The sequence below is a fragment of the Protopterus annectens genome, chromosome 5.part0 (assembly GCF_019279795.1).
Source record: "Protopterus annectens isolate FY-2018-M chromosome 5.part0, PAN1.0, whole genome shotgun sequence".
In the NCBI taxonomy this organism is placed as follows: domain Eukaryota; kingdom Metazoa; phylum Chordata; order Ceratodontiformes; family Protopteridae; genus Protopterus; species Protopterus annectens.
In genome coordinates this window covers 703,057,068-703,129,156 of record NC_056735.1, presented here as the reverse complement: position 1 = coordinate 703,129,156, position 72,089 = coordinate 703,057,068, and positions in this window count along the sequence as shown.

Here is a 72,089-nt window from a genome sequence, read left to right as displayed (position 1 = left end):
TTATGCTCCTTTTTCCATTAGTATCAGAAACTTAGTTGTGTATACAAAATGATCGGACATAGGGCCACACTATGATTCACAGGGGCAAAGTCAAAACAGGGGATGTGGAACAAAGGCAGAGTGCTACTGGTGATGGGCCATTTAATCTACCATCACTTATCAAGACAGGTAGCTCTTCAGAGATTCACAAAGCAGTGGTGTATGTTGGGACAGACATGGACAGGACCAGAGGATTCCCACTAGTGATACCCCAGCTATGCCATTCAAATTTTTTTATATCCACCTTTGCAATTGATAGTCACATGGATGTTTGTAATATCTCTCTCACCTATTGAATCTAGGTATATCTGACATTGAGGTACAACAACCACCTGCACATGGCATTGCCATGCTTAATGTATTAGTTATGTTTAGTAGTAAATGAAATTATAGCACTTACATCTGTGGATGGGGTATTTGGGCATAAGCAGTATGGGTATTTTTATTACCATTTTTTGGTGTATTCACAGGTGAAGCAATGAATGACATCAGCACTCCAGACCTCCTACCACTGTCTGATGTTTGGAGATCCTTATCCTCTATGATGATGATGATGATGATGATGATGATGATGATGATGATGGTGGTGGTGGGGATGATCTGGTACAGTCTGGGGCTGCAGGGGGTATGTCAAACACAGAGAGTGTGATCCCCTATATCCCCTTCCCACACTAGGGAGTCAGTGTGCCTATGCTTACCAATGACAATGAACCATCTGAGAGTAGACAGGCTGATGTGGACAATGTTGATCAAGGTAATGAGGTAGCCCTAGACATAGACTTGTCCGAGTCTCCCAGCCATCATGGATGGGAGGTACTATACAGGGAGGTCAGAAGAGATGCTCAGAGAAGGTATGTTTACTGCCCTGCTCCTGAGGTTAGTGTGTTAGTAGCTTCTACCCAACGTATGTGCAGGGCCATTGTGGAGACACAGGTAAGTTCCACCAGGAGCTCTGAAGATGTTGTGAAACTACTATATGTTGTGCATGATGACATACAGGACTGTGTAAACCATGTGTGTGTTAATCCTAGGACAGGATGAATGACACATTGGACAGTGCTGTGCCTGTCTGTTCTGGGTTGTATGTTGGGAGAGGGGCAAAACCCACAAGGCCAGTCTGAAGATACATTATCAGACATGGCCATGGATATACCAGATCCCCCTCCCAGGGTGTTAGCACTTCCTTTGCTACATCGGTTGAGGATGTGTCTATACCTAGGCAAGGTCATCCAAGTTGTTATGGCCTTGCATGTGATCATGATAATAGCTCATCCACAAAGACACCTTTCATGCTCAGGTAGCACACCAACTTCTAGTGAGTGTCATCGAACTAGCAGTGCACCTCCTAGCAGAGGGAGTTCTCATTGATGAGGCACCCACAGCAAACTAGATCCTCTTCAATGCATGGCTCAGACCTGTCCAGAATTCCAGGGTCCAGTGTTGGCAAACATGCTGCAGCTCAGTCCCTGTAGACACACACAAACAACCAACTCTAACCATGACACCTCAAACATGCACACACACTTCACCATAATCTTCCTCATGGTAGATACACATCCTGTATCCAGACACACTAGCCTTAAGTGCATATACTTGCTATTATCTCAGCTGTCACACTCGAATATTTCCCCTATGAAAGACATGCAGTCCTGTAACCTCCCATGCAGATGTTGATAACCGTGCCATGTTCTTTGCACAATCTGTGACCTGAATTGACTGTGTCTGATGCTCACAAAGCCTAGGCAATGCATGGGAAGGCAACGTCTGTTTTTTTCTGAGTATACATAATAATTTTTAATGTGTCTTTACTCTGCTTTGGTGTTGTAGTAATAGTAGTAGTAGTGGTAGTAGTAGTAGTAGTAGTAGTAGTAGTAGTAGTAGTAGTAGTAGTAGTAGTAGTAGTAGTAGTAGTAGTAGTGGTAGTAGTAGTAGTAGTAGTGGTAGTAGTAGTAGTAGTAGTAGTAGTAGTAGTGGTAGTAGTGGCAGTAGTAGTAGTACTGGTAGTAGTAGTAGTAGTAGTAGTGGTAGTAGTGTTAGTAGTAGTAGTAGTAGTACTAGTAGTAGTAGTACCAGTAATAGTTGTGTAGGATAGCTTGCCCACTCACCTGTATAAATGATACTGAGAGTGCCTTGGTCTCTGGAAGGGTGTCAGTCTAAGGCTGCTTATGTCTGATGCACAGAGTGGACAGGCAATGCATGTGTAAGCACAGTCTATTTTATTCGTATGCATCATTGCTGCTGTCTGTATTTGCTGAACTTGTATTTAACATTATGTGGTATAATATTCCTGAATGCACATCATCAGTTTTACTGTCTGATTAATTTGTTTAGGTATGGTAATATTTGTTCAAAAAAAGCTTGATTATGTACCAGTGTTGCTGCTGTTGAGAATGGGCTGGCCCTAGACTGCCTATGTCTGATGAGTTCTCCATAATTGCTATAGGGCTGAAGATGGGTTGCACACATCCACTATCCATCCTGTAGCAGTCCTTTATGTCTATTTCATGGAGAGTATGAAAGGTTAAATATGGTATGAAAACCAGACACCTTCCAGGGCGATATCTGGCAACTTCATTAGCACCAGCTTCTATAAGACCCTCTTGCAGATGCAGGTGCATAACGGCTGCAGCATCCCCTAACATATTTTAATGTTTTCTTATGACTGAACATGAACATATGGCTGAATTCACTGCTAAGTCAGGAATGACTTGTTTGTACTTGTTTTACATGTTTCTGAATTTTTCTGCATGTTTTTTACATCATTGTTACACATGGGCTTCAAACCAGCTATTCTACATTAAGAAGTTGTTTTTCTGCACCCTTATGGCAGAAGGGTGCTGATCTAACCAGTCTGAGTTGGGGATTGCTGGTAGAAGGCTAATTGTGTGCTTTCCTTATTAGTAGTTATCTTAAAACTTGTTTTGCAAGGTGCTGCTCTTCGCGCAACAGTGAATAGCAATGCCCTGCATGGACACAAAAGCCTAGAAGCTCAGTTTTTCCCTAAACAGTTGTCAGTGAAATGCATCCACATTTTACTGCTGCTCTAGGAACAATTCAGTTGCACACCGAGCAGAGTTGCCTTATTGACCAACCTTAACCTACACAATGTATAGGTCCCTCTTGTACTCTCAGTGTTGCCAGCACAGTCCTGTCAAATTAACCCATGCCTTTCCCTAATAAAAAATCCATTAAGAGCCTACTATCATGGACAGGCAGTTTCCCCATCATCTCTCTGGCCAGCCTGATAGATATGGGCATCTTGAGGCAATGTAGCAATTGTCTCATGTATACTGACAACCATGTATTCCTGAAACACATAAATACTTATTGTGAGAGATGTAGTTACACTATGAAATTGGAGGCAAAACTCTCACATAAGGACAAATAGAACACCAAACAGGTTGTCTGCACACACACACACACACACACACACACACACACACACACACACACACACACACACACACACACACACACTCACCACACTAAATAAGGACATGACACTTACACCCACATATACAGAGGTACTCATTAGTAACTTACCAAAAGATCAGAGTCCTCCTAAACAAAAATCACTCACACACATAACAATGCAAAAAACAACCACAACACATACACACACACACACACACACACACACACACACACACACACACACACACACACACACACACACACACACACACACACACACACACACACACACACACACACACACACACACCAGTGTCTCAACAAATAAGCCCATAACCCATAACACTATAAATCCTAATGCATTGGTCATAGGTGACTCCATTGTGAGACACACGGATGTTCCCCTTACCAGGCTGGATAAGGAGCGGGTTATGGTTAGATGCCTATCAGGTGCCGGCATCTTTCAAGTCACTCAAGTATTCAGGTCACTCAATCATAAGTACCATTATGACTCTGTCATAGTTCACATGGCATTGAATGACTTGAGACATACCTCACCAGACTATATAAAGAGAGACATGACTGAGCTCTCAGATTATGTGTCACAGACAGGTATAAGTCTAGCCTTACAAACAAAAAAAGATTGACTTTAACAACTGACTTAGCTTCTGGTGTCAGTCCAAGGGGATCCAGTATCTGTCAGCCTGGGAAGACATGGTTGACAGGTCATGTTGTTTTTCTGGAGATGGTCTACACTTGTCTCTTCTAGGCTTTCAGATACTGGAGAAGGCATTAGCCACCACTTTGTGCCTTTACTAGTCAGTGTCAAAATAACCAATCTCCCAAAATAACAAAATCCTCTCTAGATAAACTCAAGGTACTGCTGTTTAATGTTAGGAGTCTAAACAAGAAACTGCACTCCCTGGAAGCACTCCTTACTTTGTGTTAAAGTTATACTGCACTATTCAGGTAGTCTGCATCTTTACTCAATGAAGACACTGAGACAGTTCTGCTGTTATGACATTCATTTACTGCATACAAGGTTTACATCTAGCTTAACAATGAAAGGTATATACATCAAAAATGTACTTACAGTTTTAGGCCTGCACGAATAGAATAATCAAATTCTCTGATACAAAAGAAAAAGTCCCAATCTTTATAGTGTCTTTTCTGCCTGCATCAGCAGTTTAGAGAATTTGCCAGAATAATAAGTCTTTCCTTTGAAGCTCTTCTGCTGACAGTTTGTTTTCTATATTTTAAACATTCTGTTCCTGAAGACTAACTCTTTTTGTCCTTTGCCTATCTTTGCGTATCATGTTGACGAGACACAGCTGCATACAAGAGTTCATCTTGACCTGCTTGGAGATAATAATTTTACAAAACTGCATAGTTTATAAGAGATAAACTATTTTAATTCTGATTTTTATTAACAATGAATGCCAAGCTATATAGTTTTGCCAAGTTAGGTAACTGAGTTCTAGCTAAGTGTACTCTACACACTGAAATGCAGAACATTTATTTAACATTTTCAAAACAATCCACAGAAATCCATTTTAACCTGTTCTTTACTCTCACAATTCCCACTTTTATTTAAAAAGCGGAAAATGACTGTTCATTTTCATTTTTTTCTTTAATGGTACACATTGAAACTTTCTCCAGTTTATTCAGGTTAACCATCATGATTTGATAAACACCATAAGTTTTTTAAATGACAACCTAGGTAGCAATTCCAGATAGTTAGTATGACTATAATGCCTAACACTACTAATACAGGATGTATCAACCAATTTAAAAGATTTTTTCCTGATTTTGACCAGCCAGTAAAGATATCCCACCAGTTGTGAGCAGTGTCTTATCTGGTCTTTTTAGCCAAACTTAGTAGTTTATCTTTTGCAATGATGCCTAATGCCTCATAATACAGATTGCTTTTATTTCTTTTATCCAAATACTCTCTGAGAATTTTAGTATTGTTCATTATGTTTTCTAAATTATCCAGAGATACAGATATATTGGGAAGCTGTATTAAGTCATAATTTCAGTTCTTGGAAGTATTCACTTATATGGGTTCAGTAAACACATAGCTCTTATTATTCCATTTAAGGAAATCAACATGTGATAAACATCCTACAAAAGATCATTTTAAATTATGACCTACATCTTGATTTGTAACCAGACAAATAAACTGAGGAGCCACTTCTATAAACATTTGAAAAGAAGAAGGCATAATAGTCCATTTACACAAATTTAACAGAATGCTGCAGTAAGCATGGTTCATAGATAGGTGAGTGCTGTCCACAAATTAGTCCATGTTGAGTCTGTGTACAATACATAATTGTATGTGTTTTTCCTCTCATATCTATATAATTACCTTCAAATTGTGGCAACCAATACTCATACCCTTCTGGTACAAGAAATATCATAGGTAACACAGTAAACTGACACATAATAGTTGTATCAGTAACATTATAATGCATAAACTTTACTGTACAATATTGTGAAGTACAGTATGTTAGTAAATAACCTAATCCAATCGGTATCAGGTATCCATTTGTTAAACAATTGTCGCCAAAAATTTTCATTTTGTAACATAAGTTCAGTTTGTACTCTATTTTTCTGAATTTCCACATACAAAGATTGCATAGTGAATTTTGTCCAGTTTGCAAAAACTGTCATGTTACCATCAAATTTCAACTGATGTAGCTGCATAGCATCATTAATTGTCTAAAAATTGCTGCTGATAATTTATATTGTGCAGGTGTGTCTTCCATATTTCTGGATTCCAAGATGCTTGCAAATGCACAATCTGAGAGATATCTTCCCCCACTACTTTTAAACGATTAGTCAGAATTTCAACGTCAGCTGCATTAATAGCTCCCATGCCTGTACCTAGGCTTCCTAGCAGAGTATCATACCATGCCCTTTTATATCTGCACTTGCCTGTGTCTGGGAATGTGATGTTAAAATGTATTACAACCTTTTGATACTGTCTGCCTATCTTTTTACAGGTAGAAGGGATTTTAACTAAATGGTCTGTATGAACAGATGTAGGTTTACCTGTTAATATTGATAGAACATATGCCCAATGTAAGCGGCCTATAATGACTGTGACATTAGTACATATTACAGAAATTCCAGTAGTAAAATTTAGTTGTACTTTCATATTATTGGGAAGAATATTAATTCCCTGTATAGTATGATTACCACACTTCTTCACATAGGTGAAGATTAGCCTTTGTATTGATAGTAGATATTTCTTTGAGTTTTTCCTTTTCCTAAATAAAATATAGGAAACTGACATTTAATAGAAACTTTGGAATTAAATTTAAGGGTTACTTTAGGACTATTTGGTTGAATGTAATAATGACCCTCAACCATGGACCAAAAGGTAACATTGCTGGAAATCCTTATGTACCCAAAGATACAACTAGCATTATATGGACAAGTGAAGTTTTCCTGCCGTCTTTGCCCACAAGAATGATTTACCTGTGATAAACATCCATCCCAACTTAGGTCTACAGTATTATTGTTATTGTTTATTTTCCAAACTTGCATTTCTCTTGTTTGACACCCTACCCCAAGGGCTCTAATGAGTACAGTCAGTACAATAACAAACAGAATCTTCATTATGTACAATAATATAACCTTTCCACATAAGTGGTATTAATCTGTAAAGTTGTTTTGATAGATGCTTTTCAGCTGTTTTAGACTTGGCATTTGCCGTGAGTCTACAAAAAAACACCCCACAAAACATGAAGTCACTTAATGACTTTCAACTGATCTCTATGAACAAAAATTATTTTGCTCTTTTTCTTTCCTTTAACTTTGTATATTAGAGGTCCTAGCTGAGCAATTACTTCAAAAGGTCCTTGCCAATTACTATCCCATGGACCGTCCGTCTAGTTGGCTGTACCTGACTGGATTAAAAAAAGGTCTTGCTAAAAAAAACAAGCCACCCTGGTGGACCCCTAGTATAAACAGGCTATATAACATGACAAAGAAACTAATGTCCAAGAACAAGAGGAAACTGACTCAGCAGAAGAAGAAATCCCTCTCTAATTTAAACAAACAAATCAGAGATCTTGTCAAGTCCTTCAAAGCTAATTATGAAGAAAAAATAGCCTCCTCAGCTAAGGATAATCACAAGACATTCTTTAACTATGTCCGATATCTAAAAGGGAATGCCCAGCTATGCACTGAACTAGTTGTGGATGGCACCACCAAACTCAACTGGACATAGCCAACCTGCTAGCTAATAGATTTGGAGCAAACCCCCCCTTCCCCACCATTCACCCCCCAAAGTATACCTACCACCATTGCTCAGCCTATTATCTCAAGATATCAGGTCATATCTGCACTCACCAAGGCCAAAAACATGGCATCAATGGAACCAGACAGCATCCCATTTTAAACAACTTAAAACATAACCTATAAGAACCACTTGGCTCCCTAATTAAGCACAGCCTGCAAACTGGCTATGTTCTAGTAGAATGGAGGACATCAACAGTAATCCCTCTGCACAAAGAGGGACCATCAACCTACCCTGGGAATTGTAGGCCAATAAACTTGACTAGTCTCATTTGCAAGGCCATGGAAAAAATCATTATAGACCTTATAAACAAGGAAATAGGTAATCTCTAAACTCTGGATCCAACCCAATTCATATTTGTTAGGGGTAAATCATGCCTTCTAAACATGGTTGACTTCTTCAAGAAAGTCACCAAGGCCCAGGATGAGGGAAAGACAGCACATACTGCCTACCTTGACCTAGCCAAGGCATTTGACACAATCCCTCACTCAGGTATTATAGAGAAACTTTCCCAATTGAGAATTAGCCAGGTGGGTAGCCAGCTGGCTCACCAACAGGGCACATACTGTCAAAGTTGGTAACCTCACCGCTAGCAAAAGACCACTCATTAGTGGCATACCACAGGGTTCTGTGCTGGGTCCCTTACTGTTTGGATTTATTTCTCAGACGTCCAAGCAAACATAGCCTGTGGGTAATCAAGTTAATTGATTATTGCAAACTGGGAGCAATCACGGAGTTCCCCAGTGATGTTAATATACTGTAGACAGGATTAATGCAGACAAATGACTGGTGTCAAAGCCACATATTAAAGTTAAAGGCAAAAAAATGCATTATTATTGTCTTTGGGAAAGCTGATATGCCTGCTAATTACATTATAGGCAGCACACCCCTAGTTGTAGACCCAGTCATACATGATCTGGGTACTTAGGTTGATAACAATCTGAACTTTGACCACAATGTATCCACAGCAGTAAGGAAATCCTTCTGTGTGGCACATTTTATAAGTAAAGGTATTGCATCTAGACCTATGTTATAATTCCATTATACTTGGCCTTCATCAGACCAATACTTGAGTACAATTCTCTCTTTTGCATGTACGTTACCAGAAACCTGCAACAACTGGAAAGACTACAGAGGTTTCTCACAAAGAAATTACAGGGTACACAAAACAAGTCTTATGTGAAAAGACTGAAAACCCTGTCACTGTATTCTGTCTCCTACAGGTTGTTAAGGGGTGACCTGTGCCTGGCTTGCAGAGCAGTCTCTGGCCAGGCCCTGGTGGAAATGCTGCACATTCATAAATCAAACTGCACAAGGGTCACTCTCTCTCTGTGGAATTTAAACTTGCCTCTGACATGAACAGGTCATGCTAGAAAGATAGATCCATCTTCCAGAGACTGCCACTTCTCTGAAACAAGCTTTCAATTCACATGAAACAGAGCCCCTCACTGACCCTCTTCAAACACAACCTAGTTCAATGGATGGGTGACCACAAATTCTCTCTTGGGGTTGTGCCCATATCCCTCTTGGACATAGTAAGTTGGTATGAACTATCATAGTCCCTTACTTCTGTGAACTTTACTCACCTAACCATCAACAAGTGGGGCAACTCAGGATAAATATGGCTGTTAGCCTAGTAACCTTCTATGAACCTGTTAGAATAAAATATGAATCACTGTGCAGTTATAAGCATATTGTTCTGCTAATGTTGTTTTCAAGCTGACCACGTTGTGTTATACAGCTCCTGAAACATACACACCCTGGTCATTGCTGCTCGTCATGCAGAAGAGTTTATTGCAGGCGTTCAGGAATCCTTGCCATTATCTTAACATCAATAATGCAGTTGGTAAAGACATCTTGGAAAATCATAAAGCTACGGTTTGCTTCTAGGATTGTGTTTATTTTAAAAACGTAATGTCATTAGACAGGGAAAAGAAAAGGGATTACTTAAAGAAATTGGAATCTAGCTTTATTTTAAAAAGAATGTATTATTACCAACAGGAATGAGTATGGTAATGTCTTTTTAAGTTGATATTTAATCACGACTCCTTTTAGGCATTTAATTAGATGTCATTTTCATTAATGCTGCCATTTAAATCAAGTGCCTTTGTAATGGCTTTTGCTTCTTTAAAGAAGTGAATCAGAAAGATCAGAAGAATGTATTAGTAAACATTGTAGTGGTGAACCAGTGTGAGGTTGTTCTTTTTAATATCTGAGACTTGCTGTGTAGCTTTGATCACAGTCTCTTGGATTACTTTTATGCTCATATCTAATAAAGTCCTCATGTTCTCTTAATGTTGCATCTCTTTAGCAAATGTTAATTATAAAAGTTCCATGTTAATGTTAGCAAACAGACTCAATTCCTTCCTCTCACATACAATTCAAGATAAGGCTGAGTACATAATAGGCAAACAAACACAATATAGTATTACAAACACCTAAACTCTACTAGAGCAAACATAAAAATCTAATAATATAATAAGCTATGGCATTGATAAAGCTTTTGATACATTTACTTGGATCTTTCTTCATGTGGTTGTCCTAAGAATGCATTTCTCTGAATAAGTATTATCTCTGACATATAATATTGATAAAATCATTATACAATGGTTAATATGTCTGCTTCTATCTGTAAACATCTTAATATTCAGAGGAACAACTCAAGACTGTCATCTCTCTCCTTTCCTACTTGGATTTGCCATTTGGCTCAGGTTGCAGTGATAATCATTTAGCCCTGTATGTTTTCCAGTGCTCAGTATATCAATATTTTTGATGATATACTAATATGATTAAATCATTTGTATTCCTTTAAAACCTTTAATAGTGATCAGACCTGCAATTTAATAAGTTTAGATGGCATGCCCTTATTTTCAATTTTGTACTTTTAAGAAGTTTAAAATTCAGAGTTAACCTAGCACTCAACTTATCTTCAGTACAATACATAGGTGTCCATTTTATCAGTTATACTTCAAAAATTAATTTTCATACAGATATGGACAATATTTTAATTATGATTTGAATATGGGCAGGTATTTTAGAAGATGCATAATGTAACACTGCAGTTGTAAATGCCATGAACAAGCTAGCACAGTACAGTCTGATGAGAATTAGCTATGCATAAGTACTGCCTTAACAGGGACATCCCTCCCACCTTGATGGCAGGCTACAAATCCCTGATTTCTGAATAGAAAATAGTCTAGAAATCATCAATCCTTTTCCACAGGATTATCAGAGATTCAGTTTTTTTTTTCTTTTCAGCTGTAGGCCCACTCTATACTAGGATTATTTTTGTTGAATTACCTGGGAAAACATCATTCCTTTCAGTGCTTCTTGATTTCTCTCTGTATCTCCCCTCCTGTAAAAGGAGGAACTACTAATGTATACAATGGTGAATATGATAATGCAGAACAAAATATGACTGTTCAGTACAGGTTGGCTACAGTGATGCAATAATGCAGCAATACAGTACCCTTACCCTGCCACCTAGAAAGCCTGGCCAGGCTCATCTGGCTGGTGATCTGCTTTTCTGCTATTTCTTGTGCTGCTGCAAAACAGAAAAAAACATTATGATCACAGTAAAGCCATGACAGCAGAAGGTGTTGCTACATATAGTTGTCAGGCCTATGTACAGTAACTCAGCAAAAACAGATTGCTTACTGTAATATTGAGTTTCTCTGTCCCTAACCTTTTCTTTCCACTGGCAGAGAAGCTCTATGTTTCTCCTCTGCAGATCACTATATCTGTTTAGGCACTGTTTACCAGATGAGTAATGCCAGTGACATCTCTCATCACCCTGGCAAGTGCATGCCAGGCATCCACTTTATGTAGTGGACATTAATAAAGTCAGGGAAAGGACACAGTATGCTGCATGTGCAGCAAGTATAAAAAATATTTTGCACTCCTGGACCTCAGTCCCTCTGTTTGCATTTGGGGGCTCATGAGCTTCCAATTTACAAACACCCCTCCCTGTCCAAGGTATTTACCCATCACATGTGTCATATACCACCCCTGTACGATGTCTTGTCTGTCTTGCGACCCAACCTACCTCCCCAAATATACCTACTATCCTTCCCCAACATCCCACTCTCACCTTAACAAAAAAGGGTAATCTGTCCCCCCAAAATGTTGCCCCATACATAGCTGTCCATTTTGCACACATGTCCACATCTCCAATGTGTGAATGTAATATATATATATATATATATATATATATATATATATCCTCTAAATGCACCACACTCAAGTTGGTGTAGCAGATCTCCAAACTCCCTTCAGAACTCGCTACGCACCAATCCCCAGACCTGACTTCAGGTGACAGGATCCTGTCTGTGCCCGCTCCCGAGGATGGGGACGAGCCCCATCCCCTGAGGTGGTTCAACCCAAAGGTGGTGCAGGACCAGCAGATGAGGAGGTCCCAGGGTAGGTCCCAGGCTTGCTGGGGCCCGGTGCCATGACCAGATGTGGTGGGAGAGGTGGATCCACAGGGACTGGCCTTTCCATACGTGCTATGGTGTTGGAGTTTTAAAACATATGTGGGTTAGTAATAGTCAATGCAATCCAGGATTAGATATAACAGCATGCATAGATATTCCGATTAGCCCAAAACACCAGATTTGGAACAGTTGCATAGCAAACAGAACACATGCATATATGGAACCACAGTGGCCATTACAATCACATGCAGGTTACATTGATATCAACAGGCTACCTATGATAGTATTTCAACATGGAACATTAATATAAACACATTTCAAGATTTATTGAACAATAGGACATATGTCCCAACAGTAGATTTGGTGTAAACATACACACTGATTTGTGTATTTAGATTATTGTTACAGATATGGTGGAGGGGAGATGTCAATTAACAACTTATATATTCTTGTGGTACTCACAACTTTAATGATCATTGCTCTAATCATTAAGGTACAAGTATTATTACAATACCCCATGGCTTTGGTTTGGGCAATGGTATGTTTGTACACAGTGTATACGTCAACTGTCTTATAGCCAAATTCTACATCTCTTACCTGGTAGACCTGTGGAGGGAATGATTGTTAACACTACCTGACTGTTTCTACACATATTCCCAGATTCAAAACATACCTCTCAATCTCTTAATGCACACACTCTGGACAAAGCTTGACAACAAGGGGTACAAATAGGGACATGTTTTGAATATTGCTGTCATAAACCTGGAGAGTTGCATGAGTGGCAGGATTTGTTTTAATATACATTTACTGAAGGTTTTGAGGTCTGAAAATCAAATGTATGTCATTATTTCATGACTACAATTCTGAGATCATCCCACTGATTTGCCAAGGGAACAGAGGAACAGGTAGAAAATATGAGCCAATTATCTGGACATTCTGAAAAATCTGTACAGCTAAGAGGTATGATTATGCATACAGCTTACTACCATTCCCAGGATTTGAACCATGGCTGTGTCTGCTAAAACACAACAATCTAAGTCACAGTAGAGTATGCTATTTAGATATTGCTGTTTCTCTCTTCAGTGTTTTCTATCTAAGTCTCTCTTGGTTATACAATCTGATCTTGTACTTACAACAGTCTTATACAGACATCCCTAGACATTTTTTTTTGTAGCACAGTGTGGGTAACAGTGGTTAACACAACATTATTATTCAGAGGATGCAACAATAAATGCCATGCAATACCAGAGTAAACACAACCAGTCTAGGGTTTACAACTTTATTGCCAGGCAGTTACAGTTTTATTTAAATATGACCTATATAGGGCAATTACTATCATATAGTCTGGTTTATTCAGTACAACCCATACAACAGTTTTTCTACTGCCATGTGATTTTCTACTACTTTATATTTATTTGTTATGACTACTACAAGTGGGATTGTTACTCACCAGGCTCGCAACAAAGCCTTTGCAGCCTACTAGCATGGGCTTCCTGATTCACAGCCCACTCAGCTGCAGCTGTAAGGGAAATAGAGAAATATTTAGGCATACCTATCCATCATATACACAGGCTGGACATTAGTAAATAGTTATTAGTATGCGTACTTACACACTGCTGGGATATCATCCCTCTGCCTTGCTTCTTGGACCCACTCATCCAAAAGCTCCCTCTTTCTCCGCTTCAAGTCAGCATAGTGGTGCCAGACCTACTCACCAGTTTGAGGGATACCAGTGGCACTGGTGAGATCACGAGTGACATGGTCTCAGGCTTCTGCTTTAATTTGTGAGCCTTGGTACTGGCTCTGCAGAAGTCTCTCATCATGGTTTTGTACCAGGAGTCCTACCATGACCTTAGACTCCTGTATGCCTCAGCCCTGTGCCCGGAAGTGGGTGCCCTCATAGACTCCTGCCATACTGTCTACAGTGGGAAGCTGCAACCAGTTATGAGCTATATTCTTGCTTCTGGGGGGGTTAAATACAGCCAATTTCCTGCCCTTTGCCGTGATTGGACGGTTTTGAATATGCTGGGCAACCCTGCTTAGCTAAGGTTGGCAGTGCTTAAAGGGACAGGTTCAGCACTGCTTCCTGATGGGGAAATCCACTTAGCAGGGCTACTCATTGCTTAGCAGTCATATTTACATAATGCTTACACCTGGTAAGCAGAGCTGTGCAATGTTTAGCATTGCTTATTTTTCATTTTATAGACTGCTGTAGCATTGATTCATCATAATTACATATTATAAATTTGTTTACTGTCCCTGACATCCCCTAATTTGCTTTCATTACATTTATTCATGTGTGACTATACTGTATGGGGCATTTGTGTTTATATGGGGATTTCACAACTTTATGACACCTCACATCTGGACCTAAAGCAGTACTCTAGTTAACAAATATATGTTATTTAGTAGGCAATAATAAAAAAAATGTTCATGTACTGCTTTTACATGTAAAATGCAAATTAGTTACAGTGGGGCTCGAACCGGGCATAGCAGTTCACAAACCGTACACTCTAACCAATACACTATTGCAATACTGCTTATGTTGGATGTCTCTTGCTATTTAACGTCTTGTGCTGTTTAGGCTGGACTAAACATAGCTAAGCAACTGACACATCCATGCAGCTATGCTTAAACTTTATTGCATTTATAAAAAAAAAAACAGTTTTGTTGTGTTATTTTATCTATACCCTTCAGAATATCCCTGCTAATGTTGAACGTGTTATTTTATCAACTTTCTGCTTTGTGGGACAATTGTCCCTTTTGGCTTTGTCCACATTCCTTACTCTTACGGGTTGGGAGGTGTGCGCTATGTGCTTATGCTACCTGTGTTATCCTAACAACTTTTGGCTTGGTAGCATACCTTTCAACCTCTTAGAGCAAGATATCTGGACAAAGCCTAAAATGATGGGGGGACAAATAGGGGCAGATTTTAAATACTGCTCTTACAAACTTAAAATGTTGATAGAATAATAGGTTTTACATTAGCATGAATTTTCTGAAGGATATGGAGTCTTAAACTCAAATATTTTGTCATTATTTAATGACTTCAATCCTCAGCTATTTGCCAGAAAGGTACAGATTTTAGGAGGAAAATAACAAAAATATGAGGCAAAAATCTGGGCATTCTGTGAACATCTGTACAGTTGGGAGGTATGCTTGGAAGGGGCGATTGTCCCTTATGCCTTTGACCACAAATTTGTTATCCTGATGGGTTGGGGGTCTTACGAGGGTTCTCGCTCATTTTTAATTGCTGAAAGGCAATTCTGGAGTGCAGGGTCATGTGTACTGTGAGAGCTATGCTCTCAGACACATCCCGTGCACTCATACACAGAACCATGTCCGTTTTAGAGCATGGCAGTGCACCTTCATAAATATGCATGGCGCGCTGCAGTGCTGAACAGGAACGGTCCCTGCCATGCAGGAATAACTTATTCCTGCACGGCTGCTTGCTGAATCCCAGGGAATGTTTTATACATCCTATAACTAAAGTCACCTTTACCTTTAGATGTTATGCTACATGCAATACTTGTAACATAGTTTATTTAGCTACCTGTACAAAATGTACAAGTTTTTATGTTGGCAAGTCAGTATGTCGCCTAAAAGACAGGATCACTGAAGATAACTCTGATATTAGATGGGGTGTTATGAGCAATTCACTTGCTAAGTATATATCAGAGAATGTCACGCATAGTTTTAGATTTAGGGTTATTGATTTATTAAATAAATCTATAAGAAGGGGTGACATAAACATCAAGTTAGAAAACAAGGAGTATAGTTGGATTTTACACCTGAGAGCAGACTTTCCACCAGGAATTAATCAGTCTCCATTAAGCCTATATTAAAAGCAAAACAAGCAGTTTTATGAGATGTTTTCCAAAATAAAACAATTAATAATAAAAAAATAAAAAGACTCTAGGAAAGATTTGCATTAAAGTTTACATTTTATATATTTATTTTATATATGTGTGTTTTTAAAGATTTATGTGCAATTTCTGTATTCTTATATTGTTGCTTTAAAATATAAATTGTAAATGTTGAATGCTGATTTCTCTGTTTCTGTTGCTTGTGTAATTAATGTTTGTGGTTTAAAAGGATGATGAATTAGTTTAGCACTGAGGAAGGGTATTTACTACCTGAAAGCTTTGCAGAATTTCTCTTGGATTTTTTTCTGGATTTTACTTGGTGTCATATTAAAACATCTTACGTTTGCGTTAGTGTTCTTGTTTTATTTCGATTTGCATTCAGTGGTGCTACTACACTTTCCCTCTGGCTGCTGTTTTGTTGTTGGATTGAATTTTTGTGTCAACAGAGTCGGAAACTTCGGACTGGTGATTTGCTCCTTCAGTAACCATTATTTACATAGCCATTTTATTCATATATACATATATTTTTTGAACATCAAAATGAGCTCAGTTTTGAACCAATTGCTGTCAACATGGTAAAATCTTTTATTGAACTGCTTGCAAGATGTTGCCAAGACGTGCATTGGAATTAAGGACTCTCAAAATATGGACTTTCAATAGCTATTGTTACAACTTGAATGGAAGGTTCAATACTTTAAAACTGTACAGTGGCAAAGGTATAGTTTTTTAGCCTACTTGGGTTTTTACCAAGGGGCCTTCATGTACTTAAAATGCCATTGTATGGTAACATGTATCCTGCCTTATTAAAAAAACATGGCAGGAACTAAACATACAACTGAGTTTGAATTACATGTCGCTGATGAATGAGCATTTTTCCAAAGTAGAGGTTGATTTGCAAGAAGAAATCATTAGAATTGAGAATAATATCTCCTGTGCACCTTGCATTAATAGATATATTTTGGATTATAATAAGATGTTGAACAAGCTGTCAGCATATGATAAAAGACTTGAGGCTATAAAGTTGAAAAAGTTACATCGGGACATTAATAATTTTAACAACAGGCATATTTTCTCCTGGCCCAAGGAGAATACATTTCAGTAAGTAACTATGACTACACCCTCACAAACAGTTGTGAACACTGATTCCGTAAGGGTGCTTGATGAGTGCCCCATTGGACAGTGCAGATTTCCATCAATCAACGTCTCATATAGGTGGGGCTAATAACCAATGTGCAACTGAGAGTAGTTTGAATGAGTTAAGTGCTTCGGCACTTTCTGGTTATGGAGGCTACAAACAGGTCAATTGAGTTAAATACAGATAATAGAACTGAAACATCTTCATCTGTGGGTTTTCAATAATCCAAACAGGTAGTTCTGTTGAAACTACCCAAGGAAATCAATGTGAAAAAATTAACGGCTTCCAGAGGGCAGTTGCAGAGGAGAAACAGGGACAGGAGTCAGAGCGGTCCCAGAATACGCAACAAAGCAAGGACTTAGGTATTGGAAAATGTTGCATTGTGAATTTATCTGATATGAAGATTGATTTCAAACATAAATCTCTACTTGAAAAGGGTTTGAAGTTCCTACTTTCCAATATTAATGGGTTAGTAAATGCTTTGACAGACCTAAAGTTATTTTTATGCAATTTAGATCTAAAATTTATATATGTCAATGTAAAATATAATAACAAAGCTGTAGGTAAATGTAGTAGCAGATCTGTTCCAAATAGTCATCCTATAACCCAGACGTTCCATGATATTTCTGAGATACAACTAAGACGCTACTATCAGAATGAAAAGTTTAAATGTTTATTTAACTTAACTAAAAAGGAACGAGAGGCTTTACATGAGTTGGAAAATTATAATGATATTGTATTAAAAGAAGCGGATATAGGGGGTGCCATTGTTATCATGAATAGGGAGGATTATTTTGCTAGCATATCTGAGATTGTTAATGATAAGCTAGCATTTAAAGAGATAACTAATTTACAGGTTGATAAAAGCATCAATAATGTTAATTCACTAATATATGACTTAAAAATGATGAATGATATCTCCCTTGACATGTTTATGTTTTTTACTGTTTCATATCCAGTTATACCAGTACTATATGGTATACCAAAAATACACAAATCATTAGAGAAGCCCCCAATGAGACCAATAGTCTCTGGACAAGGCTGGGTCACCAAGCCAGTATCCATATATTTGCAAAATTAATTGAATAAATATCATAAATTTGTCAAAAGCTATATCAGAGACACAGCTGATTTTTTGCAATAGCTTTATGGATGGTTTAGAACAAAAACTATTACTGAGTTTCTAATGGTAACATTAGATATAAAATCACTGTTTACAGTGATACCAAATACATATGGTGTTTCTGCTATTAGACAAATTTTATGTAGACATCAATATGGATTAGGAAGGCAGGTTGAAACTATTTGTGAATTGCTGGATGCAGTGTTGAACAAAAATTTATTTATTTTTGATAAAAAGTATTTTCACCAGCTAACGGATGTAGCTATGGGAATGCCGTAGCTAAGACTTATGCAACTCTTGTCTTGAGTGATTGGGAAAATGACAATATCTATCTTGGCCCAGAGTGTTATGCCAAAAAAATGTATTCTTTAAAAGATTTGTGGATGATGTTTTTTTTTTATTTGGGTTGGTAATGAAATTGCTCTACATGCATTTATAGATCATTTGAATAATACCACTGAATTTTAAAAAATTTCCATGCATTATTCTTCTAATAAAATTTAATTTTTGGATGTTAACATCATATATGAAGTACTTGAGCTACATACATCTATGTATAAAAAAGAAGTGCAAAGAAATAAATAGTTGCATGGGAAACGTATGCACCCCCCCCCCATAAAGGAATTGTAAAGGCTCAAGTTACACATATGAGCAGGCTTAACACTAAAGACACAGAGTGCATAAAACAAATAGATGAAACATTACAAGCATTTGTGGAAAGGGGCTATGAGAATGATATGTTAACTGACATCAAAAATAGCACACTTGAGACAAGAAATATGACTGGTAGACTTTATTATAGCGATGCATCTGGCCAACCCGCTAGGGGGATGAACACAAACCAACAAAATATGTTCCGATATATAACAACATATAGTAGATGTAGTTATGGGATCAGAAAAATAATATCTGAGAATTGGGGTATAGTAAAGACTCTTCCAGAACTGAATAATGTTATTAGTGAGAGACCTTTATTTACATATCGAAATTGTTCCAATCTCAAAAATAGGCTATGTTACAAAGATATGCACAACAACACAAAGGATAAGATCAGGAGACAGGGTACCTTTACATGTTTTAATTGTTGTTGCATGTTCATTGAGAAAAATACTGTTTTTATATATCCTATAACTAAAGTCACCTTTCCGTTTAGATGTTATGCTACTTGCAATATTTGTAACAGTTTATTTAGCTACTTGTACAAAATGTACAAGTTTTTATGTTGGCAAGTCAGTACGATGCCTGAAAAACAGGATCATTGAACATATCACTGATATTAGACGGGTGTTATGAGCAATTCACTTGCTAAGCATATATCAGAGAATGTCACACATAGTTTTAGATTTAGGGTTACTGATTTATTAAATAAATCTATAAGAAGGGGTGACATAAACACCAAGTTAGAAAACAAAAGTGTAGTTGGATTTTACACCTGCGAGTGGACTTTCCGCCAGGCATTAATCAGTCTCCAATAAGCCTATATTAAAAGTAAAACAAGCAGTTTTATGTGATGTTTTCCAAAATAAAATAATTAATAATAAAAAAATAAAAAGACTCTAGGAAATGTTTGCATTAAAGTTTACATTTTATATATGCATTTTATATATGTATGTTTATAAAGATTTGTGTGCAATTTCTGTATTCCTATATTGTTGCTTTAAAATAAGAATTGTAAATGAATGTTGAATGTTTTCCGTTTCTATTGGCTTTGTCACTAACATTTATGGTTTAAAAGGATGATGAATTAGTTTGTTATTATTAGCACTGAAGAAGGGTATTTACTACCTGAAAGCTTTGCAGAATTTGTCTTGGATTTTTATCTGGATTTTACTTGATGTCATATTAAAACATCTTACGTTTGTGTTAGTGGTCTTATTTTATTTTGAGGTTATTTGCTGCACATACAGGTTTATTGATTGAAGGAGGAGATGATTTAAAATCATGAGAAGGCAGATTATTAGCAGATAATGAATAACATGCTTGAGATTAAGCAAGTGAGGTCTAGTTGGAGAACTCTAAAATTTCTTCATGCTAGCAGATGAGAAGGTGGATTTAAGTATGACAGTAAAATAGTGAAATCTGTTTTTTGTTGTAGCTTGAAAAGCAGTTAGAGATAGTGATTAGTTCCAAATGTCTATCAGGACATAGTAGTTGGTTAGTTCCTAATCAGGGCTGATCAGAATTGCTGACTAAGTTTTAGTTGTTTTAGGAAGTACTGTTTCTTACTTTTGGTTAGCAGTTTTTTTGTATAGTTGCTTGCATCTGTGAATAAATTAATGATGCCGTTGTCCTCTTTTTATGATATTCTGTTTACAGTTTCCTCCTTAGTAATAGTGTTTTATTATCAATGATGATCGAGAGAAGTGTTTTCAATTTCACCTTGCATCTTTATAAAAGTGCATCTTTATTGAGAGTTGGATATATTCTATTAAAGCATGTTACTACAATATACATATTAATACATTGCAAATAGTGCTACTTAACATTATTTTGAAGAGTTCACCATCAGTGTTTCACTTGAGGTAAGAAGAATAGTGCCATGCTTTCTAGATTTTGCACTAGTACCAAGCAACAAAAGTAGGCATATAGCTTCTGAAAGTATCAGGTGGAATGACAATTATCATAATATTGCCAACAGTAGCTGTTAGTATCAAATTCAGAGTGCTTTTTCTCTCAGCAGTGACTTTGACATAAGTGATATGTATAGCAACCCATGCCAATTGCACAGATTATAAACAGGGATGTCACTGTACCCCTTTACTCAGCCCTCATTAGGCCAATCATTGAGTATAATGCCCCTTTGGTATGTATCTCTCCAGAAACATGCAACAACTGGAATGCCCACAAAGAAACCTCACTAAAATGATATAAGGCATAAGCAATATGTCCTACATAAAGTAACGCAAAGCCCAGACACTGTATTTGGTATAATACTGACTGTTAAGAGGTGACCTATACCTGGCATGGAAGGGAGACTCAATCCTGACCACTGACGCTGGTGAGGGACATTCACTTGGAACAAAAGATAGATACACACAATATTTTCAGATGCAGGGAGCACACTCAGTCCTGGGTTTCTCTCTCTCTCTCTCTCTCTCTCTCTCTTCTCTCTCTCAAATAAGACTCTCCACTGTTCCAACCCAAGTCCTCTGCTACCCTCCCTGTGAAACTAGTACTCTGTGTCTTGCTCCAAGTAGATCACACACACACACCTGGGCAAGTCTGGTGTATATTTACCAGCTATGCCCCCTTGGCCCACACTATAAGGTAAATACTGCCACCACAATACTCCAAAGCCACCTACTCTAAGGCTCTTAACAGGGTATCCAATTATACTTAGTAAAATTAACACTTATGCAAATGGTAGTATTTTGACCAAATGCAAGGCTTTCAGGAGTGGCACAGTGTTACTAAACAATTATAAGTACTCTTAAATGTTAAAATATTCTCTAAAAAGACCTGCCACAATGAAAAGTAAATATATTTAATAATAAATAATAAAAGAACATGAAAATACTGAATATCTATTTAAAATAAACACCAGAGTTTCAATCACAAGAAACATTAAAAATAACACAGACAGAAACATTCACACAGATAAATAAAAATAATACTTAATTAATTTCACTATATTTTCTTGAATGATCTAAAGAATTACTGAACCCTATTTCACTTACTAGAGCAAGGCAAGATGAAGTGGGTGTGTGATCCTTATTTGTCAGGTTTCACAAACAGACTGCCCTGAGACTTCTGTCAAATCTAGTATTAAAACATCATTTCAGTGCTGGATTACAGGATGATATCACATATATCTTGTCACCTAACTTCTGTTTCCTACACTACCCCCTTTACTAGAAACTGAACTAGATAATACATACACATATAGAGCTTTGCTAAGATTGGTTACAGCAACTGGAAACTATAAAATCATTTCAAAAATGCCCACCCTTCCAGGGTAGAAATTACATCACCCCTAAGGACAATACAGTAGAATTCTTAGTCCTGGTTTTCACAGACATTTTGTTTCTGGCTGCAATCAGAACTGTAAGATGCAATCTTTCTAGGCATAAGCCAGGTTATTTAATTTTCAGACTATTTTTCAAAACCTCTTCTCTTTCAGTATCCTCTGTTACACTATATTTTTTCAACAGTTACAATACAGTCAGACATTCAGGTATATTTATTTTCTGTCCAACAGGACCTGCTGTTGGTACATTTTTAATACAAGCAGCTATACAAATGCATTTTCAACACAAGTGCCTGTACAAATCAGTTTGATATAAAAATGACATATAATTCTTTCCAAAACTACAGCTAGCTATGCTGGCATATGTTAGACAGCCACTGCCCAACTTCTCCTGGTATAGCTGGCAATACCTTACATCATCACAGAGGACATTCTTTGACCCAATACTGATGGATTTACTGCACATCAGCAAGTCAAATGGTATCAGAAATACTCAGTCTAAGGATATCAACCTCTTCTGCAGTTTCAACAGAACGGTTTGGGAGGGACAGGTATATCGCATGAAGGATACTGCTGCTCTGGAAAAGACTCTCCATCCACATAAAATAATGCTCATCCCATGTCCATACTGAAACACAACTTGGATCTATGGATGAGAAACAGAAAATTTAAGCCAGGACTGCTCTCTATAACTCCCAATACTATGTAGCCCCCAAATGCTTTATACCATGTATGAGTCCCCAAAAATTGTCTGTGGTATGATCCTAGTTATTTTCACCAATCTTTCACCAGGCATAATATATAATTGCTGACTATGGGATGGATAAGGCCAAAGTAACACCAAATGGGATAGGTTTACTCAAGCACCAAAATGGAAATTGGCTGGGCTTCAAATGGTACACAAGGGCAGTTACATATGAACCTATTCAAGGGTTTAATTGAAAGAAAAAAATGCTACAATGTTGTGCAGGATCAACTGGGTTTGCAGAACAGAAAGGGAAGCCTCATATCCAAACAGGGCTTGACCAATCTGAAATACATATCAAATCAATAATTACAACTAGGAGAGTATAGCAATTAAAAACAACTCACAGATATCACCAAAAAGAGCTGATACAAACTAGTTATGAGACGTTTACCAGCAGGCAGAACAGACGGCACAGACAAAACCAAACCAACAGAAAAGTAAAGAGGGGGTCAAGCAAAGCAAATATAAAGTCTATACTAAAGTTTAAAGTTAATAAAAATGGCAGCACTTTAAGTAGTGTGGAATGAACAGAGAGAGAAATTAAAGACAGTAAAATAAAGAAATTTACTATTTCAAAATTAAAACATCATACAGATGTTCAAAAATTGTGCCACAGCAGATAGGATAAAGGCTTTTCCAAAACACAATCAAAGGTTTATAAAAGCAGCTATAATAGTTACATTAACAAGACATCAGATGCTTAATCAATGCGCATATATTACTAAAGCAGTTAAGACAAAATACTCATCTATACTGTAATGTAAAATATAATAAATGCACAGAATAAATATTTGTAATAAAGCAACTTACACGGAGTGCCAATCTTGCCAAGGAAAATTGCAATTGAGCTTCAACTGATTAGATAGTGAAACTGGGATTTTTATTTATACACAGATAATATAGCAATAACCCACACCTGGGTGTGGGTAATGCTGGATTTACCCATGGTTGGCGTGGTTTGGTCACGAGGGCGAAGCCCGAGAGACCAAACAAAGCCAACTGTGGGTAAATCCAGCATTACCCACACCCAGAAGTGGGTTATTGCTATTATACAATGACATTATTTAAGAAAAAAAATAATTACTTTTCTAAAATAATGACATTGTATAATGCCTCCTTGCTGCCCTTCCGCAGCTGTCTGTTATTCTGCGGCAGTTCTGATGTACTGCGCATGCGTAGGCCTATGCAGTACATCAGAGCTGTGTGCAAAAGCAATGGAGAAAGCAAGATCTCCATTGCTTTTTAATGTTTTGCTATGTTAAATGGATTTAACATAGCGAGACAGCTTTAAAATAAGCAACAAAGAATCTCTGTTGCTTATTTTAAAGCTGTCTTGCTATGTTAAACCCATTTAACATAGCGAGACAGTTTTGAAAAAAGCAACAGAGAAAGCAATATCTCCATTGCTTTTTACAAACTGTTTCGCTATGTTAAATGGGTTTAACATAGCGAGGCAGCTTTAAAATAAGCAATGGAGATCTCCGTTGCTTATTTTAAAGCTGTCTCGCTATGTTAAACCCATTTAACATAGCGAGACGGGTTTTAAAAAAAAGCAACGGAGAAAGCAAGATCTCCGTTGCTTTTTACACACTGTGTCATTATGTTAAAGGAGTTTAACATAGTGAGACGGCTTTAAAAAAGGCAACGGAGATCTCCGTTGCTTTTTTTAAACCTGTCTCACTATGTTACACTCTTTTAACATAGCAAGACAATGTTTTAAAAAAGACTTATACTAATGGAAAAAGTCTGGGCGACCGGACCTTTTTCCATTAGTATAAGTGGATTTACAGCATGTTTTGGAATATCAATGGGGGGTCATGGTATAATGTAAAATAAACCACCAAAAAAGTAGATAAGGGTGGGGATATCAGATTCAAATATGTAGAGGGGGAATATAATATAAGTGCTTATGCACTGTCTTGCTAACTATGGGCACAGAAAATAGATGGAAAAATCCCAAGATATAGAAATTTGAAAAGTGAAGAAAAAAGCAGTACAGTAATCAGACTCCATGTGAGTCAATCAGCCTGCATCCTACATTGAGTAAGACCATTCACTGGTAAGGTGATATACAAAGCAAACATTATGTTCCAGAGAAAATAGTAGAGAGAAATATTTTAAGAGTTAAAAAATTAATACTACTAATCAGAGTTATTTGATTATACCAGAATGTGTCTGTATGTGTGTGTGGTGGGGTGGGGAGTGCACAGCTGAGCTTATTTAGTGGTTATAAATATTTTGATTCACAGCCGTAAGTTCTCAATGCTCTTGTCAAATGGAAGGGAACCTAGATAGAGTGTCAAATGTCACTTGCAGTTTTTTCAACATGAACACATTTGTGAAACACGCGCTAGATGCATTACCCTCACATTAATTACTCCATTACAGCTGAGTGATGCCTACAGGAATTTTTGCACTCTAGGCATCAAATATTGCTTGCTCATATTTGCATTAATAATTCTAAAACCATGTTACATGCAAAATATTAGAATATTTCCATCTTAAAGTTTATATGATGTCAAACACAGCTTGTATTGATATTTGACCTCTATCAAATACAGCTAAAGAAATATTGAATGTTATTTGTACACTATTTATTTGTGCTGTAATAGTTTTCATGTTTCTCTAAATATCTCAACAATCAAGTGACACAGACAGAACTGCTTAGCCTCATATGAAAGCTTAGAACAGTATAAAGAAAACACATCTGGCAGTATGTGTATTGCTAGAATGGTTACTGAGATATTGTTAGCTGTTTATACATCAATACAAAATTTTATATTTACTGTATTTATCATGGCTGGTCAATCCATTTTAAGATGTACAATATTATAAATGCAAGCACTATAATTATTATGCAGTGCTGAATAGTTTATCATTTACGGTTTGCAGTCATACTTATGGCTCCAGAGATATGAACATTTGTTTGAACTGTGAGGTGACAACTTCATTCTTTTAAAAGGTTCAGGCTGAAAACATTGGAAGTTAAGAGTACGAAGTGAAAAGAGTTCTATTGGACTGAATGAGTTCATGGATGCACAACTGACCAATGACTGAAAGCAATGCACTTCCCAAGTCATTTAGAGAGAGTCTTTCAGGAAGCCACTGCACCCTCCTTTACAGGAGCAAAAGAAACAACCTACTAGTCAAGCTTTTGTACTGATGTTATCTATACAAGTAAAATGGACTGATGTTATCTATACAAGTAAAATTGCAACCAACAGTGAGTATACAAGGTATTAAGGATGCACTCTTCACTAGATTATAACCCTCAGAAGAAAACATAGACACTCATAACATTTAGAGTTGGAAGGTTAGTTTGGAAATACATCTAATCCTTGACAACTGCCATATTATGTTCACAAATCACAACAGTTCAATGTCTATAGTTTGGAGATCCACATAAATGTAATAGTTACCACAACAACTTCTCAACTAAGCCAGAAAGTTAAACAACTAGACAGAAGGTCATGGCTAACATGAAAGTTAAGTCCCAAGAAGGACAAATGTCATTCACTAGAATACTAAAATAATGAACCCCCTTCAAAAACTGCTCACCCAGTCAAGCCTGGGCCAAAATCATATATTCCATTAAATCATCATAATCTGATAGGAGAGAAGTATTCCTTAACTGAGGAGTAATGGAAATGGACAAACAGGAAGCCTGAGATGACTCATGCACAGTTGCAAGTTCGCCAGCATAGTAAGGAGAGATACCATTCTCCTGCACACATAACCAATTTTATTTTGCACCATACAAGCATCTGACTGAATGTCTGTTGCCAATCCTACCATCTTCAAGAGTTCTGCTACAAGACTGGTGGTATAACAAGAACCACTGGAAGAACCAAATCCTGAAAATTAAGCAGTCATCCTGCCACAAGGTATGAGCTTCTGATGCCCACATAAAATCATCTTGGGACAAGTTAGAAGAGGAAGAGCCTGAAACTAGTCTCCCTGGGTTACTATGTTTCCATTTGAATGAAACTGAGCTTTTCTGCAGAAAAGTCGGTGGACAAGAGAATCAGGACATCTGTACAGAATCATTCCCCTTCAGTCCACAGAGAATGTGTCCATTATCAATTCACCTTGACCCTGTTGAAGGCAGCAAAACCAGGGAAGCACTGAGACATCCATGACTGTGAATAAACCAATCTCCTGGGTGCTCCAGCAATAAAAGTCCACCTTGATGCTGATATGATACATTTGCAGCACAGAAGATATGCACAGACTCAAGGCATCCTTGGAAATCTTTGATCCACCAGAGATGTAGGCCTTACAAGACACATGCTTTGTCAGTGACCTATTGCAAGACCTGACTTTGTTTCATAACAGAAGGGAAAGTATATTGTGCCTTTCAGCTTGCTGAGGACCAAGTTGCCACTTTTAGATTGTCTGACATCACTAGTATGTTTTTTTTTTGCACTTCTGTCTTTATTAGGCTGTCTAGAGATAGAAACACACCTCTCAACTTCAGCAAACAGATGTACAATTGTTTCTTTGAGACATTCTTCACACCCTTGACCAGGGTCATGGCTGCCCCAAGACAAGATCTTGTATATGGTGTGATGCATCTGTAATGAATGATATGACCAAAGCTGAGAGAATAATGAAGAGACCCACTGCATGGTGTTGATAAAATATGGACACAATTTGGAAATTTTCAGCACAGGCACAACTGCAGAAGCAGATCCCAGAGGGAATGAAGGTTGGGGAACCACTGTCACTTCATTGCCCTCTGAACCATCTTTACAGTGGTAAATAAAGGGGACGCTTAAAGCCACAACTGCCACAAAGCCCATCAGAAGAAGATGGGTACAAATATTATGCCCTGCTGTATGGGAGCCAGATCCCTAACCTTCTAGGTCTTCTCCAGGAGACGGCCCAAGCAGCTCAGAATCTATGCTGGATAGCTACAGTGATGGACTCCTCTACAGAAAGAAAACAAGGAGAATTTCTTTCATAGGAAACCTCATGCCAGCATCTGCAGACATGGCAAAACCAAGTCAGGTTACTACGTGGGGATCTTTAATGAGATGCCATCAATAACTGATATATATATATATATATATATATATATATAGAGAGAGAGAGAGAGAGAGAGAGTTGTACAAGGATGCTATCCATTAAAGAATGACCTACAACTTGTTGAATATTCTAGTAGCAGAAAAAGGGCATCCTGCACTGATGAGGAAAGTTCCTAAGGAAAAATACAGAAATATCCCATGGATCTTTCAGTTATACTAACAAGCCAAAGAGTATTCACCACATCCAAGATCACCATCCAGAATTTCTGAGACACGAGTGGCAAAAGAGAATGGGAAGTGACTGTGAAGAGCTTCATATACTGAATTTTGCTAATTGTAGTAACAAAGTTTGAAAACTGGCTGTCCTCCTGACTTCTTCAGGACAAGTAATGGATAAGAACAAAAGCCACCTCCTAAGTCCTCAGTGGGCACTATATTGACAGTCTCTTTCTGGAAGAAGGGCTGTAATTGTTCTAACCACTCTCAAGAGAAAGAATTATCTGCCACAAGGGACTATTTCAGGGTGAAACTAAATGCTATAAAACATAACCATTACAGTGAAATCAAGAACCCATCCATACTGAGCGATGGCAAACCAAAATAACCCTGCTCCACCTAGAAGAACTCATTAATATCCTGAACATGTACAATGCAGCCTGTACAGTGCTGTGTATGGCCAGGGTATGTCAGCACCATCTTGTGCTTGACAAGTTACCTTTCTCTCCATGGAGTTCTCTTATACCTGATGGTTCACTACTAGAAAACAATAATTCAGGGAGATAACCACACACCTCTTTCATGGCTGACAAAGCTCATTTCCTAGTTTGAACATCCGTGGTGATATCCTTTGATGGCTCTCCGAACAGGCCATCATATGGAAGACTTGATAAAGAAACATGTGAAAGGAGAGGAGCCAAAACCAAGACATAATTCTCAAGTAAATATATGCAGCTGCAACTTTTTCCAGAGTGTTAGTGACATTAAATGTAAAGTGGACCACAGAAAAGTCCACAGAAGATGTTGTATACCATTGCAAGCCCACTGAAAATTTTGTAAAGAGAGATTTGTTGTATAATTTCTTGAGATCCTAGTCAGGAACCTAGAAAAAAATATCCAAGGCATGACATACCAGGAATAATATTAAACAGGACAGAAATCCCTACTCATAGCTTGTACTGCTCTGATGAATGAAAACTACTTGGAAAACCTTCACCAATTCTATTCTTCCCCCTACTTTCAGTGATCACTAACTAGTCATCATTTAGGTCAGCAGTCTGTCTCTAAAATCTCTGCTGAAGCTGATCTCCTTCAGAACCCAGTACACATCAATGCCAGCAAGTTGAAAACCATCTGACAACCTTTGGTCTACCACACTGAACATCCAAGAATCTAATGTAGCAGCTTTAACCATAACCCAAATATTTCTCCAACTCCAGGACAAATTCTTCCTCAAAGTAAAACACCTTTTAAAAATAGAACCATGGCTCATCAAAGAGCTTAAATCTTTTCTCAAGCTAAAGGACAAAGTCTGGCAGTCATGGATAAACAATCCAAACTCTAACAAGCATGCTACCTTTACCAAACTCTGGAACTTTGCTAAACAATGCATACTGAGGCACAAAGCAAACCATCTCAAAACCAAGCAACTTTCTCTCCTAAATAAACCCAAAACTTCTGGCATGAGGTCAGTCTGCTCACTGGGCATAAATTCTCTGACAACAAATCCTCTCTAAACCAAAGCCAGACTAATCAAGAACCATTCACCTCCTCTGACTTTGCCACAGAATTTAGCCACCCCCTAACTATCAGCAGTATCTCCAGTCCTCTCACCACTCTTCCAGAGCCCCCCTCCCTTCACCCCCTTCAATTTAAAAAAAATCTCATGAAAACAAATCAGTAACCTACTTGAAGCCATGCCCACAGACTTTCTCCCAGGTTCAGAGCACATCTTTCCCTGGTTTATCTACTGCAGCAGGGAATTTCTAACCAAGCATCTTTATCATATCTTTGACATTTGCCTGACACCAATTAGATGTCAAACATCAGGAAAATGACAATCATTACCCCTGCCCAAACAACCTCAAAACACCTCACACTTTCATCCTAATTGCATCCTACCCACTACTGGCAAGATGCTAGAAAAAATCATTTATATCCAAGACTTAGGCTGCATTCAACAATACCCTTAAAACAGCATGGATTCTTAACAATTCGTAGTACAATGATGGCACTTTGGTGTTTATTTGATGACATTCTCCTCAACAAAGGCAAATGTAACTTGACAGGAGTAAAGCCAACTCTTCCTCCTGTCTCTTCAGAACATGGGCATTAGAAACACATCCTTAACCAAAGTCCACGACTTCATGTCAAACAAATTCTTCACAGTTAAATTAGGCTGTTCCTTCTTTCAGCTTGCACCTCTTTCAGTGGGAGTATCCAGGCTCCTCTTCTCTGTATTTTCTTTAAGAAGCTACCTCATCACATACCTACTCTACATGTCGTCCTCTACTCTGGTGACATGGTGCTTTTTAGGTCCCACCACAACTACTCTACAATCAAAACACAACTACACAAGGAGTTTACAGTAAAAACAAAACTACAAAAACTATCTTAATCCCCCCACTTCCTGGATTATTAACCACAAACTAAGACTTAATCCTACAAAAAATGTTATTTGGCATGACTTAGGAAATCAGCAAAGTCACTCAAAATCACCACCTTTTTTGGCATGCCAGTAGAAGCAACCAACTCCTTCAAATACCTTGGCGTGTGACTAGACCAATCACTAACATTAAATATCCATACAGAAAAACTGAGGGCAAATGTTAACTCACTTCTCTCCAGGGCCAGGAAAATCTCACCCTACATATCCAAACCAGCCAGGGCAGCTATAGGCAAAGGATTCCTTCTAGCCCAAATTGAATATAGACTCCTCATAATGGCCATAACCTCTAAAATAACTCATCCACACCACAGACTATTGAAAAATAAATCTGTCACTTCATCACTGCCTCTAATGATTACCACTCCCCCGCCTTCAAAAAAGGCAAATGTCACCCAATGCAGCATAGAGTACACCCGCTACTAGGCTCTCTCATCTTCTAACTTCTCTAACCTCACTCATTCCTCTCACTTGCTGACAAGCTTTATACTAAACACACACACCACAACCTCAGATGCTTCATCCAACCATCCAACTCCACAAATCAGGTTACGCTGCACCAATCACTCCTTTTCCATCCTTGTTTATAAAATATTGGAATCTCTACCCATCAACATAAAGAAACTACAATCCCCTTCCCCACCTTCAGAAATTAACTTAAAAAAAATCTCCACACTAAATCAACTGTATTTGTCACACAGCAGGTCACATCACATAAGGGCCTCTCAACCTCTAGCCTTACTATCTCTCAACTACTAACACCTTATAAGTCTCCCTCCATCTCCTGCCATGATTCTCATTAACTTACAGCATTTCCATCATGATGTAAACCTGAAATATAATCAATCAACACTCTTTATGAACACACTTAAAACAAAAGTAATAAAGAAGTAAAAACTTGTAGGATTAGCATTTTCATGTTGTACAATGCCAAAACTTCACCAGATACTGTTCATGCTTAAAACCACGATTAAATAAGCCATTCATGGCATACATAATTTATATTAGAAAACAATAACATTTCTCTGTTAAATAAAACACTCCCTCACGTTACAAATGCAATTTATTCTTTACTCTATGTATCACTAAGCCCATCACAAAATACATGATTTTCATTAACAACCAATAAGGTTCTTTTGTAAGTAACATGTCCTCTCTCTAAGTGAACCTCAGATCAATGTATTACTATTAAAAAATACAGTAAATATGCAAACCAGTATGTAAATACTTATAAATACATAAAATTATTAGAATGGGTTTCTTTTGTGCTTTTAAAACTATCTTTGTAAAGCTTTTAGTTTTAGTATATTAGTAATAGAAACATACTCATTCAGTCCTGGATGATTAGTCACATTAGGAAATAGCTGCAAATACAGTTCTCTCTTTTCAAGGTAGACTGCCCACGGTCCACCCCTCTCAGTTCTTTTTACTTTTCTTAAGATTACAAATTTAAACTAATGCTTGTCATTGGTCGTAATATGCTATGGGAGTGCATTAGTAGTTTTCTCTTTCGTAATTTTATAACAATGTTCATAAATGCATTCTTTTAAAGAGTGCTCTGTTTTTCCTATGTAGTATGCCTTGCAGAGCTGACATAAAACCACGTATACTACAACTTTAGTTTGACAGTCATATCTGTTATGCAGAACTATTTTTCTCTCCTATATTTACCTGTTCACAAACACATATATTTTTATAATAATTACAATGACCGCAGCATTGCATACCATGGATCGACATGGTGTTGAATTTAATAAACAGTTTATCTAACAATATTTTTAGACTCATGCCTTTCTTATACATAGACCTAGTGAAATCAGTAATCTTGTCCCATATATTAATGTCATATTTTAAAATGGACCGATTTTTTATCATAATTTGTTTTATAATGGAAAATGAAATACAAGTATGCAGAGACTCTTGGGATTTCCTTAGTAAAATTAATAGGGAACACATCTTGGTCACAATTGACGTTAAAGCGTTATATACGCATTCCTCATTCCTTAGGTATCAAATGGTTCTGTGAATATTTAATAAACAACAAACATTGAACAGGTTAAGGTTAAGTTACATGAAGAAGTGTTAGAACTGTTATTAAAAAATATTTTTTTGGTGTTTGAGAGCCAATATTTCCTTCAAATAAAAGGAGTGGCTATGGATTTGAGCTGTGGTTCCCTATTTTCTAACATAATAATGGTCTAGTCGGAAAATAATTTCTTATTGGATAGTAAGTTTAAGAACTGTTTTAGGATATATACTCATTACCTTGATGATATTTCCTTGTATGGAAAGAGGGGGGAGAATAACTCAACAGATTTCTTGATTATATTAACTAAACTACTGAGTTCCTGAAATCCTGAAATTCATGTCACAAAAAGACAACAAAAATAGAGTACTTAGATGTATTGCTTGAAAAGGATTTAGCTAATAGTACTTATACAGCATGTATTTATAGAAAACTGACATATTCAAATGCCCTGCTCCAGTTTTCTAGCACAAATGCCCTAACTCAAAAAAAATCAGTAGTAAAAGGGCAGTTTGTGCACACTGCAAGAATGGTTACAAGGGAAGACAACTTTTTAGAAGAATTTGCGAACATGAATAATATGTTATGAAGGTGAAGGTATCCATTGGACTTTATAAAGAAGTCTAAAGAGGAGGTGATTTATAAAAGGACAACCAGGTTATTTTACACCTGTTTTGAATTCTGAAAATATTTATGCTGAAATAAATAAAAAGGAAGATAGAATAAACAATAAGTTTAATTGTGCTTGCATGACTACTTATAATCTTGAAAGTGACAATATAAAACAAATTATGATAAAAAATTGGTCCATTTTAATAGATGATGTTAATATAAGGGACATGATTGATGATTGAACTTTCTTTAAAATAATGCATCTATGAATATTGTTATGAAATTAAGAAAGGAAAAATTGCTAATGCATTTGCAAAGCATATTATGACCAATGATAAGCATTGGTTTAAATTTATTTTAGAAAAAGTAAAAAGAACCAAGAAGGGTGGACCGTGAATGGTCTACCTTGAAAAGAGACAACTGTATTGGCAGCTTTTTCTTAATGCTACCAACCATCCAGGATTGAACGAGTATGCTTCTATTATTAGTATACTAAAACTAAATGCTCTACAAAGACAGTTTTAGAAGCACATAAGAAACCTCTTCTAATAATTTTATTTATATATCTGTAAGTATTACAAATGAAAATCATGAATTGTGTTCCAGACCAGTTATTTCACACTAGGAAGGTTTTTGGTTTACACTCTTGCAGGAGAATTCTACTGAATTGCTGCTTTATTTAAACTGTTTTTTTTACTGCTATGACAGTGATTTTCTGCACGTTGAATTGCTAGTACTTCTGTATTTTATAGCACAGGCCAGATTCAGGCTTGCTGGATCTAGACTATTTGGTATCATTTGAGCACTAAAACCATACATTAAGAAGTCCTCCTGCACCCTTGTTACAGAAGTGGGTAGTCACGACCCATCTGAGTTTGGGATTGCTGGAATAAGGCTGAGTCTTGGGCTTTCCCTTTGGTTACTTTGTTTTAAATAGTTTAATTTTGCTTGTATTTAAGTGTCATGTTTGCATGGGTTTGCGCTCAGTTTACTGGAGCTGCTCAGAAATTGCACTGCTGCCCTGTGAGCAACTCAGTTGTGTATTGTGAAGCATTGAGACAGTTACATTCCCCTAGCCCTCCATAGAATAGCAGCTTTTTGTTAGTCTTACAGAAAAAAAACTGGTCCATCTAGCCCACTCCCCACTAGTACTACAGTATATACCTGCCATAATGGACGGACAGTTTCCCACAATTTCTCCAGCCAGCCTGTTTGACATGGGCATCCTGAGGCAATATAGCAATATAGCAATTGCCTCATGTATACTGACAACCAGTTACTCCTGAAACAAACAAACACAACATGTGAGAGATGCATCTATATTACAAATTTGGAATCAGTTCTCTCACATAACAACAAACTGGCAGGTTGTCAGCAAACACAATTTACCTCTTGCACATAACAAGCTCAAAATGCATAAACCCACATATGCAGAGGTACTCGCTAGAAGCCTACCTAAAAATTAGAGACCTCCCAAGTGCAAACCTACTGCATGCACTGCAGACTCAACATAATCTACTACACATAATAATACACTCAACAGTGTCTCAGCCAATAAGCCCCTATGACAAAACACCTCAAAACCAACTGTCTTGGTCATAAGTGACTCCATAGTTAGACATACAGATGTCCCCCTCACCAGGCTGGACAAGGAGAAGGTCATGGTCAGCTGCCAGTCAGGTGTCAGGATCCATCAGATCATGCACACACTCAAGTCTCTCAACAGCAAGTACCGTTATGAGTCTGTCATAGTCCATGGAGTGAATGAGTTGAGATATACCTCACTGGACTATATGAAGTGAGACGTGATTGAGCTCTCAGATTATGTGTCCCAGGCAGGTATGTCCCTAGCCCTAAGCAGCACTCTACCCTCACCCAGGATGATGCCACAATATAAACAAAAATGATTGACTTCAACAATTGTCTTAGTTTCTGGTGTCATCCACGGGGATCCAGTATCTGTCAGCATGGGAGATGTGGTCAATAGACCATGCTGCTTTGCAGAGATGGTCTTCACCTGCTGCCTCTTGGCTTTTAATTACTGACAAAGGTACTTACCTCCCCATTGTGCCTTTTTTTAGGCAATGTTATAACAACAAAATCCCTGACATAAAAAATCCACTAGAGACAAACCCAAGGTTATGCTGCTTAATGCTAAGAGTCTAAATCAGAAACTGCACTCACAGGAAGCACTCCTTACCTTGCAAGATGTTGATGTCTGTGCAGTCACAAAGACATGGTTCAAGGTCACAGAGAGCACCGAGCCATGCAAGTTATAATGCCTTCCACACATTCACACCTCAAAACAAGAATTAAAGAACCAAAGTCAGAGGTGTATCCATCTTCATTAAAGGCAAATACACCTCAAGACTGTTCAAACAGTACAACTCCCTACAGCTACGCCAAATCCAACTAACTGTAGGTAAAACCCCCTTCCATATCATTGTTAGCTATAGGTCTCCCACAATGAACCACATGAACCACTCTGCCTACTTAGACCTACTTGAGTCACTCACTATACAGCCAAAAACCTTGGTCGTGGGTAATTTCAACTAATCTTCCATAGACTGGGAGTGATATATGAGCACAAACATGCTCACCCTAAGGTTCCTCAAGTTTGTTAATACAAATGCTCTAGAGCAGATAGTCTGCACCCCCACAAGGGGCTCGAATGTCCTAGACTTAGTACTCACCAACACAGGGGGTCTCTGCACTACCCCCTGATTGCTGTCATCCCTGGTAAGGTCTATTCATAAATCAGTCTCTTTCAAAGAAACAATCATACCTGACCCCCCCAGAGCAAAAAGTATGAAAATTTTCTCCAAAGCAAACTATAGCTTCCTAAGTGATGGCATAAATAGTTTCAAACCCCCTGCTACCACTGTCAACAATGACTCCTATACAGAGGTGAACACAAATGCACTGTATAAACATCTGTACAAATGTATAGACTCGGATGTACCTGAACAGATCAAAACAAGGTCCCCACAAAAAAATACAAACCACCCTGGTGGACATCAAGCATAAATAGGTTATACAACAAGAGCAAGAAACTAATGTCTAAGAACAAAAGGGAACTGTCTCAACAGTGGAAGGACACCCTCCACAGCTTGAGCATGCAAATTAGATATCTTATAAAGTCCTCTAAAGCCAATTATGAAGCTAAACTAGCATACCTAGCTAAGGATAATCACAAGGTATTTTTTAGCTACATCAGAAATCTAAAAGGGAAGGCCCAGCTTTTTGTCAAACTAGTAGTGGACAGTACCACTCATACTGACACTGAGGACATCACCAAACTGCTAGCAGACAGATTTGGAACAAACTTCACCCCACTATCCCCACCAAACATAACCCAAAGCATACCTCTCATCAGTCCTCTACCTACTATCTCCAAAGAGCAGGTCATAACCGCACTCACCATGGCCAAAAACACAGCCTCTATGGGACCAGATAACATTATAGGCTGACTACTATATGGTCTAAAACAGGACCTAGCAGAATCACTTGGCACTCTCTTCAATCACAGCCTAAGTACTGGCTTTGTCCCAGCAGAGTGAAAAACAGCAAAAGTGATCCCCTTGCACAAAGGGGGTCCATCAACCATCTGTGGGATCTACAGACCTATAAGTCTTACCAGAGTTATCTGCAAGGTCATGAAGAAAATCATCATGGACCTTGTCAACAAAGACATAGGTGACGTTCAAATTCTTGCCCTGACCCAATTTGGCTTTGTTAAGGGTATTAGATCATGCTTATTAAATTTGGTGAACTTCTTCAAGAATGTCACCAAAGCACTGGATGAAGGCAAAGCAGTACATACAGCCCATCTTGACTTAGCCAAGGCTTTTGACACAATCCCTCACTCAGGCATCATTGAGAAACTCACCCAGCTAGGAATTAACCCATATGTCAATAGATGGGTAGCCAACTGGCTCACCGACAGAATGTATACAGTTAAAGTTGGGGATTCCATCTCTACCAGCAGACCAGTTACCAGTGGTGTACCACAAGGAGCTCTGCTGGGCCCCCTACTGTTTGGAATCTATTTCTCAGAAGTCCAGGTGAAAATAGATGGCCTGTGGCTTACCTAGTTCACCGATGACTGCAAACTGGGTGCAAGCACTGAGTCCCCAATGACGGTGACATACTACATAAAGGGCATACACAGACAAATGACTGGTGCTAAAGCCATGAACTTAAACGGAATGCAAAAAAATGTGTCATCATCCCTTTTGGCAAAGTGAAAGTCCCTGCAAATTACAATATTAACAGTACCCCTTTTAGCTCAAACCCTGTGCTAAGATTTGGGAACACAGGTTGATAGCAACCTTAACTTCACTCACCATGTGTCCACAGTGGTATGGAAGACCTTCTGAGTTGTGCATCTCATAAGTAAGGGCATTGCATCCAGAGCTAAGGATGTTATAACTCCACTGTACTCATCCGTCATCAGACCACTAATAGAGTACAATGTTTTCTTTTGTATGTACCTCATCAAACGCCTGCAGCAGCTGGAGATACCTCAGAGGTTTCTTACCAAGAAAATTCAGGACCTTCAACACATGACCTTCATGGACAGACTGAAGGCCATGTCATTGTAGTCTGTATCTTATAGGCTCCTGAGAGGCCACTTGTGCCTGGCCTGCAGAGCAGTCTCGGACCCTGCCCTAATGGAACTGCTGCACATCTGCAAGTCAGATGGGACAAAATTCACTCACTTTAGGGATCTTAACCTAGCCTGCTACATTAACAGGACCTGCTGGAGAGACAGATATGTCTCTCAGAGACTGCCACTAATCCAGAACAAACTCCCAATCCAAGTAAAACAGAGCTCCTCAATGACCCTATATAAGCATAACTTAAACAACTGTATGGGACACCATAAATTTACCCTGGGGGTGTCAACTATGTCCCTCCTGGATAAGGGCAGTCAGTGCTAATCATAGACTTATGCTGCAAATATTGACCATACAACTTGGTCAGTAAGGGAACAAGAGTATAACATGGCGAGGCTTATAAAGGCTCTAGAGCCAATAGCCAAGTAACCTCCTATGAACCTATAAACCTATAAAAATTTAAGCCTGCTCACTTTTCCTTGGGGCGACAAAGAAAGATAATTTATGGTTGAAGACAGACTGGTTATTTAGGTCATCTGGAGGCAACAGCAGAGACCTGTGACCAAGCTGCGAGACTGAGTAGGTCTAGAAGTAACATCCACAAGGCATTCTATAACTATGTCAAGAATCTAAATGTCAATGCTCAAATCTGCTCTGAGCTAAAACAGTATGGCATTAAATATACTGATCCCAAGGATATTGCCAATATCCTAGCAGATCGATTCAGTGCCAACTTCGCCCCCCTCTCACCCCCTAAATGGCCCATCGCAATACCGGAAGATTGCCAAATTCCGGTAATAATGGCCACACAAGTAAATAACGCACTCTTCAAAGCTAAGAATACAGCATCCATGGGACCAGATGACATCCCGGGCTGCATACTACATGAACTACAATATGAACTGGCACCTCACCTAAGTGTCATGTTTAATCATAGCCTCACCTCATGTTTTGTGCCCACTGAGTGGAGTAGAGCTACAGTTATCCCACTCCACAAGGGGGGATCCAGCTTGGATCCCGGAAACTACCATCCCATCAGTCTGACAAGCCTTATCTGCAATTCCATGGAGTGTATTATCATGGAACTTATAAACAAAGACATTGGCAACCTTCAAACACTGGACCCCACCCAGTTTGGGTTCGTGAAGGGCCGATCTTGTCTCCTGAACCTGATTGACTTCTTTGAATCAGTCTCCAGAGCCATGGACAAGGGTAAGGTAGTCCACACAGCCTATTTAGACCTTGCCAAGGCCTTTGACACCATCCCCCACTCTGGAATCATAGATAAACTTACTAAGCTGGGCATTAATCCCTACATCACCCAATGGGTTGCTAACTGGCTTACTGATAGAACCCACACTGTAAAACTAGCCGACTCCAAATCCAGTTCCAGACAAGTGACAAGTGGAGTACCTCAGGATTCAGTCCTGGGACCACTCATGTTTGGCATTTACTTCTCTGAAGTACAGGCCAACACTAAGGGACTCTGGCTAACAAAGTTCGCAGATGACTGCAAACTGGGAGCCATTATTGAATCCCCAAATGATGTGGATACTCTACAAAAGGGCCTTACAGAAACAGATGCTTGGTGCCAGAGCCATGGGCTCAAGCTCAATGCCAAGAAATGTATAGTTATCCCCTTTGGGAAAAAACATGTATCCATGAATTACCATATAGGTGGCAGTACACTAAATACCGAAAGTGTGATAAGAGACTTAGGGACACAGGTGGACAGTGGTCTCACCTTCGATAACCACATCACCACAACAGTCAGAAAATCCTTATATGTGGCACACCTCATCACTAAGGGCTTTTAATCCAGAAAAAGGAGGTCATTGTCCCACTGTACTCATCCCTCATTAGACCCATTATAGAATACAACACCCCATTTGGTATGTACCTCTCAAGACATCTGCAACAACTGGAAAGGCCGTAGAAATACATCACTAAAAGAATCACAGGCCTAAAGCAGATGCCCTACGCTGACCTCCTCAAAAAACTCCAGCTATACTCTGTCGCATATCGTCTACTCAGAGGTGATCTCTGCTTAACATACAAGGCCATGTCAAACCCAGAGCTGTTGGACATGCTACACTTAAAGAAATCCCAATCCCTCAGAGCCACATTCTCCAGGGATCTAAACTTTGTCATCACAATAAACAAAACATGCTGGAAGGATAGGTTCCCGACCCAGCGACTCCCCAGACTCTGGAATAGATTGCCCATACATGTCAAGCAGAGTGCCTCTTTGGACCTCTTCAAAAGGAACCTTGATGATTGGATGGGAGAAAGGAAATTCAATCCATGAATCACATCAATCACCCTGCTAGACAGGGGTCCAGGGAAGTAAATAGTGTGGGAAGAAACAGCCAGGGAATTGTTATGGCTAGGCTTGTATAGGCCCTAGGGCCGATAGCCTAGTACCAACCTATGAACATATGAATCTATCCTTGAGCCTGGGCTGGGGTGGTACTCCCTGTAACCATGCATTGTGGCTTGTTTCTACCTTCAGCATTGCACCAGCATGTTGTGAGTGCAACACATTCAAACTAAGTCTTTCTCTAAGCAGCAGTGGTGACTTCCAAGCTCACTCACCACCTGCAGGAGCCCTTTCTTTACTAGCCTTGAGAGTGGGTGCTAGTGACCACAGCCTTGAGGATTAAACATCCAGATGACCGATCAGAATAATTGCCTGTAGACTGGGGTGAGATGGAGCTCAGAGGAGTGATGCTACAACAGGACTGTGCAGCCCCAACCTAGCAAAGGTAAACCATGGCAAATATATGTGTGTGTCTGTGTCTGTGTGTGTGTGTGTGTGTGTGTGTGTGTGTGTGTGTGTGTGTGTGTGTGTGTGTGTGTGCACATGTCTGTGTTAATTACTCATTATATGGTACTTCTGTCAGTAATTATAATGGACTTCTTTTAAGGCAAGGAATTGCAAATGCTGAAGTGCATTTGGGCTTCCAAATGGACAAAGGGACTTGTTGAAAAACTTACTCATTTTCTTAGCTAGAGTTTGGGAATAGTACACTACAACCTAGCACTCTACATATAGTCAATCTGCTTTACAAGCTTTGCTATAATCCATTTTAAAGCAATTTCTGCTCATGAGATACCATCCCTGCGATGGAAAGTTAAACCAAGGTCTCATGTACCAGAGTTGATGGCAGCTTAGATGAATGTTAAAAATCCCACCGCACTTACTGAAGAAATAGCAACGGGATTTTGCCAGTCCCTGGTGTAATTATCTCGAGTCTGTATGAAGACTACCTTGTGCATTAATTGAAAATAGGTGTTAGACCTACATGTATTAACCCAGTTAACAAAAAAAAAATAATAATAATAATAAAAGTGGTCATCTATAATAGTTCACAGGAGAACTCTGAGGACCTTATCAAATAGGTTCATAGCTGTGTCCTAGGCCAACGGCCCTGGAGCCTTTACAAGCCTAGCCCATAGAAGTGCCCTGGCATCATGCTTTCATTAGTTCCCAGTGCCTCTATCAAGTAGAGCCACTAGAGTAATCCCCATGGTGAACTATTTCCCATCCACTCATCAAGATTTCTCTTGAAAAAGGCCGGTGAGGTGATCTGCTTGACATGTATGGGAAGTCTATTCCAGAGCAAGGGCAGTCTCTGGGTTATGAACATGCCCCTCCAGCATGTTCTGTTGATTGAGATAATGAGGTTGAGGTCTCTGGAGCGCGTGGTGCAGAGGAATTTGGATTTCCTTATGTGTAACATTTCTAACAGGGCTGGGTCAGACATGGCTTTGTAAGTCAAGCAGAGATCGCCTCTTAATAGAAGATATGAGACAGTGAAATGCTGGAGTTTTTTGAGTCTGTACATGTAGGGCATGTGTTTGAGGCCTAGGATCCTCTTCATGGGGTACTTTTGTGGCCTTTCCAACTGTTGCAGGTGTTTAGTGAGGTACATGCCAAATGGGACATTATACTCGATGATTGGTCTAATGAGGGAAGAGTAGAGAGAGATGATGACCTCTTTCTTCCTTGATGCAAAATCCTTGGTAATGAGATGTGCCACACAGAAGGACTTTCTGACCACAGTGGCAATGTGGTGGTTGAAGGAGAGGTTGCTGTCAACCTGTGTCCCCAGATATCTTATAAAGCCTTCAGTGTTCAGTGGGCTACCATCAATGTGGTAATTAGTGGGAACTGAGTTTTTCCCAAAGGGAATGACGATGCCCTTTTTGGCATTAAGCTTAAGGCCATTGTTTCAACACCAATCATTGGTCTCAGCGAGGCCTTTCTGTAGGATGTCTACATCACTTGGGGAGTTAATAATGGCTCCCAGCTTGCAATCATTGGCAAACTTGGTCAGCCAGAGTCCCTCCATGTTGGCCTGGACTTCTGAGAAGTAGATGCCAAACAGGAGAGGACCCAGGACGGATCCCTGTGGGACTCCACTCGTGATTGATCTGCAGTCTGACTTGGAGTCTGCTACTTTCACATTGTGGGTTCTATCTGTGAGCCAATTTGCAACCTACCTCGTGATATAGGGGCTGATGCCTAGTTTGATGAGTCTATCAATAATTCCTGAGTGAGGAATGGTATCAAAGGCCTTGGTCAGATTGAGGTAGGCTGTATGAACTGCCTTGCCCTCATCCATAGCTCTGCTGACTGACACAAAGAAGTCATCCAAGTTGAGCAGGCATGATCTACCCTTCACAAAACCAAATTGCCCATATCCTTGTTAATTAGGTCCATGATGATGTGCTCCATAACCTTACATATCAGACTCATCAGGGTAATGGGGCGATAATTCCCAAGGTCTGTAGTCGCTCCCCCTTTATGGAGAGGCATGACTGTAGCAGTGCACTATTCTGTAGGGGCAAAGCCTGAGGTGAGGCTGTGATTAAACAGAGCACACAGATGTGGTGCCAGTTCACTTATTAGTTCATGTAGAACACAATCAGGGATATTGTCAGGTCCCACGGAAGCTGTATTTTTGGCCTTGGACAAACCTGTGTTGCAGTAATGCTGGGTGCCTGACATTCTTCTGGTATTGTGATTGGTCTTTTAGGGGAGGAGAGAGTGGTAAAGTTGGCACTGAATCTATCAGCCAGTATGTTGGCAATATCTGTTTTCTCAGGATAGGAGGTACCATTGTGCAGTAACTCAGAGCAAATCTGGATATTGCCATGGAAATTCTTGATATAACTGTAGAAAGCTTTGTAGGTGTTTTTAGTGTCTGCCACAATTTTGCCTTCATAGCTAGCTTTAGAGGTTTTGATGAGGGATCTCAACTTTCTGTTGAGGCTAATAAGGGAGTTTTTCCAGTCTTGGGACTTCAACTTTTTCTGCGACAGTTTCTTCCTTCTGTTGTAGAGTTTGTTAATTGCAGAGGATCAACAGATTGGCTTCCTTTTTTTTGGAGGAGAGCATCTTGGATCTGTTGGTTATGGCTAGTTCCATGTATTTATGTACGTATTCGTACAGTGCATTGGTGTATGATTCAGCAGTCATGCACCTGCTTTCCATTTGCATGAGTGCCGTGAAGTTAACCACCTCTGTTTTTAGGAGCCCAAAGTCAGCTTTGGAGAAATTTTTCATGGTGGTTACCTTTGCTGGTGGTGTGGGTGAGATGTGGATTTCCATGGTAATTAGTTTGTGGTCGGATCTAACCAAGGAGGAATTGAATCACATTCTTGCCCCAAACTGATGTTTTCTTGGTGCTGCAGTCTTCCTGCTTTAAAGGTTGCTTTTGCACATTTATCAAGACCAAATGACATTCTTATATCATCTGAAAAACTTTTGACAACTTGCAGTTGTGCTTTCAGTTCCTCATCTGATGAGCTATATAGTTTTAAATCATCGACGAAGAGAAGATGAGAAGTCTTTACACCTTGTTGTTTTCTAGGAGCCAAATTATAGCTATGACCTAAGCTGTTAAGTAGACAGCTTAATGGGTTAAGGGCAAGAGAGGATAGCAGCAGTTCATAGGTTCATAGGTTCATAGGTAGGTACTAGGCTATTGACTCTAGGGCCTATATAAGCCTAGCCAAAAAGGTACCCTGGCTTTCGCCACCCAAGAAAATTATTTTCCTCTGCCCCTGTCGAGCAGAGCCACAGAAGTGATCCCCGGGGTGAATTTCCTATCTCCCATCCAATCATCAAGATTTTTCTTGAAGAGTGCTAATGAAGAGCTTTGTTTGATATAGATAGGGAGTTTGTTCCAGAGTATGGGAAGTCTCTGGGACAGGAATCTATCCCTCCAGCATGTTCTGTTTATTGTGGTGACAAGGTTTAGGTCCCTAGAGCGTGTAGCTCAGAGGGATTGGGATTTCTTTAAGTGGAGCATGTCCAACAGCTCTGGGTCTGACATAGCTTTGTATGCTAGGCAGAGATCTCCTCTGAGTAGGCAATATGCGACGAAGTAAAGCTGGAGTTCTTTGAGATGGTCTGCATAGGGCATCTGTTTGAGGATGGTAATCCTCTTTGTGAGGTATTTCTAGGCCTTTCCAGTTATTGTAGATGTCTTGTGAGGTACATATCAAAAGGGGCACTGTATTCTATAATGGGTCTAATGAGTGATGAGTAGAGGAGAACAATGACCTCTTTTTAACTCGATGAGAAATCTTTTCTGATGAGGTGTGCCACATAGAAGGATTTCCTGACTACTGTGGCAATGCGATTATCAAAGGAGAGACTACTGTCCACCTGTGTCTCAAGGTCTCTTATTACACTTTCGGTGTTAAGTAGACAATGCACTTTTTGGAATTGAGCTTGAGGCCATGGCCTTGACACCAGGCATCTGTCTCAATGAGGTCCTTTTGTGGGATGTGCACATCATTAGGTGTTTTGATTAGGCTCCTAGTTTGCAGTCATCTGCGAACTTCATTAGCCAAAGACCTTCTGTTTTAGCCTGTACTTCAGAGAAGTAGATACCAAATAGGAGAGGACCCAGGACTGAACCCTGTGGTACTCCACTTGTCACTGGTCTCAAAAGACTGTCCAGTAGAAGATACAAAGTGGTTATTTATGCAGTTGAAGGACTCAATAGAGCTTCTTAAGGAACTATATGAAGATTGTAATAAGACGACTGTCTGAAAATGAGCTAAGCTTGAGCGCACAACTGGTCCTAGTAACTAGCAAATCAAAATGAGCTGAGCATCTCATGGTAATTAATAAGGTTCCATTATCTAATGTGCTGATTGACATGGCTTCCAGGTAAAGTTATTTCTAACTACTCAAATTTTACTCCATTGCATATATTGTAGAAATCACTGACCAGATGAAGACAGAAAATTTGTGAGTATTACCTTGAAGGAGAGAATTTAGCTGTTATTAAGGTGTCAAATCAGTGCTGTGGTCTGAGATTTATACCTCTTTTGTTTAGACAATAAGCAATACAGAATGATATTTTGACATTTCGTTTAACAAAAAAGACAATGCTCATTACTGACTTTTAATTGTCATCTTGAACACCAGTTCAACTACCCAGTATTGGTGAAACTGATATAACTCAGGGGGGTTGTATGTGACTGTATGCAGTTCTGAGCTCCAGAATTTCAAAACAGCAATATCTTTTGTTGACAATGTAACTGCCCGAGCCATGAATGATGATAACTGCAAAAGGATACAAAGGCTCAAAAATAACGCTGCAACATTTCAGACTATTTTATTTGCGGAAACAGCCATCAAGTCAGGATACTTAATATAATCAATTCAGAAATCACTACAACCCGAAAAAAGAAAATGATCCCTGAGCTGTTTCAACCTTGAAGTTTACAAACATCTCAAGGAACTGCCATTTTGATAGTGGTAGTTTTCTGTCAGTTTTGCTAGTAAGTCATGAATTTGCTGCAGTCACATTCACGGCTATCAGATTTCCTAAATTTTGGACAAACACGTTCAGACACTTTGCTTTTGAAACTCAAATGTCAGAAACAAATACATTTCCCCATGACTGTCCATCTGAATGGGTTGTAGAAATCAGATCACATATCCCATTTAATCTGTTTCTATATACTTGAGATTAATCAAATGCAGAATAGATAAAGTGTGTTATAAGAAAATATGCATGGAGAGAGGGAAAGTTCTCCTTCTAGTTTGGTTATTAGCAGTTTATTTGTCCTTGTTCCTGGAGTTTTTCTATCTCATTTCCATTTTTGAAGAGTAGTGATGATTTTCTTAGGTGATTTATGGGGACTATACTAAAAGCCCGAAAGTCCGTAACATCGAAGCTATGTACATCGACACATAAAGGTCGATGTACATCAACATCGAAACACGTAAACAGCAAAAATCACAATGTTGAACATGTTTGTAAGCCAGCAGCATGATTGTGGGGATAAGGAAATATATCCGTTTCCCCACTGTAGTGTGGTCTCGGAGTTGATATAGTTAAGTAGGGGGGGTGGGGGGCACATCCCCCCTCATGGTGGTGCAGGAGGGCTTGCCCCCCTGCCAAAGTGGGTTAAATTCTCTTTTTAATGTTGGTGTTAACGTACCTGTGAGGCACTCTTTGTTGACTTAACACGTTCGGTGTTGTGATTATCACCGTTTATGTGTTTCGATGTTTATGTACATCGATCTTTATGTGTCGATGTACATAGCTTCAATGTTACAGACAACTGCAAAATATAGAGACTCAACTGTATATGCCAAAACAAATCTCCAAAAAATTCAGTCTTGAGGCAAAACCGCAACCACTGTAAATGTATTAAAATATAAACGCCAGTAATGACCTGTTAAAAACGTTTTTGTCGGAGAAAAACCCTGACTGAACACAAATGTTAGTTCAAAAACTATTTAAATACTAGTAACAAGGTACACTAATTAGGCTGGATTAATTAACAATCAATATTTAAAGCACCAAGTTCTGTTATGCATAAATGTGTTATTTGCACTTTTATCTACAATCCAGTTCTGAACAATAAAAATTCTTGTATAAAAGATACGTTATAAAAATAATAATATATAACTTAATAATTTGAACGCAAATAATATATATAACTTCACAGTTTTGCTGCTCTTAACTTGAGCAGTGGTACAATGACAACATATCCATTCTACCACTGCTCAAGTTAAGAGCAGCAAAACTGTGAAGTTATATATATTATATATTATATACGTTTATAGATTTTTATGTATGATGAAATTCCTTTAAAATATTGTACTAGTAAGGGTTATATAAATTATTTGTGTTCAAATTATTAAGTTATATATTATTATTTTTATAATGTATCTTTTATACAAGAATTGTTATTGTTCAGAACTGGATTGTAGATAAAAGTGCAAATAACACATTTATGCACAACAGAACTTGGTGCTTTAAATATTGATTGTTAATTAATCCAGCCTAATTGGTGTACCTTGTGACCAGTATTTAAACAATTTTTGAACTAATATTTGTGTTATCTGATGAAGTCAGGGTTTTTCTCTGACAAAAACGTTTTTAACAGATCATTACTGGCATTCATATTTTAATAAATTTACAGTGGTTGCAATTTTGCCTCAAGACTGAATTTTTTGGAGATTCGATGTTACAGACTTTTGGACTTTTAATATAGACCTGATTTATGGCTACTAAGTAATAAATACTCTCAGCTGGGTATAATACCTGCAAAAACATGACCGTCCATCCAGTCTGCAATCTATATGAAATCAAATGTTTAGAAGGTGAATGCGTCATTTTTACTTGACCTTTGATTTGAGTAATTAGCTGATAATTAAACCAAAAGAGGAAGAAAAAGATTAAGCATGTAATAATGAAGTTCCAAGTAATATGATTTACTCCTATAATAAACTGGTATTCTTTCTTAAAGTGGGAAAGTTCTAAAAATCACCAGGGTATGTGGTAGTAAGACAAGTGGAATTTTATTGTAAGTGGTCACTTGAGAATGGTGAAGTTTTCAAATCCTATTTACATTACTGCTAACCACAATATCCAGCAGGGAGTGGTTCCCATACATACTTCTCAACTGTACAGATTTTTTGCAGAATCTCCAGATTTTTGCCTTATATTTTTGGTCTGTTTCTCATAAAAATTGTGTTTTTTGACAAATCACTGGGATGATATAAGGATTAAAGTCACTAAATAATGGCATGCATTTGAGTTTCAAACTTCATACCTTTCAGAAAATGTATGAAACACAAATCCTGTTATTCTAGAAACGTTCAATGTTTTTAAGAGTGATATTAAAAATATGTCCCTATTTTTGGTCCTTTATCCCCCTATTGTGTCAGGCTTTGTTCAGATTTCTTGAGCTAAGAGGTTGAGAGGTATGTTCCCAAAGTGCAGGGTTAACCTATAAGGCCCTTTCACCACATTATTAAGATCAAGGATTAAAGGTGAAGGTATATTATACAAACATGTCATGATGTTACTAGAAGAGGGCAGCAACATAACATAATATAGTATACAATTTGGAGAGAATCCCCACAAAGGTTATCTCATCAGTTAGTTTGGTCCAAATGGGTTGGGAATGATAACTTTAATTGTAAGTGCACAGTCTATGTATATTTTGGCAAAGATCAAGACACTACTTCCAGTTTTATTGCCAGCTGCTCACAATGAATAGAGCGTATTTGGATGACTACAATTCAATGGTTGCAGCATCAGTTTTAGTCTTAAATTAGTTTATATTCTCACTGCATCAGCCTAATGAATACAAATAGGCTTGTTGCCAAGAACTTTCCCACTATCTGTGTTACCAGCTTGGTGGATATGGGCATCCTGAGGCAATATAGAAATTGCCTAATGTTTACTGATAACCAGCTAATTCTCAAACAAAGTGATAAGGTATGTTTGAGATGTAGTTACACAATGTCACTGAAGGCAAAGCTCTCACATAAAACCACTCCGAATGTCTATCAGGTTGAAAGTAGTACACACCATACAACCATCACTCACAGTACAAAGTGGACACATAGACCCATATATGCTGAGGCACTTAAATGTAACCTTACAAAACCACAAAGACCTCTGAGATGAATTACACATAAAAAATACCCAAAGCAGCCCTAAATGCACTGAATCAAAACAATACCCATGTCAACACATGCAACCACATCTCATGGAGCCTCTACTTCTAAGCCCATAAGGCAAGCAACCACACAGTCCAGCATTCTGGTCATTGGAAACTCCATTGTGAGACACTCTAATGTCCCTTTCATCAGGATGAGTAAGGAGAAAATCATGGTCAGTTGCTTATCAGGGGCCAGCATTCACCACATTATGCATCACTGAGGACACTGGACCACAGCTACCAGTATGACTTAGTCATAGTCCATGTGGGTGTAAACACCTGAGACATACCTCCCTAGACTATATGAAGAGACACATCATGGAGTTCTTGGAATATGTGTCCCAGGCTGGTACGAGCCTAGCAATGAGCATCATTTTACATTCTCCAAGGAAGATGACACAATACATCCAGATGATGACTGACTTTAATAATTGACTTAGTTTCTTTTGTCATTCTAGGGGGTGCAGTATTTGTCAGCATGGAAGAAGATGGTCAAAAGACCATTCTGCTTTTCTAAGCATGGTCTGCACCTCTTCCCTCTAGGCTTTTTGATATTAGCTAAAACATTGTTCTCCCTTCATAATGCCTTTTTTAGGCAATGTCAAACTGAAAGTACTTCCAACATAGCAAATCAAAACCAAGAAAATCTAAAGCTGTTACTGCTCAATGCTAGGAGTCTAAACAAGAAAATCTATTCCCTACAAGCTCTCTTCACTCTACAGAATGCCGAGAACTGTGCAGTCACTAAGACATGGTTTAAAGCTGTGGAGAGCACACTGGCAGTGTAAGATTATAATGCCTTCCACACATTTAGACCAGCTATTACACAGACAGGCACTAAAGGCAGAGCTGTCACTACTTACATCAAAATAAATATACCTCAATGCTGCCCAGACAGGATGATGCACTTGAGCTTTTCCACATTCAAATCACCAAAATCCCAAACCACTTCCTTCCAAGCTATTGCTCCCCACAGGATGATGCATTTGGGCTTCTCCACATTCAGATCTCCAAAATCCCAAACCACTTCTTTCCAAGCTATTGCTCCCCACAGGATGATGCATTTGGGCTTCTCCACATTCAGATCTCCAAAATCCCAAACCACTTCCTTGCAAGCTATTGCTTCCCTTCTTTGACCCATGAAACCCATAACATGTATTTAAGCTTACTGGAAACACTCACCATCTAACCCAATACCGTATTTGCGAGCAACCTCAATTATTCTAGCATTAACTAAGAAATATATTCAACACCAAACGTGCAAGCACAAGAGATTCCTGGATTTTGTAAACATAAACTCCTAGGACCAGATTGTCAATACACCAACCAAGGATGTAAACATACTGGATTTAGTCTGCATTAAAATGGGTGAGTGCTGTACACCCCCTAGTGTAATGTCCTCTCTGGTAAGGTCAGATCACAAAATGGTCTCCTTTGAAATAAAAATAAAACCCGGAACCCAAGCTAGCCCTGGAATGTTCAAGAACTACTGTAAGGCTAACTTCCTACTATTAAGAGATAAACTGGCAAAATTTCAACACCCATAAACTCTGAGAACACTGCTGCTCATGCAGAACTGTTCACAGAAACCCAATAGAAGCATGTTAATAGCTGCATAGAGGCAGCTGTAACCACCAGGAATAAGTGCATAACTAACTCAAAAAACAAGCCACCCTGGTGGAAACACAACATCAACAGGCTGCATAACAGAAGGAAGAAAATCATGGCAAAAATTAGGAGGTATAGCACCAAGCAGGATAAAAGCACCCTCATCATACTAAACATAAACAAGCAACTCAGAGGGCAAATAAAGTCTACCAAAGCCAAATCTGAGTTATGTTTGGCCTCCCAGGCCAAAAACAACCACAAGGCATTGTTTAGTTATGTCGGCAACATCAAATGCAATACACAATTATGCACAGAGCTCATCGTTAATGGAGACACCTATAATGAGATGGAAAATTTAGAAAACCTACTGGCAGGCAAATTCAGTTCTAACTTTTATCCCTCTCTACCTCCCCTCAGGAAATATCATCAAATATAACTTCCCTATTATCACTAGGGAACAGTTTCTCAATACTCTCTCTAAGGCCAAGAACACTGCATCAATGGGCCCAGACAATATCCCAGGATGCTTTCTAAATAGCATGAAACATTACCTATCAGGTTGTCTGGAACTGAATTTAACAGTAGCCTCCAAACATGACTCATGCCTCATGAATAGAGAACAGCAACAGTCATCCCTCTGCACAAAGGTGAGCCATCTACAGACCCTGGAAACTACCGACCCATATGTTTCACTAGTTTCAAATACAAAGCAATGGAAAAAATTATCATGGAAATGATTAGTAATGACATAAAAAGAAAAAACAGAAACTGGAGCCAACTCAAATTGGCTTACATCAAGGGCAGGTCATGTTTCAACCTGGTGGACTTCTATGAGAAGGTTACCAAAGCAATGGATGAGGGCAAAAAGCTTCATTCTGCCTACCTTGACCTGGACAAGGGATTTAACCAAAAACCCCACTCAGGCATTGTTGATAAACTTCAAGAAGTTGGGTATAAGCCCTTATGTAACACAGTGGATAGGCAGCTGGCTCACAGACAGGACCCAGGAAACTAGACATGGAAAGTCCATCTCCTCAAAGAGGTCAGTCACAAGCAGAGTCCCTAAGAGATCGGACCTAGGATTGCTCCTTTTTGTCATTTACTTCTCTAAAGTCAAGACCAATGTCAAGGGCCTCCAGCTGACTAAATTTCCAGACAATTGCAAATTAGGAGCAGTCATAGAATTCCTCACCAACACTAATGCTCTCCTGTAAGGGATGACACAGACAAATAACTTGTGTCAGAGCCATGGACTAAAACTAAATGCCAAGAAATGCATAATAGTATCCTTCAGGAAGTCAGCCACTCTTGGTAACTATCAGATTGACAATGCACCCTTAAGAGTCGACCCAGTAGTCAGACACTTGGGGACACAAATAGACAGTAATCGAGCCTTTGACCGTCATGCGTCTACATTAGTGTGGAAATCATTCTATGTTGTGCAAATTATAAACAAAAGGTATGGCATCTAGGTCCAAGGAGGTCATTGCTCCGCTATATTCAGCATTTATCAGACTTATCAGTGAGACCTTGCCCCCTTTGGTATGTACCTAACTAGTCACATACAGAGAGTGGAAAATCCACAGAGGTTCCTCACTAAAATGATAAAGGGCATAAGTAACATGTCCTATGCAGACCATCTCAATACCCTATCCTGAATTCTAACTCCTACAGGTTGTTGAGGGGAAATCTATGCCTGGCATATAAGGTATTGTTGGACCCCCACCCTGATGGACCTCCTGTATATATGAAAAACAAACAGCACTAGAATTACCAGTTATAAAGATATAAACTCTGCCTGATAAATAGGACTTGCAGCAGAGACAGATATGTCTGACACTACCCCTCCTCTGAAACAGGCTTCCCATCCTTGTGAAGCAAAGTTCCTCCCTAACCCAATTCAAGTGTAACTTGGACAACTGGATGGGGAACATGAAATTAATCCTTGATTTGGCACCTATGTCTCTACTGAACACAGGCAGCCTGTAAATGGTTCATCTCCCAGGTCCCCCTATATGTGTGTATATGTATATCTATATATATATATATATATATATATATATATATATATATATATATATATATATATATATATATATATATATATATATATATATATATATATGTATATATATATATATATATATATATATATATATTACTATATATATGTGTGTGTATGTATAATAAATAAATATATATATATATATATATATATATATATATATATATATATATATGGATTCACTTTATATCCTCAAAATACTGAAATATCGAAATTCAGTATTTTGAGGCTATAAAGTCGAAACCTGAAAGCAACGAAAACTCAGAAGCACAAAATTCAAAATCTCACACACCGGAGATTTTGAATTAGCACTTCTACTCCACACACACACATACACACACACACACACACACACACACACACACACACACACACACACACACACACACACACACACACACACACACACACACACACACATACACACACCTTCCTCCCCACACACAAGCACAAGCCCTCTACTACATAAAAGCAGGAGGCAAGCCCCCTGCACCCCCATGTATAGCCCCCACCCCCCCTACTAAAATATTCTAACTCCGAGGTCACACTACATACAAACACACACAAAACATCACCACACAAGCTACATTCTCCTCACGCACACACATTATAGCAACAAAACACACCCTTAACAAATAAACACTTACCTGAATCCACAATCAGAGCGAAACACCGGAAGCACTAATTCAAAATCTCCGGTGTGCGAGATTTTGAATTTCGCTTTTCTGTGGTTTCATTGTTTTCCACTTTATGGGCTTGAAATACTGAATTTCAATATTTCAGTATTTTGAGCTTCTAAAGTGAATCCATATATATATATATATATATATATATATATATATATATATATATATATAAATATTTCATCTCTCAAGCACTTACGTACACTTATCAAGGGTACCAGAACTTGTAAGAAATTTGGGGTGATTAACTAGGGTTAAAAAGGCTCCATTAGTCATTAGCCTAGTACACACCTATTAACCAAAAATATTAGCATCAAGTTCATACTCTTAAGATCATTGCTTTAAAGTTCTCAATTTTGTTTTCAGTGTAACTGATGTTTACATCACAAATGATTAAAATGTCTCTGAGTTCAACTGACACCAACATGTTCCACAAAGATGTTGCAACATGGTCAGGGTTAGGGTGAATATCCTCGCTGAGCAAAGTAAACATGATACGCTGTCTCAAGTACCAAAACTATCCCTTTTGATTTAGGCATTTTATTGTATTTTTTGCCAGTATACTAGAAGCAAGAAGTGTGCAATGCAGCTTAATTACTTAACAGATTGTTTACTGTAGTAACGGAGCTAGTAAATAATAGATACTACAGGGCAGAGCAAATAGACATAAAATAGATGATGATAGGCAGACAGTTGGCAAAAAAGGAACTTATTAGAAAAGGTACTGTAGTATGTCAAAGAGGAGTTTGCAGGATGTGCACAGTAGGCAGAAGCTGTAAAGAGATGAAGGTGTAAAAAGATTAAGGAAAGTAATTGTAGGTACAGGATGTCATATTTGGTTAAATAACAGCAAATATCAAAGAGTTCTAAACAAGACTTGGAAAAATGTTCACGAGAACTTGACTGAATGTCAGTGCAAAGTTCTAGCAGAAGATAGACAGTATGATACAGAATACTTAATAATGGAAAACAGTTAGCAAATAGAAAGCATCACCTAGAGCAATGGTTAAAAAGCAGCAATGGGATCAAACAAAGCAAAGCAATATGTCAGAGAACATAGACTAGAACCATAAAGTTAAACAGTCCAAAATAGTTTATATGTTTCAAAACATTTTTAGTGTAGTCCAGATCCAAAAATAATGCAACACGCTGAACATATAACATTGCTTGTATCCCTAAAGCAGAAAAAAAGAGTATTCGAGCTTACAACACTTGATGTAAAAAAGTTAATGTTTAGTTAAGTAAAAGACAAGTTAATTGAAAACTTTTGCACCAAGTGTAGCATTAATATTTATTTGTTGGCTGGATAGACTTATTAGGCCACAGTGCTCATTTATAGAGGAAGACAAGATAATTGTTTAGTTAAGTAACTTGCTCTTGTTATATAAAAGGCAAATGGAGAATAAGAGAATTAAACCTGGACCACATGATGAAGGTTGCTTGTAGCCCAGAACCTTAATCCTTGGTGCTAAACCTGTGGGCTAAAACAAACAATAGAGTTACTGTTATTTAGTTCACTCTGTGCTACTATGATTAAACAAAATAAATAGTGGGAATCATAGCTCTCACCTGTCCCTGATTTTGCAGAAAGTCCCTAATTTTGTCTTATATTTTTACCTGTCCCTCAAAATATTTGACTTTTTGGAAAATCATTGAAGATTAAAGCAAATCAATGATGCCAGACATTTGAGTTTCGTACTTGTTTTTCAGAAAATACACCTTGATGCAAACTCTGTTGTTGTATTAACTTTCTAAGTGAATAAGACAAATATTTTAAAATTGTTCCTGATGTGGGGTATTTGTTCATCATTATTGGTTGTGTTCCCAATTCTTGAGCAAACAAATTGAAGGCTATGGTGGGGATAGTCATTATGCCATCTTTTTATGTAATATAGTTACCAGGAACATGAGAAGAAAAAAGATACTTTTTGATTGTCTATTATTTGTATGAGATAGTGGTGGATTGTAATTCTGCTATATAAAAACACAAAAATAGCTATAGTGACAACACAGTCTAATAACTACAGCTTTGTGCAGTTTCTATAAAAGGCAGCCGTACAGAACTTGTGATGAAACAGCAGCTAGGAGAATGCAACAGGCTGCACACACAATGCATCAGTTATCTCATCACAAGCAGTCATTTTCCCTAAATGTGGTAATGGGATCAACTACAGGTGCTCATGTGTTATTAGTTTGGGGTACACCTGCTTGCTGACAAATGCTCAAAAAAGAAAGTGATCTAAATTCTGCTAGCATAATCTACCATTTTTACATAACCCACCCAGCTCCCAGTCCTATGAAGTTCAAAGCCCTAACAGAACATAAACTTAAAACTCTGACCCAGTTTCCAAACAGAATCATTGGCCCTTTACCCTACCACCAACTCCCGCTCCCTAACCCTAAAGTCCCCAATTGCTCCCTAAACCAAAAATTCAATTCTCACTCCCTAAACTGACATTCCCTGATTGCTCCCTAACCCAAAAACTGTATTCCTGCTCCTTAAACTTAAAACACCAATCCCCACCCTAAACCTAAATTCACTGATTGCTCCCTAAACATGAAACTCCTTTCCTGCATCAAAAATGTAAAACTCAATTCTGGTCCCTAAACCTAAAACTCCCTTTCTGCTCCCTAACCCTAAAGTCCTTATCCAGCTCCCTAAGCCTAAGCATCCTTCCAGTTCCCTAGTCTTAAAACCTCCCTCCCAATGACTCCTCATGACTGCTTGCCTAAACTACAAGGAACTTGAGTCCCTGGCTCCAAGACAGTGTTTTTTTGAGCATTTGAGACTTGAGTGCCTGTAATGAACCTGCACTTCAGCTAAAGAGTATAATTTTACCTGATTAAGCAAAGGACAAAATAATTTTCAGTTAAGCAAGGTAGTTAGCATGTCAAAAGCAAATAATGCTTTTCCAACATAGTTAAAGTACAGAATTAATGAGAATGAAGCTTTGAGTATTTCATTCAAGGATGTCTTATAGGTTCAAAGGTCCATAAGTGTGTATTAGGCCAATGGCCCTGGAGCCTTTACAAGCCTAGACCATAGAAGTGCGCTGGCATCATGCAACTGTTAGTTCCTGGTGCCTCTATCAAGTAGAGCCACTGGAGTGTTCCCTGGGATGAACTTTCTATTTCCCATCCACTCATTAAGATTTCTCTTGAAAAGGGCCAGTGAGGTGTTCTGCTTGACATGTATGGGAAGCCTATTCCAGAGCATGGGCAGTCTCTGGTTTATGAACATGTCCCTCCACCATGTTCTATTAATTGTGGTAATGAGGTTGAGGTCCCTGCAGCGTATGGTGCGGAGGGATTAGGATTTCTTTAGGTGTAACATTTCTAACAGGGCTGGGTCAAACATGGCTTTGTAAGTCAAGCAGAGATTGCCTCTTAATAGATGATATGAGACAGAGAAAAGCTGGAGTTTTTTTAGTCTGTCCATGTAGGGCATGTGTTTAAGGCATAGGAGCCTCTTCATGAGGTACTTTTGTGGCCTTTCCAGCTGTTGCAGGTGTTAAGTGAGGTACATGCCAAATGGGGCATTATACTCGATGATTGGTCTAATGAGGGAAGAGTACAGAGAGATGATGACCTCTTTCTTCCTGGATACAAAACCCTTGGTAATGAGATGAGCCACATAGAAGGACTTTCTGACCACAGTGCCAATGTGATGGTCCAAGGAAAGGCTGCTGTCAACCTGTGTTCCCAGATCTTTTATAATGCCTTCAGTGTTCAGTGGGCTACCATCAATGTGGTAATTAGTGGGAACTGAGTTTTTCCCAAAGGGAATGATGATGTATTTTTTGGCATTATGCTTAAGGCCATTGTTTCGACAGCAGTTGTTAGTCTCAATGAGGCCATTCTGTAGGATGTCTACATCACTTGGGGAGGCTCCCAGCTTGCAATTATCGGTGAACTTAGTCAGTCAGAGTCCCTCTGTGTTGGTATGGACTTCTGAGAAGTAGATGCCAAACAGGAGAGGACCCAGGACCAATACCTGTGGGAATCCACTCTTGACTGATCAGCAGTCTGACTTAGAGTCCGCTACTTTCACACTGTGGTTTCTATCTGTGAGCCACTCTGCAACCCACCTAGTGATAGAGGGATTGATGCCTAGTTTGGTGAGTCTATCAATAATTCCTGAGTGGGAAATGGTATCAAAGGCCTTGGCCAGATCGAGGTAGGCTGTATGATCTGCCTTGCCCGTCGTGCACAGCTCTGGTGACTAGCTCAAAGAAGTCAACCAGGTTGAGCAGGCATGATCTACCCTTCACAAAACCAGATTGTGTGGGATCCAGAGTTTGGAGATTGCCTATATCCTTGTTAATTAGGCCCATGATGATGGGCTCCATAGCCTTACATATCAGACTCACCAGGCTAATGGGGCGATAATTCCCAGGGTCTGTAGTCGCTCCCCCTTTATAGAGAGGGATGACTGTAGCAGTGCACCATTCTGTAGGAACAAAGCATGAGGTAAGGCTGTGATTGGACAGGGCAAACAGGTGTGGTGCCAGTTCACTTTGTAGTTCATGTAAAATACAGCTAGGGATATTGTCGGGTCCCATGGAAGCTATATTCTTGGCCTTGGACAATGCAGCTTTAACCTGTGTTGCAAGTAATGCTGGGTGCCTGGCATTCTTCTGGTATTGTGATTGGTTCTTTGGGGGGGGGGTAAAGTTGGCATTGAATCTGTCGGCCAGTATGTTGGCAATATCTGTTAGCTCAGTATAGGAGGTACCATTGTGCAGTAACTCAGAGCAAATCCGGGTATTGCCATGGAGATTCTTGATATAACTTTAGAAGGCCTTGTGGTTGTTTTAGTGTCTGCTGCAATTCTGCCTTCATAGCTAGCTTTAGAGGTTTTGATGAAGGATCTCAACTTTTTGTTGAGGCTAATAAGGGAGTTTTTAGAGTCTTGGGACTTCACCTGTTTCTGCAACAGTTTCTTCCTTCTGTTGTAGAGTTTGTTAATGGCAGGGGACCACCAGATTGGCTTCCTTTTTTGGAGGAGAGTGTCTTGGTTCTGTTGGGTATGGCTAGTTCCATGCATTTATGTACGTATTCGTACAGTGCACTGGTGTATGATTCGGCAGTCATGCACCTATTTTCCATTTGCATAGGTGCCATGAATATAGCCAGCTCTGTTTTTCGGAGCCCAAAGTCAGCTTTAGAGAAGTTTTTCATGGTGGTTACCTTTGCTGGCGCTGTGGGTGAGATATGGATTTCCATGGTAATTGGTTTGTGGTTGGATCTAACCAGGGAGGAATTGACTATTGTTGTTGAGCAATGGTTGCCCATATTAGTAATAACCAGGTCAAGGATGTTGCTTCCTCTAGTGGGGGTAAGAATGAGCTTGTCCAGCGCACTAGACCTAATGAATTCCAGGAAGCATTGGGCAAGTGTCCTAGTGCATGAGTAGTTTTACCAGTTGATGGGGGCGTAGTTGAAGTCACCCAGTATGAAAGTGTTGGGTTGGACCCTAATAGTTTCCAGGGTGCTTAGGAATTTGGAGTGAGAGTCTTGGGACATGGTTGGGGACCTATAGCAGGCTACAACCTGAATCGCCGTCTTACTCACTGTTAGTTGTACCTGAAGTATCTCCGATGCATTATGCTGGGCTACTAGTCTGGAGGTGTGCATATTTTTTATGAATATGGAGATGCCACTGCCTTTAGAGCTTTAGTCCATGTTCTGGAGCAAAACGGTGTGGAATGAGTTATAGCCTGGTAGTGCAGGGGTGCTTTCTGCTGCTTTAAAGCAGGTCTCTGTTACAGCACAAATGTCAATGTTTTCCATTTTGAAGAGTGCCTCGAGTGAGTGCATGTTGAGATTTAGACTTCTAGCGTTGAGCAGCATGACCCTCAGATTGCATTTATTTATAGCTATTATGGTGGTAATTTGGTCTTTGGAACACCACCTAAAAAAGGCACTATAGGGGGTGGCAAGAGCCTTAGCCAGTATCTGGAAACCTAGGGATGACAGATGCAGGCCATCTCTGGCAAAGTATTGAGGTCTGTCAGTCATGTCATCACAAGCAGATGGATACTGGATCCCCTTAGAATGACACCAGAAACTTAGCCAATTGTTGAGGTCAATCATTTTCTGCTTGTACTGTGATATCATTCTGGGCGACAGTAGGATGCTGCTCAGGGCTGGGGTCATACCTGCCTGAGCCACATAATCCAAGAGCTCCTCCATGTCTCTTTTCATGTAGTCCAGGGAGGTGCATCTCAGGTAATTCACAACCACATGGACAATGACAGAATCATACTTGTACTTGTTGTGAAGTGACCTGAGTGCGTGTGTTATGTGTTGGATCCTGGCAACCGACAGACAGCTGACTGTTACCTTCTCCTTATTCAACCTAGTGAGTGAGACATCAGTGTGCCTCACCATTGAGTCACCTATGATTAGTGTATTAGGCAAGCTGTTTTGCCTTAGGGGCTTAGGTTGAGAGACACAATGTGTAGGTGAGCTATGTGTCTTGTGATTTATGCTGTGTTGTGGGGGTCGAGTGCATTTCTGATTTGAAGGTCTCTGCTGTTTGGGTAGATTGCTATTAAGAGCCTCCATGAAGGTGGGTATGTGGTTTATGTTTTTATGTGAGAGCTATGATGGTGGATGTTCTGGAGGGCTATGTGTTCCATGTGGTGTGGTGCAGGTGTTGACCTTCTCCTCTTGACCAGCTATTCCGGTCTTGGCTGGAGAGTGCATGTCTTCCAGTTCGGATATATAAGTGCATCTCTCACAAGTCTGAGTGTTGGGAAGTAAGTGGAGAGGGTTGTCTGTGTACATGAGGCAGTTGCTACACTGCCTCAGAATGCCGAAGTTCACCGGGTTAATAGGAGAAAGCACAGGGAACTGACCTTTAGACATGCCAGGAAGGATGGTCATTATTAATAAATACTGGAGCTGTTTCCTTATAGGACATTTAGTGCTGTTAGCACTTATGTGTGCTACAATAATTGCTACAAGAAGTCAGATGAAGTGCTAGGCAAATAAGCTAGTTAAATGCAAGAGAGAAGAGAACTAGCAATATCTAAGGGAAAAATTGAAGAGCAGACTTTCTGGTACCAGTAATAGTTTACCCTAACTTAGTGGCACTGCATGGTGCACAAACCCATGCAAACATGGGTTTTTAAAGCAGAAAGTTGAAAGGAAGCTAGAAACCACTCCTCTTGTGGTAGATGGGCTACCTAGTGCTTACTACTCCCAGTGATAAGCTGAGAGGCTTCCCTCTGACACAGAATGGTCTGGGGAACTCAGAAACTACAATACAGTTCTGAATACAGCAAATCTGTATCTGGACTACTCTAGTAACAGGAAAGGCAGGAAACCAAGCTAGAACTTTCTTTTTTTTTAATAGAACAGTAGCAAATGGGCAAACTGATTTAAACAAATTAACCAATAATAAAACTTAAAACTGAGCCCTGTTTCAGCAGTCTTCAATCAGACAAGTTCTAGCTGCACACTCCTGCCACTAGGGTGCAGGGATACCTTCTCCAAAAAAGATGGCCTGGATTAGTGCTCAGGTTATACAAACAAAGCTAGATTTAGCAGGTCTGAATCTGGTCTATGCTACAGAAAACAGGACACACCATTTTCAGAAAGAAACAGTTCAAATAAGTAGGCACAATAAGCCTTTAACCAAAAAATTCCCAGCTCAGACGGGCAGAATCTACCCTCTCCTCCCACAAGAGTGCAGACCACAAATCTTCTTAATGTAAAATAACTGGCCTGAAGCTCAAGTGCTTAAACCAGAACTAAGACACTTTTAGAATAACAGACACTAAGGCTTCAGTCAACAACTCCCAACTAAGAAGGATATAAGCTACCTGTCCTGCTACAAGAGTTCAGACCACAAACCTTCTTAATGTAAAACAACTAGCCTGAAGCCCAAGTGCTTAAACCAAAAGGCTTAGAATAACAGTTATAATTTAATCAGGCTACTTACAAGCAGTAGTAAATGCAGCAGAATAAATGCAATTGAGTACTTTTAGGAATAGGCAGCAAAAGCAAAATAAAGTAGGAAGAAACACAAGTACAGTAAAAGCAGATGGATAAAGTGCAATTTTTTAAAAAATATTTACATATCTGTGACTATGAGTGTCCCATAAAGTCTAGTGCTCAGCGGTAGAAAGAGAGATATATAGAAAGATCTCAGAATTCAGAAACCCCTAATGTACTAAAGTGGGGTTGCCACCTTTTCAGATGCCCAAAGTGGGACATTTTTGGTAGGAACGTCAGATTTTGCAGGGCAAAACATACCCACAGCCAGTACAAAGGACAGAAATTCAGTTTTTGCCAGAATAGAAACTTATTCTTGTATCATTTGAGTTGCTTATTCCGTTTATTATACTATTTTGGTGTTTCAGATACAAAATAACTGTTTTATGCAACTATTAAAGAATATATAGGAAATATTTTTGTCCTAAGATATCAGGACATTTGCCATTTGTTCAGTTGTTTTGCAGGACACAACTGCCCAAAGAGGGACTGTCCCTCGCAAAGTGGGACAGGTGGTAACCCTATACTAAAGTAGGTAGGCAAAAAGCTTGCAATGACTCTGGGCTACAGGAATGAAAAAAAGAAGCAAAAAGCCTTCTCAAGCCACACAGCTGAAGAAGTAACTAAAAAGGCTGGGGAAGTAAGATGCCTGATGTAATAGAATCCTCAGTGATGTTATTAATGCTCTTAGTCTTTTATGTCACAATCTTGTCAAAAAGGAGGTCAATCTGTATTCTTCTAATACTGTTTTCTAGCCACATCATATAAGCATTTTTACTCCAGGGCCACACACATCGGAGCAAATTACCATAAATAAAATGCAAGTTTTAAAAAGGCATACCCCACCAAGCACTTAATGCTTTGGAATTTTGCATGGTTATTTTACAGTGTAGTCTGAAGGATTGTCCTGTACTGCTTCAATGGAGTGTTGTAAATGACTGCAGTAGAGACATAAACATATCTGTTCGGTGTCCCACACAACAGGCTCTAGATGATTACAATGATAGCAAATACTTGTCTGCATCTATTTTTTAAATACTAGATTTAGCATCAAGTGGTACATTTATAAGTCTAGATGCAGTGAAGCCCATTGCATATGTTTAAGAAGAGGAAAGTTGTTGCATATCTCCTCTGCAGCTGATGGTAGCTGGAATCTGTCAGTATCTGTCAGTGCGTGCACCCTTCACCAACCTGCTTAAGACAAACCCAAGTCCCTCAGGGAGTAGTGAATGGCAGCTGCTTATGTTGAACCCTTTACACATTTGCGCAGGTAACATGTAATTGTACACTGTTTTTATTTGGCTAGAGGCTGTTTCTGCACATCCACTTTGCTTTGGTTAGTATAAGCCAAATGACAACAAAAATAAGGGCACATACAAAAGGGGCATGTTAATAAGCATTGCTGCTGACATTCTTACAACTCAATCAAAAATATAGTGAATACATTTCAAGCTACAGTAATTCTAGACATGAGGCTTGCTTTGAAAAATGAATGAGAATTTAACATTCTCAATGAAACTGCAAGCTATGCAAGGCAGAACATTCGTATTCATAAAGGTTTTTGGTCTGTGACTTATGATTAAAAAATCTACTTCGATGCAGTCTTGAATATTTTTGCCCCAAGAAAAGAAGCTGGCAGGCTTATAGTGAAAACAGCATAATAAAAGCAGTTATTCTAGTCTCCTGAGGCATGCCATAGCTGTGGTTGTGTTCTAAATACCCAATAATTAAAAGAAATTGTATGTGATGGCCTCTATAGATAATCTTTCAAGGATGTTCCAAGAGCTGTCTCTGAAGAAGCACACTGTGTAACTGCTGCCGGGGTCTTAAACAAGGATTTAAATTCTGTTTTTTTTTTTTTTTTTTAGTGTGCATCTTTTGGAAAATCAGACTGCATTTAGACAGACTGAAGATTCACAGAGAGTAGCAGAAAGGCAAAAAAAGAAACAGGAAAGAACTTTAGTGATGAAAATAGCAAGCATCAGTGAGTCGCTTAAATATTCTGTGAATCATTCTTTTCTAGACCACAGAGGTGTGACTGTTTTTAAACCATATCCAGCTCAAATTGGATTTTTTTTTAATTTAGTGTTTGGCATTTTGATTATCTGTACCTTTCATCAGCATTTAGTTTGCAAAGTGCTTTGCTTATTTTACCTACAATAATAATTATCGTGTTCTCTTCAAATGCTGTACATTTCCAGACTACAGGCTCAACAAGCTGCAATGTCGCCAATTAATATGCTACAAAATAAACTGTAGATGTGTGTTGCTCAAGGACTAAAATCACTGAAATTGGCCACAGTTGTACTACCTCAGAAATTGACCACATTCCACATATTTTTCAATATATATCAATATATAGTAGTAAATGCATCTAAGTAGATTGCTGCCTATCCTTCTATTTATCTGATAGCATCTCTATTTACCTGTTTCTTTATTCACTACAAAAAAGGTCTCAGTAAATGAGTCAGAAATCAATTATGCCAAGAAATTAAAAACAAATTATAATAACATTCAACAAAATGCTAACTGCATGTCCATTTCCTGAAGTTCCAACTCATTTCATCTATCTTGCCGCTCCCATCAAGAAGATTCTAATTTTATTTGAACATCGCATTCACTATATGTTTCTAACTGCATTTACAGTGCCTAATCCAATATGATGCAATATTACAAAGGGTTTGATAAACTCACACACTGCATCACCCTCACAGTTTCACCAAGACTCTCATATCTAGACACACACACACACACACACACACACACACACACACACACACACACACACACACACACACACACACACACACACAAACTTGCAAAATTACTAAAGCTGGGTTTTACAGTTGCAGTAGTTACATATTACAGCATAGCTTTGATGTTTTTTTTCAGTGTCAAGACTTGCATGTTCAGCTTGTGCAGTTTTCAGCACTATACGTACTTTCCTTCCAGAACAAACATAAAAATGTTCTTCTCTTTAATTTGTGTAAAATTTCAGTACAACAGTACATTTTCCATCCATCGATCACAACAACACATCAATTTGCAATAATGATACCTGTCTACCTAAACACAACCTGTTGACACTGGGTTATTTATCTTCATCCTATAAATGCTCTGCAAATACTTTCCAAAAGCAAACTGTCTACCTCCTGGGTTTTAAGTATGGCAGCTACATGATACCACATATGACGATGGTGTACATGCTTGTTTTGCACAACTATTTTGGAGCAGTAGATCTTTACATGTTGAATTGCTTCACAATAATGGCCTCTACATGCATGTGGTGTAAAGGTAACTCTATAACTCTGCATTAATTCTGCAAAATTACAATGACCAAAGTTCAGAATAAGTAGTGAAGTATAGGGTATAGGGTATGGTGGGATTAAAAATGTACCCTCGTTCCTCATAGAACAGCTTCTTCTATAATGTCATCAGGCTGCTGAACTCTAATAACCACTACACTCCATGATGTCCAACTAGGTCAGTAGAAAATGTCTCAAATTGTGCAAAAACCTGGTTACCAGTCTCACCTAATATTTAGTGCAATATTAACCATGACTGTAACTTATAGGCCATCTAGGGCAGTAGCAATGCAGTAAAATATCTCTTCTTTCAGTTCAATACATGCAAATTCATAAATTAACCATAGTGTAATACTCTAAAGTCCATAGTGCAATACTCTAATGTTCACAGTCATCATCATCTTCTTTCGGCTATTCCCGTTAGGGGTCGCCACAGCGGATCACCTGTTTCCATTTCTTCCTGTCCTCTGCATCTTGCTCTGTCACACCAACCACCTGCATGTCCTCTCTCACCACATCCATAAACCTGATCTTAGGCCTTCCTCTTTTCCTGTTACCTGGTAGCTTCATCCTTAGCATCTTTTTCCCAATATACTCAGCATCCCACCTCAGCACATGTCCAAACCAATGTAATCTTGCCTCTCTGGCTTTGTCTCCAAACCTTCCAACCTGGGCTGACCCTCTAATATACTTATTCCTAATCCTGTCCACCCTCGTCACACCCAGTGCAAATCTTAACATCTTTAACTCTCCAGCTCAAACTCCTGCCTTTTTGTCAATGCCACTGTCTCCAACCCATATAACATAGCTGGTCTCACTACCCTCTTGTAGACCTTCCCTTTCAGTCTTACAGGTACTCGTCTGTCACAAATCACTCCTGACACTCTTCTCCACCCACTCCATCCTGCCTGTACTCTCTTCTTCACCTCTCTTCCACACTCACCGTTACTCTGAACTATTGACCCCAAGTATTTAAACTCATCCACCTCGCAACCTCTACTCCTTGCATCCTCACCATTCCTCTATCCTCCCTCTCATTCACGCACATATATTCTGTCTTAGTCCTGCTGACCTTCATTCCTCTTCTCTCTAGAGCATATCTCCATCTCTCCAGGGTGTCCTCCACCTGTTCCCTACTCTCACTACAGATCACAATGTCATCTGCAAACATCATAGTCCATGGGGACTCCTGTCTGATCTTGTCTGCCAACCTGTCCATCACCACTGCAAATAAGAAAGGGCTCAGAGCTGATCCTTGATGTAACCCTACCTCCACCTTAAAAGCATCCGTCATTCCCACCGCAGACCTCACCGCTGTCACACTACCCTCGTACATATCCTGTACCACTCTTACATACTTCTCAGACACTCCTGACTTCCTCATACAATACCACAACTCCTCTCTAGGCACCCTGTCATATGCTTTCTCTAAGTCTACACCAGGGGTGTCCAAACTATGGCCTGCGGGCCAACTGCGGCCCGTGATCCATTTTTAATTGGCCCACAGCAAATTCCAAAAATCTACCAAATATGGCCCGCACATAAACCTGGCAGTATTGCATTTCTTGTTTAAACCACAGGTAAAGAACAGTGCACAAACAAAAAACAGAAATCAAGCACCGGACAGCTCTAGGATACACAAACAGTTAATCCACATGAAACGCTTGACGAAACTCCGCATGTTTAAAACTTATTGTAGTACACAACAATCATAACTGAATGCTATAATGTTGGTGATCGCCTTGGCGATCACCAACATTATAGCATTCAGTTATGATTGTTGTGTATAATAAGTTTTAAACATGAGTTTCGGCTAAACTATGCATGTTTAAAACTTATTGTAGTACACAACAATCATAACTGAATGCTATAATGTTGGTGATCGCCAACAAAACTGTGTAAACACACAAATAACTTACTAGAACTACTTCTATTCTAGTTTCTTAAAAGCCAGGATAGCATCCAAGTTGCAGGTCTCCAGTCCAAACTATTACTTCAGTCAAGTAGCATCTGCCGGATATCAGTTAACGGTTAACTAAAATCACTGCAATGTCATTGCAATAATAAATGAATGAATAAAAATAAGAACACACGATTCTAGTTACTAGACTAGATGCATAAGTAAACTAATGCATAATAAACAATTGAATGCGACCTCATACGGAGAAACGGAAGGATACATAACTTGATTTATATCCCAAAACTAATACAACACTCCCCTCTAGTGGACAAAAGCCAAAATTACATACAAAATGAATCAAGATAAAACATATACTTAAAATTCAATTAATGGATCCATAGACGAAAAACGCGGTTTCTCCTTGATACAGTGCTTTGTGGTTGCTTACTAGTTGATTTCTTGGTTTTAACTCTAGCGGTGGAGCTACTGAGTTGATCAAGGCAGTACTTGTACAAAACTAAATTAAGGAAAGAAAAATTTTGCCACAGCTCACTGAATATGACAACACCAAAGAAACACAAGATAGCATCTCAACCACAGAACTGATTCCGGACCTGCCAGCAATCCTGCAGGCCAAAGCACAACTTCATTGTTCCCACTGAGCGCAACCGTGTTCCTGAGTTCAAAATATATTACACGTTCCATGTGTTATTATTAAGCCCTATTACTAATAAATCATTTTATGTTGATATCATTTTTAAAAGAAATATTAGTTATCTGTTAACAATCCAAACTTATTTGCATAACTAGCTTGAAATATCCTATTCATGAAAAGCAGTGTTGTAGGCTGATTGATTTAGTTTACTTGTCTTAAAAAATAAACCAGGTGAGGCAATATAATATATACTTCACCTCGAGTGAGTGGCCCAGCTGTTTGTGTATTTTACCGCATATGGTCCTTGGTGAAAAAAGTTTGGACACCCCTAGTCTACACAAACACAATGCAACTCCTTCTGACATTCTCTGTACTTCTCCATCAACACTCTCAGAGCAAATATCGCATCTGTAGTGCTCTTTACCAGCATGAAACCATACTGCTGTTCACTAATCATCACGTCCCTTCTTAACCTAGCTTCCACTAATCTTTCCCATAACTTCATGCTGTGACTGATCAATTTAATCCCTCTGTAGTTACTACAGCTCTGCACATCACCCTTATTCTTAAAAATCGGTACTAAAACACTTTTTCTCCATTCCTCAGGCATCCTCTCTCTTTCTAAGATTTCATTAAACAATCTGGTTAAAAACTCCACTGCCATTTCACCTAAATACCTCCATGCTTCCACAGGTATGTCATCTGGGCCAACAGCCTTTCCATTCTTCATTCTCTTCATAGCTATCCTTACTTCCTCCTTGCTAACCCATTGTACTTCATGATTCACTATCCCTACATCATCCAACCTTCTCTCCCTCTCATTCTCTTCATTCATCAACCCCTCAAAGTACTCTTTCCATCTCCTCAACACACTCTCCTCACTTGTAAGTATGTTTCCCTCATTATCCTTTATCACCTTTACCTGCTGCACATCTTTCCTAGCTCGGTCCCTCTGTCTAGCCAATATCCAACAGGTCCTTTTCTCCCTCCTTAGTGTCCAACCTTTCATACAACTCTTCATATGCCTTATCCTTAGCCTTCGCCAGCTCTCTCTTTGCCATGCACCTCATCTCCTTATACTCCTGTCTACTTTCTTCATCTCTCTGACAATCCCACTTCTTTTTTGCCAACCTCTTTGCCTGTATACTCATCTATACTTCCTCATTCCACCACCATGTCTCCTTGTCATCCTTCCTCTGTCCCGATGTGATACCAAGCACCTTTCTAGCCGTCTCCCTTACTAGCTCTGATGTAGTTACCCAGCTATTTGGTAACTCTTCACTGCCACCCAGTGCCTGTCTTAACTCATCCCTGAACTCCATCTCACAATTACCCTTTTACAATGTCTCTTTCTGTGCAAGGATCACTGCAATGTCTTAACCAAGTACCTGTGCAATACTAAAGTCTCATTCAAGTAAGCGTTCATTTCGAAAAGTGTTAAAATGTGTTTCTAATTATGTCCAATAATAGTCTGTCTACATGCATGTCCGTGATGTAATAGCTAGGTGTTACATGTGTAAATGTCTGTGAAAATAGTCTATATGTTGTCTAATTATGTCCAATAATAGTCTGTCTACATGCATGTCTGTGATGTAATAGCTAGGTGTTACATGTGTAAATGTCTGTGAAAATAGTCTATATGTTGTCTGCACATTGAGTCTGGAGACACTGAATTTAGTTCGGTTTTTGCACTTGTATGATTTCTGAATGACAATAAAGTTTACTTTGACTTTTCTTTTTGAATTATTAAACATATGGCCTCTAAATGTTCTGCAACATGACTTGAATTATTATTATTGATGATCCAATTCATTTTTAAAAAGAATTGTCCTGTCTTTTGATAATGCAACTGATGTTCTGTACCTTACATTAACCTTCCTTTATTATACAAGCTGGTCCTATAATACAGATTTATGCTGAAGCTAAGAGGGGCTCATCAGATCTGTTTAATTAAAAAATCATCCCATTCTACATATTTCAGTGGTGTGGGGTGACAATATTTTGAATCATGCTCACTAGTCTAAAGCTAAATAATTGTGAAAATGGCTGCTTTAAAATTCCAACAGTATACATACAGAAGGGTCTATATTACATGAATGAGCGATCAAAATGTCGAGTACAACATGCTCGACATACTTTGATCGCTCGATCATGTCATCGAAACCCAAAAACACTGAAAAAAACAAAATTGAAAGGTTTTGTTTGTCCCACTCCAAACATACAACACACACACATACAACCAATTCATACAAACCCCTACACACTCACATCACTCAAACACTCAAACACCTACACAAACACACATACTTTTAAAATGAAGTAGGGGGCTTCACCCCCCCCCCACCCCCCCAACTAAATATACCAACTCCAAGATCGCTGTACATTGGGAAAGGGCAATTTCCCGGTAATCGTGCAAGCAATTACCGGGAAATTGCCCTTTCCCCAATGTACAGTGATCTCGGAGTTGGTATATTAAATAAAGCAGCCTCTTACGAAGGCATTCCTGACAGTGTAGCATGTTTACATCACATGCTACACTCACCAGGAAGGCCAACCAAAACATTTCAGAACTCTATGTTTCAACATTTGGAGGTTCCGATTACATGAACGGTCAATAAAAATATCTTGTACTCGACATTTTGATTGCTCATTCATGTAATATAGACCCATACAGAAGACTACCATGCAGAAGTAATAGATGTTTCTAAATTGTGGGGTGGGGGTATCATTGTGCTGCTCCAGAGTGTGGGGTAGTGGCAGAATGCCAATCCAGTTCACACAATCTGTCCTACAAGTGCACTTCCTAAAAACATTTTCTTAGCAGTCTTCATAAAGTATATTTCAAAGGCTTTCCATTCTCCACTGTTGTACTGTCTTGCATCATCTGTGGCTACCCAAAAAAAAAATGTACTTATTAGATTGGTAAGGACAAATACCAGAAAATGCAAAGCAAATCCTAAATATATAAATTCTGCAAGTTATAGCCCCTGGAGTTAAAGTCTGAGTCTTGTTTTTTTTTCAAAAACTCCATAAGAATTAGATATAACTGTAAGTCTCCATGATCAGTGTCTGCGTCTTAGGCCTTAATAAGACTGTGAAATGGTAGAGTCTTTTCTCTTGTTTATAAAATTAAATTTGTATCACATTACTGCAAAAGAACATTTTCTCAGAGAATTTCAAGAATAGTTAGGAAAAGATGGAATTATTTCTCACATATGAGGTCAATACAGTGGGAAATCCAGAGAGAGAGATAGAAAAAAAACAATATAATTCAGAAAAAAGCAGTGTACCAGAACTACAGCTGCAAATATTACCTTGCACTAAACCTGCCTACATTGTATAGAACATAAGCAAACAAATGTGTCCACATGAATAGCACTGCTAACAAAATTCAAATGCTGTCATAATAAATATCAAGACTATCAAACTAACACCCCCTAACCAAAACATGTGAAGGTGCATTGCTGTTTCCAGTGTCAGCATACAGCTTACCAAACTATAATTACTTAGGAGAGACACAACTGCACATAAAACTGTGCAGATACTCCCCGGGATTCAGGAAGCCTAACTTTCTGTGCAGGAAGAGTGTAGGAACTCCTGCACGGAAAATAGCCACCAAGCAATTCAGGATAGTGCTGTTTTCATGTGCACGAGCAGCCCCACACTGTTCCTGCATGGAAAACCAGCAAATATGCAAATCACCTCATTTGCTGGTGAAAACCATGCAAATAAGGTAATTTTGTGATTCACCAACCTGCACGGGCTCTGTATAAGAACTAGTAACCGAATACATTTCTGCATCTGGCAAAACGGAGGTATGACAGCTCGTGTAAAAGCATGTATTATGTTTAATACACATGCCAATGACCAAATATAAGGCCATTGGCATTAAAAACTGATTATTTTTTTTAAATTAAACTTTTTTTTTTGGCCGATCTCGGCCATTTAAGCTTAGGGCAGCGGCGTGTAAATGAGATTGTGCCGGGAAAAAAAATGGGAATAGTTACTTTTAAGTGAATTCTACATTTTGCCATTATAGTTAATGGCATGCAGAACGTAAACAATCCCCGGGAGCACTGGTTGTCAAGGGGAAAGGGTCTGCTTGAGTATAGTAACTAACGGACTACACACTGAGGCATGCTAATGAGGGGTGTTATACTGAATCAAAGATTTCTTCAAAGTGTCACCGTGTACCAAACCATGAAGGTACAGGAATACAACAGTGCAAGTCTAAGAGCTGAATGACTTCATAAGGGTGTGTGTCATGCTTGCTGTAAGCTCATTGGAGCTCTGTGGCTCGTGTTTGCCCTTAACTAAGCACAGCTAAGGAAGGGGGTGTGTCTGAGGTTATATTGTCTTATTCCATGAAATGCAGAGTATGTTCACATCCAGGGAGGGCCATTTCTGCTTTAAAGTGCTTAAATTGGATAAACGGGTGTGTGTGGCATGAGCGGGCCTAAAAAAAAAAAAAACACAGGAAATAGCAGAACTGTTTACATTTCAGCACCGGGTATGTGCTGCATGCCTCAGGGCTTAAATAGGGAGGAAGTGGGAAGGAGAAACAGCAGTAGGAAGGCAATCAAGGAGAACTAGCATGGCTGGCAGGTGAAATGTATTAGAATCAGCCAATTACACAGGCAGCAGCCCAGCACACAACTATAAACTATACAAACATCTTTCAGGTTTTTCCCACAAACTCTACACCACCGGTGTACACAAATGGGGAAATTTTACCTGACAAAACTAACAAAATGTTAGGGGCTGCTGTTGCTCTCATACATCAATATGTGCAAGAGGCTGAGGGTGGTGAGGATGTGAATTCTGACAACCATCCCACAGTGAGGAGGAGGAGAAGAGTGCACAGACCCAGGGTAACCTACAAGGGGTTACATGAGCTGGA